This window comes from Morus notabilis, unplaced genomic scaffold, assembly GCF_000414095.1.
Source record: "Morus notabilis unplaced genomic scaffold, ASM41409v2 Scaffold155, whole genome shotgun sequence".
Lineage (NCBI taxonomy): Eukaryota > Viridiplantae > Streptophyta > Magnoliopsida > Rosales > Moraceae > Morus > Morus notabilis.
Window position 1 is genome coordinate 357,609 of NW_010361021.1, and position 62,542 is coordinate 420,150.

Below are 62,542 nucleotides of genomic sequence, written 5' to 3' on the forward strand. Positions count from 1 at the left end.
ATTTAATATATTATTACATGTTTTCAAAAATTAAACCACCAAACGCAGTTTCAGTTTTTTTTTAAAACTGAAATCAATCTCTAAATAAAACTACCAAACGCATTTTTAGAAATAATTCAAAAATAAAACTAAAAACGTTTTCATTTTCATTTTCGTACAGAAAATAAAAACGTTTTGGAATCAATTCCAAACACACCCTTAGTTTCTTATTCTTTTAATAGTTTTTAACCAATATTTTTTTTTACAACTATTATAATTTATATATTAGAAATGGTTATTTTTTTGTTTATATTAGATATTTTGTTTATATTAGTTTCTTCTCTTTTTGCGTTTACTTGGATTGTGATGCTTATTATTTCTTATTATTCATTTATTAAAAGTATATAAAATATGAATATAGAATTTTAAAAAAGAATAAAAATAAAAGAAATAAAATTTTATGGTAAGAAGTGATAAAAATAGGAGTAAAAAATGATTAAAATGACAAAATAAATAAGTTTTAAGAAAAACGGACCAAAGGCAAAAAAAAATAAATAAACAAAGTTTCATGGCAAAAATTTTGAAAAAAAAAGTGTAAAAATCAACCAAAATGGGGAAATAAATAAATTTTAAGACAAAAAATAACTAAAATGAAAATAAAATTCAAGACAAAAATAAAACAAAAGGTCAAAAAAGGTAAAATGAAGAAATAAAAAAATTTTAGATCAAAATAAAATAAAATTGTAGAACATAAATAGAAAAATGGTAAAAAGAAGAAATAAATAAGTTTTAGAAAAAAGGAAACAAAAAAAAAGTCTTAGGGTAAAAATAAAAAAATGGGTAAAAAAATATCAAAATGAATAAATAAATAAGTTTTAGGGTAAAAAGTCAAAACGAAAAGTAAAATAAAATTTCAAGAAAAAAACCTAAAAAAAAGTTTTTAAAAAAAAGAGACTAAAATGAAGGGAAAAAATATTTTTGGACAAAGGTAAAATAAAATCAAAATGAAGAAATAAGGTTTCATGGAAAAAGTTAAAAAAAGGTGAAAAGGACTAAAATAAAGAAATAAATCAGTTTTAGAAAAAAAAATAAAGAAGAAAGAAATAGAATTTGAGGACGCAAATAAAGAAAAGGGTAAAGAGACAAAAATGAAAAATAAATAAGTCTCTGAGTAAAAGGAACCAAAATAAAAAAACTAAAGTCTTCAAGTAAAATAAAAAAAGGGCAAAACATACCAAAACGAATAATTAAATAAATTTTAGGGTAAAAACTAAATGAAAAGTAAAATAAAATTATAGAAAAAACTTAGAAAATTGGTAAAAAAAACATAATTTTAAGGTTAAAAATAGAAAAAAAAAAATAAAAGCAATGACTTGAAAAGGAAAAAGGAGGTGCATCTCGATCAGAACGACGAAATGTGCTCAATATTTAACCGATTTCGGCCGTCAGATCAAGTTTATTAACGACCTTAATGCACAAATTAGTTCAAAATAAATAAATGAATATATTAAATAATAATAATAATAAATAAAATTAGAAATGATTTTGGCTATCAAGCTTATCGACGGACTTAATGCACAACTTAGTTCAAAATAAACAAATGAATATAATAAATAATAATAAAAAATTAAAATTAGAAATGATCTTGGTCGTCAGATCAAGCGTATCAACGGTCTTAATGCACCCATGAACAATATGTAGACCAAGGAGAATGGAGCAAAAGGCATGCACTAGGTGGATCCCGCTGCGATTTTAAATGAGCCAATTAGGATGTGACACGTAACGCTCCTGCCTGCCACTTTCCATCAGCTTTTGATTCCATGCATTGTGATCCACGTTAGCTCGTGTTTTTTCCAAATTATTTTTGACACGTGTCAAATTAAAAGGATAAACTATTAACGTAACGACACTGTATTCTACTAAAGAAAACGCTCAATTAAAGGTTGACACATAACATCCAAAAGAAGACAAAATAACTTTACCAAAACTTTAAATAGTTCTTTTATATCTAAGCGAATAGTCTTACGTGTCTAGATAAATAGTAAGTGCATTCACCTTTAACATATAATTATAAATATAGATATTATATATATATATATCATTGTGCACTGTAATGAATTAAAAAAAATGAATATCCTCTTGTACCATTAAAAATTAACAAAATAATACTTTACATCAAACGAAGAAAAACAAATAACAACGAAAATAAAAAGGCAACAAAATTAAAGTAAGGATACTAGAATTTCAATGTTAAAACTCATTAAAACCTTCTCCATCAAAAACAAGTATATTTCTTCGCTTCAATAATTTTCAAAAGCTTCTTTTTGAGATTGAATCAAAATTTTTATTTCCTTTTTGTCTTGAGTTTGTCATACCCCGGTCAATGCAAATTTTTCAATGAACATATTTATTCTTAAAACTTAATTTGAATATGCAGAAAAACCATCAACATAACCATAATAAAAGTTAAAATGGTTAATTTAAAATTCAAAAAACAATAATCAACAAGTAGATTAAAAAAAAAAAGAGAGAGTAAGAGGGCTATAACCTAGAAACTTATAAAAAAATATTGAGATAATAGTAACAATACAATATTTGAAAGTAAAAAAGAATATTAGAGAGACTAGATTGTTGTTTTGAAAATGGAGAAATATCAATATAAATTTAAAAAAAGAAAAAGAAATATAATTTTCTAAATAAAAAAGAAAGAGGGCAAAAAGATTGACATTAGTTTTGTTTTTTACACAAAAAAAATTACAGTTTAATTGAGTTCTTTTCTATATATGATACTTGTTAAATGTAAATCATCTTTTTCTTCTTCTTTTTTTTTTTTGAAAGTTGCTGCTTCTAATTTCAAAAATATGAATCCGTATTAATTATTCTATATTTGAGGATACTACCTTATGTGGTGAGTTTTAATATATTTGTAATCGTTAGCTTCTAAAAAAAAATTAAATAAAAAAATTTAAATAATGCATAAAAAATATGGGCAATTTTATGGTAGGATTCTTCTATTGGTATGGTGAAATAGTAAAAATAGTTGGACTAAAATTTTATGGTCCAAAATACTTTGTTTTATAGAAATAAGTAGGACTGTTTATGGATTGGGTTGATACGTGATATAATTTTTTATTCTCTCGTTTTAAACAGTGTGGGTTATACATATTTAGCCCTAATAATGTTAGAAAAATTTCACAACCCAATGATGTTTGGGTTGGGGCGGTGCCGGGTGGGTTGAGTGGTCGGTTTCAATATTTAAAGAATTAAAGACTCAAAGTTTAATCCAACATTCAAAATTCATCATCAAATATAAATAATAACTCTAACATTCAAACAAATAGAAATTCAAAGTTCAATCCAACATGAAGCAAAATAGTCCATCCAATATCAAACATAAAGTAAACATAAATAGTCTACATTCATAAATTAGTCTTAACATAAAGCAAACATAAATTAGTCTACACTCATAAATTAGTCTTAACATAAAGCAAACATAGAGGCTTAATTCAAACATGAAAAAATTAGAGAGTATAAATGAGTTGCATGCCTAGGGTTAGATATTAGAATAGACAAGTTAGAGCGTAGGTTAAGTTTGGGTGTGCGGGTAATTATAAGCCCAATCCACATCCTGTCCTAAAATTTCGGGCCAGATATTGAATGGATTATAATAATAAGATTAGAATCATTTTTGATTTACGTGTATTTTTTTGAGAGAAAATTTCTGTAGCGAACCATGAATTATGATTAGAATCAAGGTACGAATCCCCTAACTAAACAACCCCTAAAACGTAAAGACGTTTGATTCACAGAGTAAAATCATGTGATTAGAACTGTTTTTTATTTACGTATATTTTTTATGAAAAAAAATATTATAATAAATTATAAATTATGATTTAAACCCTCCAACAATAAACGTATAGTTTCAAATTGAGTTGGATGAATTGAGCCTACAAGTTTTGCGGATTTATGAACGATACAAGAACCTAATTAAAAAAAAAAAAAAAAAAAAAAAAAACCCCTCCCCAAAAAAAAAAAAAAAAAAAAAAAAAAACCTCCTTCCCCAACGCAAATTTTGCGGATCCAACCTCTAATTTGCAAACCCATCTTTGATACCCCAACTTAATTTGCAGACCCACCAGCCACCACCTCCCGGCGTCGCAAGCCAGTTTAACCCCGCACACCCAACTTTTCCCCTCTCTCCGACAGAAGCCCTCTCTTCCATCGGCGCCTGCAAGACGGCGTCATCTCCCCTATCCTCCGACTGCAGTCCTCCCCCACGACGGCGCCGGCATAATGGACTCCGTCACGGACTTCGTCAAGAGACCCACTGATTAATGGGAGGAAGAGCATGTGATTTACGTCGGTTGGTTTGATTTTCCGTTGATTGTGGCTCCGTGTTTCCACTTCATCATCATCTTGTTGCTCGTTCATCAAAGAGACTAAATTCGCTGAAGATCTCGGATTACATGCGTTTAAGAATACTCAAACTTCTTCAAAAACAGGTTTCTCTCTAGTCTTTGGGTTTTTTTTTTTGAAAAGGGAAATCTAGTTTATACTTTATGGTTATTACTAGTATGATTATTGTTATCGTTAATATTGTCTGAATTTTGTGTAAGTTATTATTATGTCTACAATTTGGAGAGTTCATATTTGTCAAGAGAATATAGAATAGGAGTTTGGGGAAGATGAAAATGAAGGAATATTCGAGGAAATAATAGATTCGGAAACTGGAGCAAACAAAACCATAATCTCATTCACTTTTTTCTCTCTTGATTCCAAAATCACCCAGTTTAGGGACTTGGATTTGCTTGTTTCGAAATGAACCAGTTTAGGAATTTTGATAATTTGAAGGTTGGTTTCTGGGTTGTCTGAATTCTTTGGAATTGTTGATTGCAAGGAAAATTTGATAATTTGAAGGTTTCTGAGTTGTCTTAATTCATAAAATTTGATAATTGTTGGTTTCTGGGTTGTTGAGATTCTGAGGAGTTTTGGATTGCGAGAAAAATTCATGATTTTAACTTTTAAGGTTGGTTTTTACTTTCTGGGCGTACTAAACTATTGTTCTTCATTCTAAAAAAAAAAAAAAAAAAATATTGTTCTTCAGCGTTTTTTTAATATAGGCTACAATCCAGTGTGAATGAGACTACGTAAACCTTCACTAAGATTTAATATGGATCGTTGGATTTCATCCTACCGGTAGGGGAAAAAAGCTCCCCTTACGATAGACATGTCCAAAAAATATAATAGAAACAGGCCTAAATTGTAGGCTAAAACTTTGGGGCCTTAAGCAGCTGCTTAACCTGCCTTAGGGTTAAGCGGGCTCTGGATTCAGTAGAAGCAGACCTTTTTTGGTTACATTTTCGCATTTTTAGCTTATTTTTCCATGGAAGTTGAATCAAGTAAATTCCTTCAAGTTCCGTGTTTGAGTTTTGGCTTGCAATCGATTCTCATAAAATTAATATTCTATATATCTTGTTGTTCAATGCCTTGCAATGAATTTTGTTCCTTGGGGTTGGTTGTCATGCCTTGGTCAATTTACAGTATATTAATTTGTTTTAAGTTTAATTACTACAATAGGATGGAGTTCAAGTAGTAATGGCTTTCATGTTCTACGCAGGCGGGTTGATTACTTTTTTGAGTTGGAAGAACGTTAACATATTCCGTGTTGCACTCGGAAGACGTTGTTTTGTTGACACATTTCGGGTGTGACCATGAATTTCTTAATGCGATCTACGCAGAGTGTAACTACAGAACAAGCATCTGTTCCTGAGCCAGTAGCAGAGACGCATCACGATCCAAAACCTACGGCATCTTTGGAGTCTCTTATAGCTGAAGATCCATATCCACAGTATTCCAGAGTCGAATTGCATGATGGAGAGAACGATGGTTTTGCAGGCGAAAATGCTAGCATTGCAGTTCCAGATGCAAAGAAAGACTCTTCTACCATAGCTAAGCATTCTGATGTGTCTGAAGAGGAAGGATGGATTACCATTCCTTACAGTATGCCCTTATCGCTACACATTATCTGTAGATTATTCTTGTACTCTTTCCTTACATTATACCCTTATCGCTACGTTCTCTGTAGATTATTCTTGTACTCTTCATTATCGCTTTATGACTATCTGCACCCACACAAATACTGTATTAGACTATCTATGCGCGCTTAGATCTGGAGAAGAAATTCTTCTCTTGACAAGAGAGGAGGGGGAAGCTGTAGCAAATAAATACTTTTTGTGGCTTCATTTTCTTGCCATGGTGTAACAACAGCTGAAACTGATGTTATTGTTATTGTGATGCTAAGAATTACCTTCATGATCAGTTCTGGGAGATGCTATGTAACCGATTAGTTCTCTTGCTGTTCTTTATATGTGTTTAGTGAATGAAACCTATCCTTGTGTTTTTTGATTTAGAAGAGGAACTGATATAGATGGAATATTAATTGGTTGTTCACTTTTTCTTTTTGAGAAGTCTTATTTTTCATTTTCTAATTAATTTTGGACATAAAATACACTGACATGGTGGACCACTCTTTTTACAGTTTTAAGATGCTACAATTTGTTGTATCTAATGCTTGTTATGATCTTATAGAGGAACTCCCGGATGATTGGAAAGATGCTCCGGATATAAAGTCATTACGCACTTTGGATCGCTCCTTTGTTTTTCCTGGTAACTATCTCTGTGTTTCCCCCTTCTTTCAGTGTTAAATTACTTGGATTGCTGCTCAGTTTAGAAGATATTGCATTTTTCAGAAGAGAGATCTGAATTTATTTTCTCATCAAGGCGAACAGGTTCATATCTTGGCATGCTTAGCAGCATGTAAGCAGGATGCAGAAATTATAACTCCATTTAAAGTTGCTGCTTTGATGAGTAAAAATGGCATAGGGAAAAGTCCAGAGAAACAAAATGGAAGCACAGAAGATGGGAAAGGAGAAATGAGTCCTGGTGGTCAAAATATAGATAAGAATGCTGAAATTCTATTAAACGTTGATCTAAAAAAGGATGTTTCTGCTGGTGAATCACTTTTTAGAATGGAAGACCACAAAAGACAGACTGAAATGCTATTACAAAGATTTGAGAAGTCCCATTATTTTGTTAGAATTGCTGAATCAACTGAACCACTTTGGTCAAAAAAGAGTGCTCCTAATCCGTCTTCAGAATCTTCAGACGCTCATGAGATGGATGGTCAAAACTCTATTCCGAATGGAACCCAGAAAACTGCAAAAGATGCTTCTTGCTTTAATGCAGTTATTGATAAAGGAATTTTTGATCCTACTATCTCTGGTGGGGCAGCAAGAAACACTGTGAAATGCTGCTCTCTTCCTAATGGAGACATAGTGGTATGTGTTATTAAACTTCTAGGATTTTGGGAAGAATTTATTGTACTAAGCTATTTAAGTATTTTGGAAGTTTGATGGCTGAACTTTTGTCCCTCTAAAAATCAAATTCTTGGTATCATTGTGAATCGTGACTTTGACATGAGAATAGTAGTGGAGTGTTCTTAGTTAAACTGCAAGGAGTTCATGTCCAAGTGCAATGCTTTTTTATTTATTATTCATTGCTGTATTTTATCTTATAGCTTGTCTTTTTGATACTTGTCACTTTCAATGCTTATATGCATTTCTAGTATGGCTGAGTTAACCATTTGTTCTGACCTCTGATTCTCATTCCATTTTCTTGTTTGGAAGGATGCAGGTGCTTTTACAAGTGAATGTTGGTGTTGATGTTTTGAATGACCCCATCATTGAAATTCTTCAATTTGAGAAATACCATGAGAGAAATTTGGGTTCTGAGAACCAGAGGAATGTAGCATTTACAGATCAGGACCCATGTGGAGAACTGTTAAAATGGTTACTTCCGTTAGATAACACACTTCCTCCTCCAGCTCGCCCCTTATCTCCTCCCTTAGGTTCCACTTCTGGATTTGGAAACACATCGCAAAAGTCCAATTTCACTTCCTCATCCGGTTCTCAGCTTTTCTCTTTTGGCCATTTTAGAAGCTACTCCATGTCATCACTTCCCCAAAACAATACACCACCTCCTGCATCTGTTAAAGCTATCAGCTCTAAGCCGAGCTTTGAGCTTGAAGGTTGGGATCAATATTCATCTCAAAAGCTTTGGAAGAGTCAGAAAACTGGTTCTGAAGCGCTTTTGTCTTTCAGAGGCGTGTCATTGGAGCGAGAAAGGTTTTCTGTTTGTTGCGGATTAGAAGGCATCTATATGCCAGGAAGAAGGTGGAGGAGAAAGCTGGAAATTATACAACCTGTAGAAATTCATTCTTTTGCTGCTGACTGCAATACAGATGACCTGCTCTGTGTCCAGATAAAGGTGTGTACTATGCTCTCGACCAAGTCAATTGTTTAATAGACCTAATTGTGTCTTGAATCGGTATTATACGTATCACTATTTTTAGTTGATGTAGTTGTTAAATATTGACTTTTGGTTTCTATCTCCAAATTTCACTTCTAAGTTATTGAGTTCTATCTGCAGAATGTTTCTCCAGCACACACACCAGATATTGTGGTTTATATAGATGCTATAACAATTGTTTTTGAGGAGGCTTCGAAAGGCGGACAACCTTTATCACTTCCAATTGCATGTATTGAAGCAGGAATCGACCATAGTTTGCCAAATCTAGTCCTCAGGTTGTTGTTAATTCTGGATATCTTACTTTACTTTGTAACGCGCCCCCCTGCAAGCAATCTACTAGGGTAAATAGTAGAGCAGAGACGCAATGCCTCCTTTAGAATGGGACGAGCGTTGGGACCTCTAATTTGATTAGGTGTTTACATTCTTTTCCCACTTTTTTATAAGCTAAGATGAGAAGTGAATTGTTTTAGAAGAAAGGAGGAACCTAAAGGAGTAATTTGCATGAGCAATTATTTTCTTGTTCAGTGAAACTGACGGATTCACAAGTTCGTTTTGATCTCATTGTAAATTCTTGTGGCAGGAGGGGTGAAGAGCATTCTTTTATTCTTAAACCAGCAACATCTTTGTGGAAAAACGTGAAGGCTACTGGTGAAAAAAGTACTCGATCACACTTACCCGCTGTAAATGCTGCGTCAAGTTTACGTCTTCCCCCGACTGTTGAAGGAAAGAGTGTTTCCTCTGCTGGTCAATATTCTATTATGGTATCATGCCGGTGCAATTATACTGGTAATGTATTCTACTAAAAGTTAACTCATTATTGGATTTCTTCAGCAGTTCTCTTTGCTTAATGTTTTTCTGTTATTGTTTGTGTCCTATAGAATCAAGATTATTTTTCAAGCAGCCAACAAGTTGGAGACCTCGTATCTCAAGGGATCTTATGATCTCTGTTGCATCTGAAATATCTGGACAACATGGGGCCAATGGAGGTGTTTATCAACTTCCTGTTCAGGTTAAAAGATCTTTTTTGTTGCACGTGCGTTTTTCCTTCATCACGTGCTTACGCTTTTACAAATTAGTTTTAACATATGTTTGGTGCAATTTTTAGGTGTTAACACTTCAGGCTTCGAATTTGACATCCGAAGATCTAACTTTGACGGTTCTTGCCCCAGCTTCTTTTACTTCACCTCCCTCTGTGGTCTCATTAAATTCTTCACCCACTTCACCTATGAGTCCCTTCGTTGGTTTTGCCGAGTTCACAGGAAGCATAAGCGGGGACAAGCGTTCCTCTGCAATTCACAGGCTAAACTCGGCACCTGTTTCATCTGGAAATCAGAAACAGAATGGTAACGGTGGAGCTCGATCGGTTTCCTTTACCGAGCAGGGTTCTTCCATATCTGATGTCATTCCAAGTAGTGGTTTGGGTTGCACACACCTGTGGCTACAGAGTAGAGTTCCGTTGGGGTAATTTACTATTTTCTTTTCATCTTTTCTTATCTGTGGTTATGGTCCTACGGACTTGTGTCAAATATATAACAATTTGCTATGGTCACATCAGATGCGTTCCCTCTCATTCTGCGGCGACCATCAAGCTTGAGCTACTTCCATTGACAGATGGCATAATCACACTGGACACTTTACAAATTGATGTCAAGGAAAAAGGTACCGTCTCTTCATATTCCTGGTTGGTTTCTTTATAACGTGCATGCTTGGCCATCATCTCCATAGAATAAAATAAAGGCCACGTAGGCTAATCATTGACATATCAATATGCCAAGGATCTTGTTCAACTGTTTAAATTGCATTTGCAGCCTAGGTTGCCTTTTATACTACTAACACATGAAGCTTCTTCCTTGAGCTTTGATATATATATATATATATATATATATATATATTATAATTTTTTTTGGAAAGGACCTCGAGCTTTGTTTTTTATTTATTGTGTTGCATCTAATTTTAGGTGGTTGTTATATGATTGAACTTGTATTATTATCTAGAAATAGGTTGTACAGGGTACATGATTTGACAGGACTAAAGCATTTATTAGGGTTAATGGATTTTATGGCACTTAAAAAAGGAAAAGTATTTCAAGTATCTCACTAGTTTTTTATTATTTCTGTTGTGCCAATGTCTTCTAGTATTAATAATCATCACCAACGTGATAGTGCATTTTATAATTACTGACTTTTGGTAATTCTGACACGGAAGTAATAGAGAGAAAAACAAAAAAAAAAAACCCAAAACCAGTGCTATTTTACAATACTTTTTTTTTATTAGTGACATAAAAAACATTAACCCTTTATTCTCTGTATCCTCGTGCCACTTGAGATAGTCTCAAGTGGTTGGATGCGTGAGTGTGTATCTAAGATTCAAAGTTCGAACCTTGTTAGTATAGCGGGAGTCATAGGCTCACACCGTAAAAAATTTCTTCGTATCCTCGAGATATATTTGCATTTTTCTGATCAGCTACAAAGATAAGTAATCTGAAGTTTCACTTTTGGCAGGTCTAACATATATCCCTGAGCACTCACTAAAGATAAATGCAACTTCCAGCATTTCCACGGCAATTGTTTAAGACGGATCAATTCAAAACATTTTTTATTTTACCGCACTTGAACTATGGAAGAAACTTCAAGTATGATTCATTTTGTCGCCCAGGATTTCGCTCTTGGCAACACGCACCAAAGTATTATTTCCTTCGTATCAAGCAGAATTTGAAATTGACATTAAGATATTATTAGCCTCAGATTTTGTATTGTAAGTGTTGTGTTTGTTCCCCTTTAGTGGGGAAGAACTTGTATTGTTTGTAGATGAATCCCCGTGTGTGAATATAGTCATTTAATTTAATACTCAAAAGAAGAGAAAAATACTGTCTTTCTTATGATTTGTACGGAGTTGATTCAACCTCTTTTTTTTCAACACTACGTACCTAAAATATAAAACATTTACTTCTTTTGTCTGTTTGTCGGATTTCCCGTTGGAATAATGCTATATATCTATTCTTGTACCAATTTTTTTTTTATAACCGACTAGTGTGGAAAGCAAGTTCTCATAATAATATTCTATTAACAAAACTCAAAAAAAGAAAAAGAAAAAAAAAAAAAGACCACCCAATGGAAGCATGTAATTCTTCCCTTCAGCCAGATTTGTCACCATGGAGTCCATTTCTGGACATCTGGGTGTTATGATTTCCATTTTGATGGGGAAATCATGCAATTTATATGATTTAGGTTTATGTGTCAAAGAAAATGTTCAGGGCATCAATAGTGTTAAACATCACCGTTTTATAAGGTGAGTCTTTTATTAGTCCGTGGTGTTGAGCACCGTTGAGGTCAATGTTTATGATGATTCTATCTAGGTGCTGCTTCAGTGCTTGGTGCTAACACATGTGGGAAAGTCAAACATTGTGAATGACCAATCTATTGTGTAGGCTTGGGCATGAGGTATTGAGAATTTTGTTACCAATAGCTGTAAATCAATCAAGTCTTCCAGTGTGATGACTATGTCAAGCTTGCTTTGATAATTAATTCATTAAAGAGTCTCAGCCTCATGGATGGGGTCAAATTCTGATAATGCCTTTGTTGTGTGTGTGTGTGTGTGTGTTTTTTTCCCCCCTTGAAAAAAGGAATTCTGATCATGAGTTGCCCTTTGATAAGGGTTTATCTCTTATCAATCATCATTATTATTATTATTTTATTATTATTTTCAATTTATGGTTATCTGATTGACAAAAGATTTAAGAGTGCATTTAATTACTCTAACATTTTTCTATCAATAGTATCATTATTTTTAACTATAAAATATTAATTTAATGGTTGTAATAAATTTGATAATTAACTAAAAAAATTTATAATAATTAATAAAAATTAATTCTCATCACTTCACATAATTAAATTTTTACATTTAATAAATAACTACGATTGAAACGTAACTATAAAAAACTCGTCTATTTATATAGTTGTGTGTGTGTTTTTTCCCCCCTTGGAAAAATAAATTCTGATCACGAGTTGCCCTTTGGTAAGGATTCTATCTCTTATCAATCATTATTATTATTATTATTTTTTTTAATTTATGATTATCTGAAACGATATTTATAAGCATCATTGACAAAAGATTTAAGAGTGCATTTAATTACTCTAACATTTTTCTATCAATAGTATCATTATTTTAATTATAAAATATTAATTTAATGGTTGTAATAAATTTGATAACTAACTAAAAAAATTTATAATAATTAATAAAAATTAATTCTCATCACTTCACATAATTAAATTTTTACATTTAATAAATAATTGAAACGTAATTATTAAAAACTCGTCTATTTATATAGTTATATTCAGAGTACAAGCTTTTGTTGCTGGGAATAAAATATCAGAGAGTAAACTAGCACATTTTTTTAGTCGAATTAGTTTGGAAAGAGCATATTATGATATCTCAATAAATATGTAAATTAATAGGCATGATTAATTGGCATAATGGAAGTCAATTCTTTTGTGTTGCACGCTGCCACTTAAAAAGTCAAATGTGGTTACTTATGCTAACAAACTAGCACTTAAATAAATACTTCTTGTGATATTCATTCAATGTGCTTGTTTGTTTTTGTTGATTCTTATTGGATCAATATCTTTATCAGTGCATTTCCTCAAAAAAAAAAAAAAAAAACATAAATAAATAAAGCTTCAACAGTCAGCAGTTTTTTTTTTTTTTTTTTTTTTTTTTAATTAAGCTTCAGCAGTGTTCGTTATCTGAAATTTGTACCTTTATTTCAAAAAATAAAATAAAAAGAAGTAGCCGTGACTTTAACAGCAACCATCAAACTGTGCTAGTAACAATAAGGGATTGTTTTTTTGGAGTATAATTTAGGCCCGTTCACTTTACCGATTCGAGTTTAGAATTCGAGTTTTACTACAGTAAAAAGCTCTCAGAAACAGTCACATCTAACTTTTTTACAACAGTAAAAAGCTCTCACATAAAATTACATCTCAACTCAAATTCTAAACTCGAATCAGCGAAACGAACGAGGCTAAGTGTAGTTTTTGAGTTATAATTTGAGTTGAAGTTATAATTTAAATAAAGTTAAGTAAAGTTGAATAAAATTAAAACTTAAAAGAACATGAACTTGAATAAAGTTAGAACTCGAGTTGTCTTTTTTTGAGTTTTTTAGATAAAAGAACAACCCCCTAAGATACCCAATAGAAGTTTGACAATTAATGCCTCGTTCACTTTGCGGATTCGAGTTTTTAATTCGAACTGAGATGCGACATTTTCTGAGAGTTTTTCACTATAACAGAAAAAGTTGATGTGACATTTTTTTAGAGTTTTATACTGTTAAAACCTAAAACTGAAAACTCAAATCGGTGAAATGAACGAGTTAAGTCTTAAATTTTTTTTTTTTTCAGAAAATAAAACTTAGAAAACGAATCACACATTATGATGAAATTATTGCTGTATATGCTCGTATAGGTTACAAAATCACCTACAATCTTGTGTGTACGACATTCATCATCATAAATTTTTGTAAGAATGACTCAAAAACAAAATTGTCCCCTTCTTTTTATAATTCTTTTTCTCCTTTTTGCTGCAAGTTTCTTTTTGGGATTTTTTTTTTTTTTTTTATCAGCTTCTTTTTGGGATGTTATTGTATCAACATGATTTCATTTTTTTTTTCCGAGTAAAGCATCCACAATGATTCCATAACATTATTATAAATCTTAAAAAGCCTCACAAATTTTCCAATAGCCAATTACAAACTTTTGCACCTAATCACTATTAACTCTTCCGACAAAAAAATAGTGGCAGTAAATACCACATACATAACGGAAAGCACAGCTATTTTTCCATTAAACAAGAATTATAGAAAGCTCCTCAATAATAAGGGCGTTTTGCAGTAGGATCCTATATCGGCAGTTCGCGGATGTGATTTTATATGAAAATTTTTTATTATAATAAAAAATAATTTTTTATTATAGTAAAATTTAAATTTTAAACTCGAATCGATAAAATGAATGGGGCTTAAAGTTACATTTGGTATGAGAATTCTAGAATCAGAATCATGATTCTCATTCAAACATTTATTTATTTGTAAAAAGTAAAAAATGATTATTGAAAACTAGTATTTAATTTGGATGGTTATAGTTTAAAGTTTGAATCTTGATGTGATGTTTTAAATTAGAACCATCCAAAAAAATAAAACCACTTTCCTCTTAATTTTAGATGGTACAAATCTTTAGTGCTTATTACGGTTCCAGAACTATAATTAGACTCCAAGTTCAAACTATAAATCATAATTTTAGTTTTAAAACTAAAACAATCTTAATTTGAACTTTCATATCAAAGGCATATGATTAAAGGCACATAAAATTTTAAAAATATACATAATAAATAATTTTTATTAGATGGTTTAAAAATAAAAAAGGACTGCGTTTTTTCATTATACAAACCTAAGTGGAGTTTCTGGAAAAAAAAAAAAGAAAGCAACTTAAGTGGAGATTTATTATGGTAATTATCAATGAATTAATTAGAGAAATGAAGGGGAAAAAAAATACAAATAGAGAATGCATGTACAGCGTTTCGAGAGGACAGCATGGATGATATCAATCTGACGCGCGCGTTAGCCTCCGCCCACCCAAGCTACACACGTCACCATCGGAGTGGGTCCCGCCCTTATTTCTCTCTCCTGCCCGAACTGCCCCATTTTTCATCGTGTTTTTCCCACGAGAACTCCTGTAGATTCCCGCTAGTTTAAAGATCTATTTTAGTTCGCCGATTGAAAATTTTAATTTAAAATATAATTTTATATAAATTTTTTAATTGTAATAAAAAATTAAATGTGATTATTTTTTAAAATTTTTTATTATAATAAAAATTAAATTTTAAATTTAAATCGGTAAAATAAATAATACTTAAAACTCGTTATTCATAAAAAGTGTATTTCGTTAAATTAGTTAATGAAATTTAGGTAAAATTTAATTCATAAATTTAAAATTTTAATTCATGATTTTAATTTTTAAATTTAAAATTTTTCATAAAAAAATACTATAATAAAATTAAAAATCATAACCTTAAATTAAATAAATGTCTTAAAACAAACTTCATCTTGATTTAATGGATTTATTATTTCGTAAGTAGTGGGATTTTATGCCAACAAGTACATGCCTTTTTTGTTTTTCTAAATCCCTCTCTCTCGCTGCCCGATGTGCCCACCTCGCCTTTCTCATTAGACGACCCACTTCAAAGGCCTAGCCTACGCTCGTACCCATACGGGCACCCGGGCAGCTCATTCCCTCCTGCCCGTTTTCTCCGGGCAGCTCCATTGGCCTTTTTCCGTAGTCTTCGATTCCAATTAAAAAAACAAAAAAAACAAAAAAAAAAGAAAGAGAGAGATTAAAAGAGAATCGATAATTCGCACCATTATTATATGTCGTGTATATATATGCATATAATATGTAGATATATATTCTTTTTCAAATTAATTATTTACCCATCTTAAACTGGTCAGCTAGTGAGAGAGCCCATTTTCTGAGATTTCTGTATTTGAGCAGACATTTCTGGTCCAACTTCAATTCGGTGCATTATTTCTGTTAAATCCGGTACTTTCTGCTCAAGGATTTTGGTTTTCTTTTTTCTTCTCACCATTTTTTCTTATCAAATTGATGAACGCTTTTTTTCATTATTCTTTTGGGGTCAAGTTTGATCTACTTTGCGTGATCTAGTTCTTCTCTCAACTGGGGTTTGCCTTTTATAAAGAATTTTTTTTTCGGTTTTTTTGTTTGTTCTTTGAGCTTGATCTTTCTGGGTTTTTGGAGGAAAATCCTTGAATTTCTGTGCTATCTCTCTCTCTCTCTCTCTCATGGGGTGTGAGAGAACATGAGGTTGATTGGGTGTGGTGGGCAAGTGGGTATTTGGGGATTTTGATGGTTATCTTTATCTGGGTTTGATTAAATTAGGGTTTTGGTGAGATGGGAGTTGGTGCAGAGAATGGAAAGGTGGAGTCTTGGGATTTGTATAAATCAAAAGGAGGAAGGAAGAAGAAGAAGAAAGTTGAGGAAGCTGAGGAAGATGAAGAAGAAACTGGGTGTTGGGTTAGGCTCAGGTTTATTGGAAGCTGCATTTCTTCAAGATCCAAAGTTGATAGCTCAATCAGTGGCACAAGCACCCACTATGGTAATTTTCTTTCTTTTCTATTTTATTTTTCTCTGTCCAAAGTTATGTTTTTTCATGGGTTGTTTTTTGTTTATGGTTCTACTAGTTGTGTTTCATGTTTGATTTTTAGTAAAACTATTGCCTTGGAGTTCTATAGTGTATCTGTTTTAGCTCGAGTCTTGTGATAATTTTTTTTAAGCATTATAATTTATGGTTGACAGGCAATTTTTGGCTTGATTTTTTTTTTTTGGTAATAGTGGAAAGAAAGTTTTCCTTTTCACTCGCGATTATTTGTATGAAAGCTTGGATTGTCCCTAAAAAGAAATTAAGAAACATCTCTCAAAACGAAGATGAAAAATACAACTTCAAGATAATTGTTTGACCGTATATTCTATGCCATAAATTGCGAATCTCACTGTGCTGAAGGGAAGGAAATGGAAATACACAACATAATGTTTGACCAATTTGTTCTGTTTGACAACAGTGAGCAGGATGGTGAAACAAGTTAGTTGAAACAGCCAAAACCAAACGTGTAATTGTTGGGCTTGATATTTTTGAGTCTCAATTTGAAATCACTGATGCTAGTTTTGGGGAAGAATTAGGTTCACTAATTGGCTTAGAGCTTGTGACAAGTGGGTGATTGAGGCAGATTGTTAGAAATTGTGGCAGATTGTTAGAAATTGTGGCCACGAGTCAAAATATTCGTTCGATAGAGGAAATTTTGTGTTTGTCTCATAGAGGTTTGTGTCCATATTTGGTTAGAAGTTAAAGTGTACAATTTCATGAATATAGGCTGTTGGTTGGTTATACGAATATGTAAAAAGTAACTGTAAATATGTGCCTATTTTAGCTATAACTAAGTCATTTCAGTTAGTGTTTTGATTTCTGTGTAACATGACGTTGTAGCATAGTTAATTTTTATTTTCTTAATTATGATACTATGTACATCATAATTTTGTCACCCGTGGAAGTTGGACTTTTATCTTTGCACCATGTCATCAAATTGTAAACATGTATATATGTTTTCTTGTATCCTCTTGTGAACCAAATTTTCTTGTTTACTTAAAACCTAAATAAATTGGTTACTGCAGCATGCTCAATTTGATGGTTGATGTAGAACCAGGTTAATTCTACTCTTATCAAGTTATATTAAAAATTTTTGTTCTCTGAATGAATTTATAGAAAAGGCAAATGATACAAGCAGAGACCAACCAACAGCTGCAATTGTCTCATCCACAACCACTAGTAATGCGGAGAGTAATTCTTCAACATCCAAACTCGAAGAGGAACTTAAAGTTGCTTCTCGACTCCGAAAGTTCACGTTTAATGATCTCAAGTTGGCAACTCGAAACTTTAGACCCGAGAGTCTTCTTGGCGAAGGTGGTTTTGGTTGCGTGTTCAAGGGGTGGATTGAAGAAAATGGAACTGCTCCGGTAAAACCAGGAACAGGGCTTACAGTTGCAGTTAAAACTCTCAACCACGATGGGCTTCAGGGTCATAAAGAATGGCTGGTTTGTAATTCTCCTTATTTGTTTTACTTCCTGTAGGATTTTTTTTCCCCACCATCTTTAAATTTTCTTGAAGTTTTCTTTTCATCATCTTTGGTTTTTATTCTTTTTTTGTTGGATGCGACAGGCTGAGGTGAATTTCCTTGGTGACCTTGTTCACCCCAACTTAGTTAAACTTATAGGATATTGCATTGAGGATGATCAAAGGCTGCTAGTCTATGAGTTTATGCCTCGAGGAAGCTTGGAGAACCATCTCTTTAGGAGTATGTTACTTCCATTCTTACAAGTTTCCCAATTTTGATTCATCAATCCTTTCAGGGATTTTGACTTCTTATGCTAAAGAGTTTCGGATAGTACCACGTTAATTCATTGTTTCTTTCCTTGGATTATTACCACTATTCCTCGCCTGTTATATATTGCAAAAGTTTCATAAATTTGATTTTGATGTGGAACAGTAATGTGTATCTCTGAGTAATTTGACCGTGGTGGCCTATACATATAGACAGTTTACATGCACAATGGCATTGTGTCCACCGTAATTTTCTGCAGTACGCTTTCATAAATACGTGCTGCAGACTTTAGAGTACCCTCGAATATTGCTAAATGCTTTTTTGATTTTATTATTGTTTCCTGACGCTCTGTACTGAATTATGCTTTTTCAGGGTCCTTGCCTCTTCCATGGTCTATTAGGATGAAAATTGCATTAGGTGCTGCTAAGGGTCTTGCCTTCCTCCATGAGGAAGCAGAAAGACCTGTTATATATCGCGACTTCAAAACCTCCAACATCTTATTGGATGCAGTATGTGACAGTTTTTGACAAAAATCAGATATTTTCCATTGTATTCTCTTTTATCTTGGAAGTGGGGACCATTGTATCTTTTATCCCTCTAACAAGTGTTATTTCAGGATTATAATGCCAAACTTTCTGATTTTGGACTTGCCAAAGATGGTCCTGAAGGTGATAAAACCCACGTGTCAACTCGTGTCATGGGAACTTATGGTTATGCAGCCCCAGAATACGTAATGACTGGTAAATGTGGAAATTTTTATATATTTTTTATGCCTTCTACCTTCCCTTGTAAATTTTCTGCTATGCAGTTTCCACTTCTCTATGCTTTTATGCATGAGTAGGGTGGCTAACTGCCCATAGTATGTTTTATGATACTGTTCGCCATTGTTAGAATGCTGATCTTGCATATATTTTCCGTTAGTCTTTGAATTGCCTGGAAGCTTGTAAGGCACTGCTATTTTATGGATTTTATACTAGTTCCTTCTTTCTCCGTTTTTTTTTTTTTTTTTTAATTTGTGTTTAACAATAGAAATATGAATAGGAGGCTCATGAATTCCTGATAATTAGTAATTCATGAATAACAAGTTCTTCATCTCACTGAGTGGCTTAGATTGTTTTGTAATACCTATTGCAGTGTTTCGTTTTCCTTATATTGTGTTGGCCACGGGTCATAATGCTTTTTATGTCTATTTGCGTATGGTTAAGAGTGTTTTATTTTTATGGCAGGACATCTTACATCAAGGAGTGATGTCTATAGTTTTGGCGTGGTCTTACTGGAAATGTTGACTGGCAGAAGATCGATGGACAAAAACCGACCTAATGGTGAACATAACCTAGTAGAATGGGCTCGGCCACATCTAGGGGAGAGAAGAAAATTCTACAAATTGATAGACCCTCGGCTCGAAGGCCACTTTTCAATAAAGGGTGCTCAAAAAGCTGCACAGCTAGCAGCTCATTGCCTTTGTAGGGATCCGAAAGCCAGGCCCTTAATGAGCGAAGTCGTTGAGGCCTTGAAGCCACTGCCGAACCTCAAGGACATGGCAAGCTCTTCGTACTATTTCCAGACGATGCACGCAGACCGCGTCGCGTCCAGCCCCAATGCGCGAAATGGCGTCAGAACACAAGGAGGATTGATGTTGAGGAACGGGCAGCAGGTAAGGAGTCTTTCAATACCAAATGGTACCCATGCTTCTCCATATCACCATCAGTTTCCCCAGCAATCGCCAAAACCTAATGGCAAAGCGTAGGGTTGAGTTGGCAGCAATCATTTCTTTTCTTTTCTTTTTCTTTTTTTTTTTCTTTTTTTTTTTTTCCGCCCCTGTTCCTCGGTATAGATGTATCTTCTGTTAAAGCATTTGTTCTTGAACAACCGGAGAAAAAAAGGCAACAGAAAAACAAGTTTGCTTGATGTTGTGTTTTAGAGTGATGACGTAGAGAATGTAAAGGGTGGGAGAGAAGCTTCTTGAGCAAAGTTTCTATTATGCCATGTTGTTTGGAAGCATTTAAAGAAAGATTGTTACTCCCCACTTTTCCTTGTATCATTTTCCTCTTATTCCTTGATCAATACAAGTCCTTGTTTCATATTCAAGCAACAAGAGTAGGGCTTCTTCCATTTAAAATTTCCTACTGTTGTTGGCAATGCTGGTATAGTTATTATCATTAACTTCTAATTTGGCCAACAAACCAAACTGCTTTTCAACTAAGTTAATTAGATAAAATAAAAAAGAAGAGAAAAAAAAAAATCCTTTTTTTTTAAAATTTTTTGTTTTCCTATAAAGGGAAAACTCCCACTTTCAGAGAAGCTAATATTGGCATGTTGGACTTGGAACAACACATTATAATTGTCTTTTCCTCTAAAAAGAATAGGCGGAAAAACTAAAAAACCATGTGTCAAAAAGTTGCTGGGCTGGTTTATAGTGCTCCTCGCCGACCAATGTGAAGTAGTAGATCAATTCAAAAGGAAGGAAAAAAAATAATTTAATAAATTATAAAAAGGAATATAATATGATTACCCTTCTTAAGAGACAAAAAAATGGTCATAAATAAAGGATACATACACAAAGAAAAAAATAAACGACAACAGAAAGCAAACAGCTTAAGGGAATAGAGAGTGAGGGACAAATAAGTAAAATAAAACGTGGATTTGTGTGTCGAGACTTGAGAGTGCAAGGCTAAGAAAAATTGCAATAGAAACAAGAACAAAAAGAGGGAAAAGTGTGAAAAGTGGTATGGACATTGTTCTTTGTGATGTTTAAGCCATTTTGAAATGATGAGAAAAAGTGACATTAAAGCTGTTCTTTCCTGGTGTTGTTTAGCCATTTATTATATGAGAAAAGGGTGTTATAATTTAATATTGACGTTACTTTTTTTTTTTTTTTTTTTTTTGCTGAATTAATATTGACGTTCTTTGCTAGTGATGCTTACCCGTATATAATTTTCAAATAATTAAAAAAAAGGTAAAGGAAAGAGACTCCCAGATGGTTGGATCATAATCATCTAGCAACATAGCAAGAATTTATTTATTTATATTTCCCTTTGAATAAAAATGAACACAAATAAGTAAATAACATTATCAGTTATCCGCATCTTCCGCCACGTCACCTACAACTCAACTGGTTGGCAGTGAATAGTGACACCATCACCCTCGATGCCAAATCTTTCCCTTTATCAATTGTGATTAAATATTGTATTAATAAAATAAAAAGGTAAGTCAAATTTTTTTAATCGTTGAATCTGTATATTTTTTAATTTTCATGTAATTTTATACATATCTGATAGACATAAAATTTAACCTATCATATGTTGACGTACCGAAAAAGATACCTGAAAAAATTATTAGTTATTTATTTTCTTTAATTAATAAGGAAACCGGCCTTATCTTAGTTTATTTATCATTGTATCATTGTATTTGAATATTTTGCAATAGTAATCTCACAAGGATGCCTATGAATAAAACTATATTAATCTTAAGCAGTTGTATTTTAATGCTTGCTTACTATCACATATGTGACAACCTCATCCTCAAGATGAATAACATCAATGTCTCAATCAATAGTGTGATTTAAAAAAAGTAATATATAAAAGCACTTTTGTGTGCATATTTTCCTGAAATAATACTTATATAAAAGCACTTTTGTGTGCATATTTCCTGAAATAATACTTGAATCAAAATTGGGGTCAAATATTGCTGCGGCCGGCTGAGATAACCCATTGGATCACGCTTTCTAACAAGTTCTTATTATTCTTAATCTCATCCTTCTTTCTTTTTTGGTTAAAATTCCCTTCTAAGAATAAGAAAAGCACTAACTCATATGATTCAAAAGTAGTAATTAACTTGGCCTTAAAGTATAAGCAACCATTCTATTCCACAAAGCCTGCCTTCTTTTATTAAGTAGTAACTCGCGTGCATGCTTCAACCACTTGAATTGTAGGGCACATATTACACCACTTTACTAGGCTTATCATTTTCATTCTTGCTTCCTCATAGAATGTTTTTTTTTTTTTTCCCTCGTAAGGACAACCTCTTGTCTCTTGACATCGCCAAGAGTGAATCCTTTTCATTATGTTCTATTTAGTATGCAGTTTATGCAGCTTTTCTGGTTAGCTGCTCTTTGTATGTGCTCTCAAAGATCTTGTCAGCATTTCCGACCTCAAATCCGTCTCGCCTATGGTGTTCTTTAACCTGAGCAATTTGATGATATGAGTTGTAAATGAAGCAGCAAAGATATATATATATATATATTAAAAAAGCAATTAATAAGTTGGAAGATATGTAGAGATGCAGAATGAACCTTAACCCTTTTTGGTTTTCACCAATTACTAAATGTCGAACGTAAAGATTAATTACCTCCTTTTCAGGTAGATTATTGAACTGAGGCAGCACCAAGCGCTCAGCAAACTCAATATAGGAACAGGGGACTGATTCAGTCGTGCCATCCGAAAATGTGAAAGAAGTTGAGTCTGCAACGGTTGAGCTTTGCAACAGAAGACCATCAGGGCTCACTGGTATCGAAAGATTTGAACGTTAGTGTTTAGTCATAATAATCATTAATAAGCATGTATATCTCTATTGAAATCTAACAATACAACCTTTCAGAATCCCGCCTTCAGAATTTAACTTAAATCCGTTCTCTTCGATGAACTGATCGAGACTTTTGATGTTTCTTAAGTGGGATTTCAGCTGGTGAGCAGATATTGTGACATGGTTTAGTGCATATCCATTGACAAGGGTCCAGGCAGCATATTCACTTTCCCTGTGTTCACAAACCAAGCACATGCCTTTAAATTCGAGATTGAAGTCTTAAAAAGGTCTCCCAGAGTTGGTCAGTAAACCTAGGTTCCTCACCAATTAAAACAACATAATGACAATACTTATGTGAAAATAATACGCGAATGAAATTAAGTACCTGGCCAATTGTTGAAACTCGGAATAGAGTGGCTTTTCCCAAGTCAGAGATCCTAGTGCACTTGCTAGAGCAGCATGCTTATTTGCAGTACCAGATAATCCAGTGTATTTTGTGATTATACGCTGAATGTTTATGAGAATAGTTTCAAGCAATAGAAGGAAATAAAAAGAAAACTGGTAAAGAGACAAGAAAAGGAGGAAATTTTAACAAGAAAGCTGCGTTTAGATGGTAATATAAAATCAAAATGTGTAACTACAAAGTTTCATTCATCTAAAACAGAACACAAGTCGTGAAACCAAGTTAAATTAAGGAAAGAAATTGCATGACATTCTCTTGGTTGACAAAGAGCCTAGCACATACCTGGGCTTCTGGACTCATTTGATCAACAAGAAGCTCGGATATAAATACTCGAGGCAACGGTCCACTAATACCACTACCGTCCTCAGTAATGGCATTTTTGGGAGGAGAGAACCACAGAGCTTTTAATTTTTTAGCAGGAAATCTCAACTCATCCCTCAGCGTATAGCCAAAATCCAGGAAAAAGCTAGCCAAGGAGTCAATCCCATAACCATTCACCTAGAATTCCAAATGCCAAAAGAACTTCTACTGTTCAATATATAGTACACATTCCCAATGCCAGGATAAAATTCGCATACATATAAAGCTCAAAGATATGTTCTTAATTTCTCTTCTGTAGTTACCGAACAAATGTTGTAAATGCAAATGATAGTTAACTGTTGAACAAAAACAATGGTGAAAAGCTGAATACCCCAAACGTTCTAAAGGCAAAATGATCATAGCAAATTCGACCATGCTCGGCGGAATGAACAAGCTCCAAGATGGCTTTTGCTGTGGGGTTCCTATTTAAGTACACTGTCTCCATACTCGCCAAGACACTTCTGAAAAATGATTCAGCTCCCTGCAACAGACACAAAGATGACTCCAACAACCCGAAAAAACCAACACAGACACATAACCAAGTACACAATAGACAATGTGGCAAAAAGTTACTAGCATACACTCAATTCTTCCAAAAAGTACAAAAATTTTGAACGAGTATTTCAAACTTTTGGGGTGCAATGCTTGTCATTCAAACACTTTATGTACCGAAATCCTCTCATACATTAGCCGGGCCAGCAATGGGACAACCAGGCTATAGTTGTCAGCAAGCAAGGGAAGAGCAAATGCCATACAATACTACTTAACAGGGTTCGTCTTCAATCCTTCTCTGCCCGATCCTACACTGTAACTTGTGTGAAAATGGAACGTGTAACATAACATTTGTTCTGTATAACAACGACTTCAAAAAGGTGCAACATCAGTTTACAATAGATAATTTTTTTGTTACATTTTTGCAAAGTTATTGTTATATAAAATAAATATCATGTCAGTGTAGGATCGTTCTTTGTGTCATACACCAATATGAGCAGCGGCGGAGTCAACTTTTTACTTCAGTAAGGGTGTACACTAAATTTTTTTAATAAATTATCTTAGTGATGACATATAAGAAAATATATTTATTTTAATAGGAGCATATATTATTTCAGTGAGAATTTAAATGTAAAATTTTTAAATTTTTAAAAATAATATTTTTTTTTTCAAAAAAATTTGAGTGGGGCCCACTCAGGCCCTTGCAGCTCCGCAGTTATGTGAGAATCTCTGATCAGTTTTAAAAAACAGGAGTGACCATGAATTGAGCCTTGTTCACAAGTAAACCTCAATCCCAACCCAACTACAACTTTCCTAACAGATTAATAGCAACACCAAATTAGAGAGACATGCAAACCCATTTGCCGTCTGGATTCAAGTAGGCGTTACACGCATGGACATTCAATTTATCATCAATCAAGTAATTAAAAGATTAATCAAAGAACAAAACTTTGTAATCAATCCAAGAAAAAGAAAATAGAATATTCCATTCCAATCCTACCCAAAAAACGGGCTCCACAGTAATTTAGACGCTACGAGTATGGCAAAGAATAAACCTTTAAGAATTAAAAGCCAAATAGAACCTGGAAAGAGGACTTTTGAGATCCATTTTCCAAACTAGAGCAAGCAATCACAGCAGAGAGGTCTCGTTTATGGGTTGAGATTGAATTGGAAAGAAAACGAATGGGAAAAAGCTTGTTTGAATTTGATCGGAGAGAAAAAGAAGAAGAAGAAGGAGAAGAAAAAGAAGAAGAAGAAGAAGTGAGAGAGGAAAGAGATGTTTTGGTTTGGATGGCCGATGAATACAAAGACGACGACATGGTCGAAAGCTTCATTGTCACAGAGCAAAAAAATTTAAAAAAAACAAATAAATAAAAATCGAGCTTTCAGATTCCCCCTCCTCTCCGTTTCCAATACTTTCTATTCTCGTTCTAATTGCTATTGCACTTTGTGGCTGTAACCTAATCCCGTCATAGTGGGACCCACAATGACGTCATGTGATACACATTAAAAAATATCACTTCTAAATATTGGACATTGGAAATTGCTTCGGGAAACCTCAAACCTTGACGATGATATCTTGATTTACAGTTAAAGTGATATTTTTTTTTATGATACGTGATGAATTATAATTTTAAATTTATAAAAGATATTTGATAGAGGAATTTATTTTCTGATTTGAATCATGATTCATGATTTATTACAATATTTTTTCTCATAAAAAATACACATAAATTAAAAATAATTCGAATCACATAATTTAAATCTTTTAACTAAAATCTTATATAAACGACTATTAAAATTACGGGTCGTATCCAATCAGGAAAACAAAAAACAAAAAAGTACGGGTCGTATCCGACACGTTATCTCTGATTCTTCCTTTCCAAGAAACAATCTTGCATTTTGGTGTGGTATAATTATTAATTAGTCCTTCAGTTATATCTGTGTTAAAGATGAGCGGAATAAATTACACGTCCTCATGTATTTATTCAAGTAAATGTGAAATGAATATTATATAGGGGCTTTTTAGGACAAGATAAACTGGTTAAAAAATTAATATGGTATGATGTGCATATTTCAATCTTGATTTATTTCGTCTAATTTAATATCTTATTATCCAATTGACCACCACGATATAAATAGGTTTAATGGTACTTATCGGTTATAATTCAACATATTTTAATCATATTGTGACCAATAGAATCAAACATTTGAGTTTTAAAATTTCACCGTATCCTATTTTATTAGTGTCGTTATCGAATCCAATCCGTTGGCTTTTTTACAAGACTTCACTTTCTCCCATTTTTATTCCTACACCTATTTTTTTCTCTCTCTCTCTTTTTAGTTTGCCCAATCTGTTAAACCCTTTTTGAAATATAAGTTTAATACTAACGTTGAAAAAAAAAAAAAAAAAAACAGAGAGAGAGCAAGAATTGACGTTCATAAATCCCTTATTTTCTTATAAACTCCAAAACTAGAAATTGCAGGGTCCATTGAACATCCAATAAGCAATCTAAAGAAAATGAAAGTGTGAAAGTTTGAGAGAAATATATATATTTTTAAGGTTCCTTTTATGAAAGTTTGATTGGATGTGTGAAAGTAAAGCTGTATACGTAACATATAGAGAGGTTGCATTTTGAGTTGCGTATCTTAAAGGTAAAAGTGCTTGATTTAATCCAAATCGATTTCATGAGTTATATCAAATCTAATCCAAGATTTTACAGTGGACGATGTAAGAAAAGGTGGCGGTTACGACAAGCCGGAGGTGAAAGAAAACGATGTTCTCAGGGCAGTAGGCGTGCGGACCTAGAAAACTCCATGACGAGGCTGCATAGGTAGGTCGCGTTGAGCTTTATCGCCAAGTAGGCCGTGGCATGTCACAACTCTTTTTAACAGTTTAGAATATGTCGTTAGCTTCAAAAACTCAAAAAAAAAAATAATTTGAGTTCTAATTTTATTTAAGTTTATGTTTTTTTAAATTTAAATTTAAATTTGAGACTAAAACTCGAATTTAAGTTTTCCATTCAATTCGAATTCAGAAACTCGAACTCAAATTAATGAACAATATTTTTTCTATTATTAAAAATGCTATAACTTTTTCGTTTTAATCCTGATTGAGATGATTTTTTTTTCTATGCGTTGACAACGAAAAGATGAATAAAACCCCACATATATATCTTATTAAAATTTTTTATCAACATTAAGATATACCTTATTAAAATTTTTCATCAGCATTGATTTTTTATTAAAATACTATCTAAATATAATTTTATATTTTGACTCACTCAAACACAAACTCAAAAAGATTTTTATCTCAAATCATAACTCAAATGCACACAACCAAATACAAATTCAAGTTACAACTTCAACTCAAATTATAATTCAAATTAAACTCAAGTTATAACTCAAATTTAACTTAAAAACTACACTTAAATCACACTCTAAAAGAACAGACAGTTTGTTTTCGTGACAAAAAAAAATAGGATCAATCATAGTTTTAACACTGATCTAACAGAGTAGAGCGTGCATCAACATTATTGTTTGGATTTCTAGCTGGCTAATGATCGTTTTATGGCTCCACAATATATTGGACTTGATACTCATTTTGATGTCTCCGCTAAGTGTTGACACATTCTCTCAATTGGAAGTTAAATTGACCTTTCAAAACCCCAAAAAAGCAAAAAAAAAAAAAAAAAAAAAAATGTTAATCTTTGGGGTCCGGATAAGGGAGCATGAGGTTGGAATTCCTTTATTCTAGCTCACAGCTTTTTTAATTCCATTAAAAAAAAAAATTTTAAAAGAGCAAAAAACTATATAGCTCACAAGTCACAATTATATCGACAAGAAAAAAAGAATGACAAAAACCTCGCTTTTTATATTGTTTTTCTTTTTCTTTTGTAATTTCTAATATCTGTTTTTTGAGATATCGTTGTCTTACGAATAACATTAAAAAAGATAAAAGATAAAAAAAAGAAAAAAGATCAGAAAAAAATATTAAAAAAGAAAAACAAAGAGGAAACAAAAAAAAAAAAGCAATAAACTGAAGACTTAAAAAAAAAAGATTCTTTGGAAATTGTCCCGGAAAGAGCGGAGAAAATTCAATTTCCCCATTTTCATTGCTGACAAATTAGTATGCTGCGCCCATGAATACCGGATATTTTTTGGTCCCTCTTTTATACACGTGGTTTTCTCTTTATTTCATTCACTATTAATTTTCATTTTCTTTCTCGAAAAGAAAAGAAACGAAAAAAAAAAAAATTCTCTTATTTTCTCACGGCGCGAGAATCCTTGGCGCGAGGGTTTCGATTTCTGCAGTCCAAAGGTGAGCGACGAAAAGCTTTCACTCTGAATTCACTGTATCATCCTTGAATCTGGCGCTCGGATTTTCTTTTCTTCTCATCTTGTAATGCAAACAGACGAATTATGATTTTTTTGGTACGATTTTTGAATTCCGTAGTTTGCGCAAAAGTTTGGATTTGACCGGTGGATCTCTCTGATAGCTGGAATTGCTTCCTGTTATAATTCCTTTTCCTGGTAATTTTTTTAATCCTTGTTTAGAGATAATTGATGATTAATTAGTTCTTAGGATGATTTTTATCTTCAAAAAGCAATTTTCGTCGGTAATAATAATAATAATAATAACAACAACAACAACATAATAATAAATAATAATAATAATAATAACAACAACAACAACATAATAATAAATAATAATAATAATAATAACAACAACAACAACATAATAATAAATAATAATAATAATAATAACAACAACAACATAATAATAATAAATAATAATAATAATAATAAAGCAGAGACGAGGAGTAGAATTAAAGTAAGTAGTACTGTATTCACAGAGGTGACTTTGTTATATGCCACTGACTTGCGAAACGCGTAAAACGGAAGCGATATTTTAATTTGAGCCTAATTTAAAACATTTTATTTCATTTTATTTTTTTTTCTTCAGAGAACATCATTTTGTTGCTTACGCTGTCATTTGACTTTTGGACGTATGATATGATGATTGGTGCCATTTTTTTAATACTTTATAGTCTTATTATACCCGTTCCTCTTTATATTCTAGATTTTTGTTTTATTTTCTTATCATTTAAGTTTGATTATCCGCGAGAGAGAGTATTCATCAACTAGACTGTAAAGTGGTTCCGTTTATTTCTGATTTAAATTTTTTGAATTAAAAACTCGAATAGCGAAGTCTAAAATTACAGTTCTTCCTCTATTTTTGAAAAAAATTTTAGGAAATAAAACTGATTCATATTAGGCAGAAGTTCAGTTCTTTGGTTCATACGATTCAACAGTTAAATTGGATTTCTATTAGTCAAATATGATTATTTATTGGCATATTTGTTTAGCTTTTGTTTTTCTCTTAGAAATTTATTACAATTTCTAGATGAATTTGACCCGGAAGAAGAAAGATTTATCTGGGAATAGATGGAAACTGAAATGAGTGATCTTGACAGTCTTATGGCATGTTTCTTTCCGTAAAAATCTGCGGAAGAAGAAAGGTTTATCTGGTTTCGTTATAGGATTTCAACGAGGACAACATAGCCCCTCAAGTATATCTATAGAATTCTCTTTTCCTTCACGTAAATATAACTGATCTTCTCTGTTGTTTGTATATTTGGTAGAACGAAAAGATGGGTCAAACTTTAGGCTGCATTCAAGTGGACCAATCTAATGTAGCTATCAAAGAAACTTTTGGGAAGTTTGATGATGTGCTTGAACCTGGTTGTCACTGCGTGCCATGGTTTTTCGGGAGCCGTCTAGCTGGGCACCTCTCGTTACGTGTACAGCAGTTGGATGTTCGTTGCGAAACAAAGACGAAGGTTTGTTGCATAGTTTTCTTCATTTCTCATTATGATGACTAGGTCTGTACAAATTGGTGAGTCTAACACAAAACTCCTAGTGGCAATGAAACAATTATGTGCAATGGAAATTTACATATAATGGAATTTGAAAGCCTTCTGCTGACTGCTTTACATCAGAACACTTCATATTTTTCCAAGTCTAGTATCATTACTTACGTATTCTTTATCGATGCAGTTTATATGTTTGAATTGCAATCAATTTACATTCTGATTCATGTTGTTTCCCCAGGATAATGTTTTTGTTACTGTAGTTGCGTCTGTTCAATACCGCGCTTTAACAGACAAGGCTTCTGACGCTTTCTACAAGCTCAGCAATACCAGGGGCCAGATCCAGTCTTATGTTTTTGATGGTATGGAATATAAAGTACCGACGCTTGTATAACATTCGATGTATCGGTGAACTCTGCGTCTTTTAATCCAAAACTTGAGATTTTTAAGTGCTTTTAGTTGTATCTTTAAATAGCAACACCCCTATGGTTGAGATTTGTGGTCGTTTGCTCTGTGGTTGGTATGGACGTTCTGCATCGTTATTGTTTGGCCTAGACTAGATAACTGGTTGCATCAGGAACTAACAAGTTTCTCTTTGGCGTTCAGTTGTCAGGGCAAGTGTTCCAAAATTGGACCTGGATTCGACTTTTGAACAGAAGAATGAGATAGCGAAAGCTGTGGAAGATGAACTTGAAAAGGTAAAACCTGTCTACTTTTACTCGCCGTTTAGAATTAAACGACAAAATACTCATCTTCTCACTTCCTCTTTGGATACTATAGGCCATGTCTCATTATGGATTCGAGATAGTCCAGACTCTTATTGTTGATATTGAACCAGATGAGCGTGTGAAGAGAGCAATGAATGAGATCAATGCAGGTATACAAACTTTATTGTCTTGAGTGTTTCTAGGATGGCCCAAATTTCTCGTATTATTTGTTTGCTACGTTCTTTGATTTTCTTCCTTAGATCATTAATGACCAGAGCAGATCACACACAAACGTGGGAATCCTAACAAACTACTTCTATCATGATCTGCCAAATGTTTGATGTGCGTATCTTTGACTTGTAGCTGCTAGATTGAGGGTGGCAGCAAATGAGAAAGCCGAAGCAGAGAAGATTTTGCAGATAAAAAAAGCCGAGGGAGATGCAGAGTCCAAGTATCTGGGTGGGCTCGGCATAGCTCGGCAGCGCCAAGCGATTGTTGACGGGTTGAGGGACAGTGTGCTTGCCTTCTCTGCAAATGTACCCGGGACGTCATCAAAGGATATCATGGACATGATTCTCGTGACGCAATACTTTGACACGATGAAGGAGATTGGTGCATCTTCAAAGGCCAACTCAGTTTTTATTCCACATGGACCTGGTGCCGTGAGAGATATTTCTTCGCAGATAAGAGAGGGTTTTATTCAGGCAAATGTAATTGTGGAGTAGAGTATAGGACTACGTTAGATAGAAGCAGAAGCTAAGCAAAAGTCAAATGCTCAAATTTTGGATTATTGCATTTGTGTCTCTGTAAAGTGCTTTTGTGATTAGAAAGTACTTGAAAGAAATTGCACTAGTGTGAGTGTCTAGAGTCAACTATCTCATTCACCGGTATGTGCTTCTATTTTAATACGATGGATCTGTGTGAATAAAGAAGCTAGAAGGATTAGTGAGTCGTATACCAGGCTTCGTCTGTAGTCATGGGAATGGTTTGGATATTACTTTGTTTTGATTTTTCTGTTTTGTCAAATTACTCTATACCCTTGTTCTATCAGCCACCAAAAATTAAAATCCCCCAACAACCTAAAATGAGGGGATTTTGATGCAGATACGGTTGAAAACTAGTTCTCAACCTTAGGACCAATAACTAAAGATTCGTTTGGTATGATGATTCAAATCATGATTCTAAAATCAAAATCATGATTTATAATTTTGAGTTTAAATCATGATTTTGAAATCATGATTCTGAATTAAGAGTTTAAATTACCTTAAATTAAGAGGATGATGGTTTTAAAATCATAATTTGAAATAATTTAAAACATCACATTAAATTCTAAATTATAATTCAGAATAATTCAAACTAAATACTGATTTAAAATCACTGTAAACAAACACATTCTAAACTAAGATCCATAATCATGATTCTGAATCCATCTATCAAACACATCCTAATTCAAACTTGGTGGGGGGAATCCATCCATCAAACACATCCTAATTCAAACTTGGTGGGGGGAGAGAGAGAGTCAGCTTAACAAGATCGTGTTTTACTTTATTTTTATTATTTTGAAAATGGAAGCAAAAGCGACAAAACTTTCATATCAAACCAATTTAAGTATACCCGTCCATTGACAAAAGGTAACGGATGAATATGAAATGGAATTTGACTATAGTTTGTGCCAATTATTTTATACAACCCATGACCACCAAAAGATTTGAAGAAACCAACACATCAACAAACCGCAAGTTCATCGGAAAAGTTACTGTGCCACTGGACCTGACTTATTGCCCCCACTAAAAAAGACCAACCTTCTTCCAATGGCATTAGCTTGGCGCCAGACAAGTTCCTTAGTCTAAGGCTTAAGGGCCAAGGCTAGACCAATCTTTGCGCTCTTCTCAATTGCCCTGGTGTCCACTTCTCCTGAAATGGTGAAGAGCGATTTCGGGCGCCACTCGTGCTGAATGAGAGCACTGGCCTTCCCGGAATTGTTTACACGAGCCTTCAAAGTAGTTAGGGGATCAAGAGCGTGTTGTGTGCCAATTGTGAGTGTGTTTTCATTGCTTGAGAAACTATGGGATAGCTCCGCCCCAACAGCAGTGTTGGTCAGTGGGCTTACAGAATGGTAGTACGAAGCAGTTAGGGCATCACCTTTATCATTCCTGCATAGATTGAAGAGGTCACACAACCATGAAACTGTATTGATTTGAATTTACATACCGGAAGAGGAAGAAAATAACTCACAATGTCAAGGAAGCAATTAGGTCGGAGCGGGTGAAATTCAACCCAGCATTGAACTTGGTGAAGTTCCCAGTGGCAGTGTCAAACGACAGATCTGTTCCAATGGCCAGAGTATTGTTTCCAACCGCACCAGAAAAGTTGACGGACGGATTTGCAGTCAACCCAATGCTAGTGCTGATCCCAGCATACTCGTGCTGGTATTGGAGTTCCACCTATTACCATAACCACAATACCAATTTATATTTAATCTGTAGCCAAATGATGTGTCCTTAAGCGAATAAATTCGTATGAAATTGAAGAGAAATGAACAAGCAGCTTAGTCCTTACCTTTCCAGATCTCTGATCAGGAACAATAAAGCTAAAGATTGCCTTGAGTCCAGGTGCCGGCTCATCGACAGTGATGGTGGTGAGAAGCTGCATATTCACATTCCAATAGTAGTGATTAGACATTTAGACCACAAACAAAATTCTCATAACTAGTTGAGAACAACAAGATGAAAACATCATTATAAAGTGTGGCTCAACGGGGAGACATTTCAGGGAAAGATAAAGAGGAAAGAAGTAACTGTGCATTTTTGAAACTTACGTTAGAGTTGGTATCAACTTTTACATCAGTTGTGATGTTCTTGTTCTTCAATTGGGTGCTCACATCGGCCAAAAAGAGCTCGCCTTTCTTGATTCCAGTCGAAGTGATTGCCTGAAGTGTAGTGAATTTGTTGATTAGAGCATATCAGAGATTCAACTTTAAACACAAATTTAAAACTGAAAAGCAAAATCAACATACAAGCATCAAAACTAATGCTTGTGCAATTTCATAAAGAAACAGGACAAAAAAATGACATACAAAACAGTACAAACACTGAATCCATCCTTTTCTAATCTCATCCCACTTAATTTCAAACGTAAAATAATAGAAAAGGAGAAAGGTCTATGATTTAATCATTTCATTTATTCTCTCTTTCTGATTTCCCAGCAACTTAACAGATGATTGAATAATTGAAAACGGTACAAACACTGAATCCATCCTTATCCAAACTCATTTCATTTTCACCTAATTAGAAGGAGCTTCTACAGTAGGTAGTGCGTGTTTCTAAACGTTTGAATCTGATCAAAATCACATCAAAATGAAATGTATGCAAAATTGTTGGATACAAATTTGACAGTTTTAAAACATAATCCGACAGATATTTTCATACCCTATCGTAGAATTCTCTTAATTACCACATATAATAGACAAGCGAAGCATATGATTTAATTATTTCATTTATTTTCTCTTTCTGATTCCCCAGCAACTTAGCGGAAGATTAATAGGTCAACAATTAAATTAAAAATAAAAATAAAAAGGTTTCCACAAGACTTACTGAAAGGTCGTTTTGGTTAACACAATCATTAAATTTCATCAGAAAATATAAAGAAATACTTATTTCTCATCGAAAAAATAAGCAAACAACCAATACAGAATGCAATTCACCGATAAAATGAACAACACCATAATAAGAAAATAGAAATGAAAAAGGAAAAGTCCAGAAGCTTACGACTCCGGCGGAAGTGTAAGTAGTGATGGTGAATTTGTGATCAGCCTGGTAATCCTTGTACAGAAGATCTGAGAAATATATATAAATTCATGAAAAAAGAAAAAAAAATTTACGAGCCAGGAGATAAAATTGAAAGGAGAAAATAAAAAATCACTAACCTCTGGCTTTCTTGCCAATGTCGGAGTAGAGACCCGGTCCTTTCACCATTTTTTTCCCGAGAAAAAGCGCAGGAAAATGAGCGAGAAAAAAGAGGGTATGGGAGTGAATTTTGAATGGAAACAGTTCAGAGGTGGAGAAAAATGGGAGAGTTGTTAGGAGGACGATAGGATCGGTCTTTGCTGATGCGTTGGATTTGAACCGTTGAATCTTGTGGTGGTAAGTGGGTTCGGTGGCCGTCGATCTTTTGACCTGATAGACGGGGTTTCGGAGCTTCGGGAAATTTATGACCTCGAGAGTCGGGACAAGGGAGTTCGGTTCGGCATATTCGCTTCTTTTTTTTTTCTTTTTTTTTTTTTTCCTATGTTCCCACTAACTTGAGTTGGAAAATTTTGGGGGCATTTCTGATGAGATAAGGAAAAAAATGGTAGATATTTATTTTTAATTTGATTTGATATAGTTATGGCTTGATCTAACCGTTTTTAACTGATACTATTTGTAGAATTGACTTATTAAATAATTTTTTTATTTTTCTATAAAAAATATGTTTTATTTTATGAGAATTTTTCTGATAATCTATCCTATTAATATTCTCAATTTTTATTATAAAATTTAATTAAAATCACATCAGATTAAAAATATAAAAAATAGACATATTTTAATGTAGATCTAATGACCGAAAAATATGACTAAAAGTGATCCATTTTACAAGGACTATAAAGTCCCTCTCACCTTTTTTTGAGATCTTTTATGGTAGAAAATTTTAATTTACACAGAAATTATTAGTGATTAGGAATAGTTACGTGTCGTTGCGTTGTAAATTTGTAATGTAGATGGACACATTAAGGTCCCGTTCATTTTGTTAATTCGAGTTTAGAATTCGAGTTTTGCTACAGTAAAAAGCTCTCACAAACAATCACATCTAACTTTTTTACTATAGTAAAAAGCTCTCACATAAAATTACATCTCAACTCGAATTAAAAACTCGAATCAGCGAACTAAACGGGCCCTAAATTTTTAAAAAATTAACTAACAATTAGAAACAACAGTTTTTCTGGGTAGTTCTAACCTTAGGAGTTTTTTTTTTTTTGTTGAGAAATTATTGATTTTCTTTTTTGCTAGTATTTTGAGAAATTATTGATTGATGTGATATAGACCAACTAAAGCGGGCTCTAGCAGCAACAGAAGGTATATCCAGAGCACAAGAAAAACATGATGATGTCGGCTATAAAAAATTGAAAAAAAAAATGTAGCATAGAATTTAGAAATTGAAGATAATGATTGAATGCTTTTGTAATTTTTTTTTTTAGCTTGTCTTGTTAACCTTTTTCGATGCGGGTGTTCTAAGGTTCTTTGTCTTTTTGTAATGCTTCGGTTAATGCTCTGGAGAGTATTTAAGTTTCTGTTTATTTCGCTCATTTGTGTTTTATTATAGTAAAAAAATTTTATAAATAATTATATTTAATTTTTTTATTATAATAAAAAATTCACATAAAATTATATTTCAACTCAAATTAAAAACTCGAATCAACGAACTAAACGGACCCTAATTCTATGAGTTTTGTTTATTTCTCATTCGTCGAGGGAAGTTAGTACAGTTGCTGGTTTTGGGTTTTTATACTTAGTGGCATGATGCTTTAAACTTTATTCTTAAAGGAGTTTCCAGATGTTTCTAAATTTATAAGATATAAATTCAGAGCTTGATTTTGTTGTTTTGTTGCTTTCTCCTGTCTGATGTATTTTTCTTTTTTTCTTAATAAAAGGTCACAAGTACGTGAACTCGTTTTCATTAAAAAAAAAAAAGAAAAGAAAAAATTTGAAATATGTACAGATCCTACAAGTTTGGGGGAGAATGAAAAGTTGGAAGTAGTTGAGAATAAGGACATGTTCTATGATTTTTGATTTTGTGTTTGAAATTTAAATTTTTTGTGAGATAAAATATTGTAGCAGAATTAATGATTTGAGTTTGAATATATAAAATAAACGGTCCGTAAATGATTTACAAGTAATGAACATCAGACACCATTGGTATTGACATAGTTTTCTTTTGCTTTTTCTTTTTTTAGGGAGTTTTTTCAATAGTCTGCCATTTCTTAGTCTCAAATTTTAACTGTTAAATTTAGTCAAAATCACATTAGATTAAAAAAATATGCAAAACAAACATATTCTGATATAGATTTGACGATTAAAAAGTAAGAGACTACCGGTAATCCATTTTTATAGGAACTATCAGAGAAAATCCCTTTTTTTAATGATATATAATTAATCTTGATGATAATTAATATATAATTTATTTAGTTCACACGTTTAAATCATTGATTTTGATTCTAAATTCAAATTATTTGAGAGAATTAATTGATAATAACTTTTTTTGTTTACATTTTTTATAAGAAAAAAATACTATAATAAAATTAGAAATATAATTTTAAACGTGTGAATTAAACGACCCTTAAAAAGTGAGAGCAACTCCGGTGTTGTCTTTAGGTGTTTTGCAATTCGCTAGGTTATTGATCATGAAATCTTGTCCTTTTTTGAGCATTTCATTCCGAGTTATGAATTAAACCTAATTTTTATTAAAGTCGTGTCGATATATAGTTTGCAGTTGTGTGGTCATAATTTATGCTTTTAACGTCTTAATTTGAATGTATTTTCCTTAACTAATAGCTACTATTTTCAATAATTAATTGGTATTTACAATTTGTTTTGAATTGGTAATAAAAATTATTGTAAATAAGACGTCAAATGACAAAAAATGTATCCCGTCTATCATTTTGTTTTCATTTGATTTTCTATATTTTTCATTTGATTTAATTTTATATTTTCGTTCATAACATATTTGTAATTATCAGAATACCGAACTATATGGATGACTAACAATTAAGCAATCAAAATCACATGTTTTGTTTATTTTTTCTTTTCCCCAATTGAAATCACATGTTTTGTTTCTTAAAAAAAAAGAGATCACATTTATAAAAAAAAAAAGATCACATATATAACATTTAAAATCGGAAAAAAGGGGCTTTAACGGTAAATAAGAAAAAAAAAACTTATTATAAGTCCAGCAAAAGAAAAAAATGGCTTATTTGCATATATGTCCTCTCAACTTCTTGTAATTAGTAAATCAGTTCTTAAATTAAAATATTGACGATTAACCTTTTAAACTTAAAAAATTTATTGCATAATAAGTCCAATAAAAAATGAAGTTCAATTTTTTTATGTTTTTCTTGTATGTTACTCGTAGTGACCATTTGTTGAGAACGATCTAGGTCTTTTTTGCTCTAATTGAGACCCGTTATTAATAAATTTTCCTCTTTTTTACGATGAATTAGGGATAATCAGCAACACTGCAAGTAAGTTATTTTTCATATAAGTTCCAATTAGAGCAAAAAAGAGTTAGGCTGTCGTAAATAGTGGCTCCCGTGCTTGTAACAGACAAGAAAACCATAAAAAAAATCTCATTTTTGATTGGACATACCATGCAACATATTTTTTTGAAATTTGAGGAGTAAATTGTTAACATTTTTAGTTTAAGGACTGATTTTTCAAATGTAAGAAGTTTAAAGGACATCCATGTAAAAAGGCCAAAAAAGGAAAACGCTAGCAGGCGCTTTTATCTAGCCACGTCAATAAATTTTGTGCACCTTTTATGAAAAAAGTGAATAGAATATTTGATCGACTTTTTGATGTACACGACAAAACAAACGTCTTACACGTATCCATAGCAAAAAACATTTTTCCTTCTTCTTCTTCTTCTCTGTAATGCTCGGAACTCTGTATTAGCTCGATCCATGTCGACCATTACCATAGAGCCCCTCTTCCACCATTGTCGCCGAGAAACCTCCAGGTTCTCTCATGGATCGAAGCAATTCAAGCCTTGTTCCTGGTCTTGCTTCCCAAAGAAGTTCGACTTCCATGGCCGGAAAACCTTCTTCTGCGATTTCAAGCCTCATCGCCGGCCTCTCCTTGTCCGAGCTATCTCCGCCCCCGGAAAGGCTGCCGTCGAGGCTTTCGAATCTTCTGACGTCTTTTTCAAGGAGACTTTTCCCTTGAAGCAAACTTCAGTGGTTTGGATTTCCTTCTTAGATTTTGATTCTGATTTTGTCACAAATTTCAAGCTTGAATATTTTGTTTATCTGTTTGTTTTATTTCTGGAAATTTTGAATTAATCGTAAATTTGACCGTCCTGTTTATTATCATTTTTAGATTTTGGTTTTAATTTTGTTCACTAATTTCAAGCTTGAATATTTAGTTCATTCGTTCTTTTTTTTTTCCTGGATAAACTTTAATTGATTTTTGTTGTTTGTTTTAGTTGAAATTATTACGTGTTTTACGCTCTCCAAATATGATTTTGAATTTTTGATTGTTATCTATTAGCAGAACGTTTTGTTAAATTTATTTTGCCTTTTGTTTTCATGCTTTTTAATTTTACCGTGGAAGCGGAAAATAAAATAGGATTTGAGATTTGATTATGATGGGAACGTGGATTTGATTAACGTGAAATTATAGGTGGAGGGAAAGATCTTCATCAGGTTGGATCATGGGAAGAACAAACAAGATTGGCAGTTCACTGTGGGTTGTGATCTTCCTGGAAAATGGATTCTTCACTGGGGAGTTTCTTATGTTGATGATGTTGGCAAGTAAGTTTTCATTTACTATTGTATTTCGATTTAGTTATGTTAATTTGTGTACTTATTGTTATCAACTTGCTTTTATGGACTATGGAAATTTTGAAGTATATCGTTTCTATTTAAAGTGAGTCAACAGAATTCCATACTCGATCTCATAGATACATATAGAATTCTGTGGAAAGCCGATGAAAGTCGTATGTACGACTTGGAGGGAGATCTTTCATATTTTTTGAGATCCACCCTACAATATGGGGTCAAAAAGCCAAAATAAATTATTGTAGCCCTTATAAAAAGAATACTGATTATTGAGCCCCTTTCACGCTCATGTCACGTCGAGGTACTGCAGAAGAAAAAACTGCAAAATCCAATCCAATTTATCGTAATCGATTAGTTAACATGTTGGTTAACCGTATTCTGAAACGTGGAAAAAAATCATTGGTTTATCAAATTATCTATCGAGTTTGATTTGATGGCTATTGCTAGATTTTCTCCATCAGTTATAATCATATAGTGGTTGTATATTTGAATTACTTGCAGCGAATGGGATCAACCTCCCAGTGGAATGATTCCTCCTGGATCAGTCCGAATCAAGGTACCTGTTTTACCTTTTCCAGATAGCATATATTCATTGCGAATTAAATTGTTTTTTTTCAATTTTAATTTATATTATTTACGTTTTTTATAGGACTATGCAATAGAGACGCCTTTTAAGAAGTCATCTTCATCTTTGGGAGGTGATACATTTCAAGAAGTCAAGATTGATTTTGATCCCAAGAGTTCAATCGCGGCAATAAATTTCGTCCTAAAGGTTGTGATTTATTACAATTAGTAGAAATGCATGTCAGTTTTGAAATGCTAAATTATTGAGTAAGATGGACAATTTTCAGTTGATTTTTCATTTCTCTCCATTTTTTCTCATCTTTTTCTTTTTCGGGGGTGAAGGATGAGGAAACGGGTTCTTGGTATCAGCATAGAGCGAGAGATTTTAAAGTGCCTCTTGTGGACTATCTACAGGAGGGTGGCAATATAGTTGGACGGAGAAAGGGCTTTGGTAAATGGCCAGGTTACACAAATCACTACTTGTCACATTTCTTAATTTTTGTATGCTTGATATACTGGAGCTGTTATGAAGATAAATTTATTTTTACCTGATTTTTTCCTGAAATCCGGTCCCTTTTATTCAATTTGTTTTTCATCATAAACTGGAGGTCTTGGACAGCTTTCCAACATGTTCTTTAAAGCAGAAGCATTGGATTCTAAAGATCAAGAGAGCAATACTGAATCCAGAGACACTGAACAAGAAAATAGGCCCCTAGAAGGATTCTATGAGGAACTTCCTTTAGCAAAAGAGGTGGTTGTTTGTAACTCGGTTTCTGTTTCTGTTAGGAAGCACCCTGATACAGCCAAAAGTCTTCTGTACATGGAAACAGATCTATCTGGTGAGGTTGTCGTGCACTGGGGAGTTTGTAGAGATGATGCTAAAAACTGGGAAGTTCCAGCTTCACCATATCCACCTAATACTGTCATATTCAAGGACAAGGCTTTGCGAACGGTGTTAGAGGTAGGAATTCTGCTCTTCCTATAAAAATTGAACTTCTTTTTGGTGCTTTTGTCTAACATCATTTATGTTTTCTGCCATTTTTTTAACCATCTTGCTATTGCTATTCTATATCGTCATGATATTACCACTATGTAAAATGTAGAGCACTCTGTTTTGTTGTTGTTTCTTCCTTCTGTTTTTCACAAGTTTTATAGTTGCTAACGGATGAATCCATGGGTTATTCAAGAAGTGGGAAGACACTCAATTGGGTAAATGCATATAAGATCCGAGTGAATGCAACATTGTGCTCTTGAAGTTGTTTTTATCTTTCCTTCTCTCTTCTTCTTGAAAAAAAAAAAAAAACTTTGTAATGGAATTCTCATCTGTGCTGTCTGAGAAATAGTATTGATCTGTCGTAACGGATTAATTTCTTGCTATTTACAAGGGAATCCTGCTTGCAGGCAAAAGAAGGTGGAATAGGATCTTTTAAAGTGTTTACCTTGGAAGAAGGGCTTGAAGGATTTCTTTTTGTTCTCAGGCAAAATGACAATTCTTGGTTAAACTGCATGGGAAATGACTTCTACATCCGCCTTCCGAGCTCAACTATCGCTTCTGGTCTTCCCAAACAGGTTCAAGCTGAAGGGGCAGAGACACCTGGAAAACCTGCAGAGGAAAATGAAATTAGTTCTCTTTCTGCATATACCGATGGAATAATCAGTGAAATAAGGAACTTGGTGAGTGATATTTCCTCTGACAAGAGTCAGAAGACAAAATCCAAAGAAGCACAAGAAAGTATTCTTCAAGAAATTGAAAAGCTGGCCGCTGAAGCTTATAGTATTTTTAGAAGTTCTGTTTCAACATTTGTAGAAGAAGGTGTTGCAGAATCGGAGGCTTTATTACCTACTGTCAAGATATCTTCAGGGACAGGCACAGGTTTTGAAATATTATGCCAAGGTTTTAACTGGGAGTCTCATAAAGTGGGAAGATGGTACATGGAGCTCAAAGACAAGGCTAGAGAATTATCTTCACTTGGTTTTACTGTCATTTGGTTACCACCACCTACAGAATCTGTGTCAGAACAGGGGTACATGCCAACAGATTTATACAACCTGAATTCCAGGTACCAAAAAAGGAGTTTTATGTCGTGTTCCATATTTTCTTAATTGTTTCATTCTAATGAGCTCCTTTTACACCTTTTCTTTATGCTATTATTAGTTTTAGCTTGCAACCTGCTTAGAAGCATAGTAGGTTAGAGTTACCTGCTTCCTTGTCAGACATTTGTGATTGGCTCTTTGCGTCATATTCTACAAACTTCTTTTTTCACAAATAAAAAGGCGCCAGTTTGCCTTTTCTGTTTCCTAGGTGTGACCTGGTAGAATTTCTATATTGTCCTCACAAATATTTCTATTTTCAAAGATCTATATCGAGATACAGGTAGCATCAAGAATATGGAGGATCCTGTGAATGTTATTGATGGCTGTTGTGTTGTACAATGTCAGATATGGAACTATGGAAGAGCTGAAGGAAATTGTTATGATCTTCCATGAAGTTGGTATGAAAGTTCTTGGAGATGTTGTCTTAAATCATCGCTGTGCACAGTATCAGAATCAAAATGGTGTTTGGAATGTATTTGGTGGTCGTTTAAATTGGGATGATCGTGCAATTGTCGCAGACGACCCGCATTTTCAGGTATATATTTAAATGCTGGCAACTATTTGCTTTTAGGATTAACAGTCCTTTTTTGGTTAGTGATTAGGATTATGCCTGATTTCCCGATATAATACCTTTGACTTATGCTGCAAATCTCTGTTTTCTTTTCTCTTATGCAGGGTAGGGGAAACAAAAGTAGTGGAGATAATTTTCATGCTGCTCCAAACATTGATCATTCACAAGATTTTGTGAGGAAGGACATCAAGGAATGGTTATGCTGGCTGAGGTAGGATCTGGTGACCTTACAAGAGACGTATGGCTTTTAAATGTCACATGTTGTTTTAACATATTAAAAATACAAATGTTGCATGTCCGATATAAATGCATGCCCTAATTATTAGTAAGCAAGTCCTCAGGCTACAGCTGCACCCTTTCTGCTTCTCGATCATGTTATATATGTGGACTTGGTTGATAAAAATCTCGTCATTTGCTATTACATCTGGAGTTGATGTCAGATAGTAGCACCTTTAATTGTGTCTTTAAACGGTTATCAGGTGCTTTAGAAGCCTTGTTATAATGGAGACTTAATAAACGTGCCTTACAAGCGTTGCTTTAATGTAAACTTGTTTTGTGGTGACTGTGTTGTATCTGTTTATATTTGGTAACTATTTGCTCTTCGGGGAATTAATAAACAAATTTGGATGTTTCCAGCAAACTGCCATTCATTCCTATTTCTACTGTACAAATATTTTAAACTAGCGGTCTCTTTATGAATTCAGTTTTACTTCGTTAAGGGTTTAAAGAATCAGAAGCCTTCGTTACAATATCATTAATGCATATTAATACATATTTCCGCAGTAGCACTTTCTTGGATTTTTAGTTGTAATATTTGATACCTATGCGTGGCCCACAGGAAAGAAATTGGCTACGATGGATGGAGACTTGATTATGTGAGAGGGTTTTGGGGTGGTTATTTGAAGGACTACTTGGATGCTAGTGAGCCCTACTTTGCTGTAGGCGAGTACTGGGATTCACTTGGTTACACATATGGAGAAATGGATCACAATCAAGATGGGCATCGGCAGAGAATTGTTGACTGGATTAATGCTACAAATGGAACCGCTGGTGCATTTGATGTCACAACAAAAGGAATTCTTCACTCGGTAAGCGTTTAAACTAGTGCAGGGAAAACGAAATGATTTGCTGTCGATGAATGAAGATGTGGACTAGCGATTCTAGAACATTTCATACTTTCTTGAAGTATCTAGAACATATTAGTTTGTTCATATTCTTGCTGAAGAATTTGAATACAGTTGGGAAGAAGTATTTGATTTCTACTACTCTCAGTTTTCTGCTCTTTCTACCATAGCCATGTTTCGTAGTATTATTGGTTTTAACAACTGTTACGTGAGTGGCCTTATATTTGTAGTATATATCTATTCTATGTAGGCACTAGAAAGATGTGAATATTGGCGACTATCGGATGAGAAGGGAAAGCCACCTGGTGTTGTTGGATGGTGGCCATCTCGTGCTGTTACTTTCATAGAGAATCATGACACTGGTTCCACTCAGGTTGGAAGTTATTTCATTTTGGATTCTCCCTAATCCCCTAGCTACTTTCGAACTTGGGCTATTAAAACAGTATGTGGCAGATGGTTGTTCAGTTTTGAATCGATAAAAGACATCTATTAATGAATAGATTTAACAGTTTACTAAATGAAAACTAAGTACTTGTATCACTTACTATTTATAATTTTTTGAACATATTAGTCTTCCTAGTTATATTTTAATGCCATTGCTCCTTGCGTTTTCTTCTAGCTAACATATTTTCTTACTTGTTCCCTCTTTCCAAAGGGTCATTGGAGGTTTCCAGGTGGAAAAGAAATTCAAGGATATGCCTACATTCTGACCCATCCAGGAACGCCGTCAGTGTTTTATGACCACATTTTCTCTCATTACGGATCTGAAATTGGATCTCTAATCTCCCTGCGAAATCGGAACAAAATCCACTGCCGTAGTAGAGTAAGTATCAGATCTTGAAGTTGATTTTGTTCACCATTCAGTAACGCATGTGCAAGTTTAGAGTAACATTAATTAGGGAGAACACTGACATTAGCTTCTGATGTCGTTGTAATCAGGTTCAAATTACCAAGGCAGAAAGAGATGTTTATGCAGCCATCATCGACGAAAAAGTCGCGGTGAAGATTGGACCAGGTCATTATGAACCCCCAAGTGGACCTCAAAGATGGTCTCGGGCTGTGGAGGGAAGAGACTACAAGGTCTGGGAAGCTTCTTAATATGCTAAGTTGCATCCTATAAATACGATTACACGAGGCTTGAAGAAGGAAGTTTTTTTTTTTTCATAATTAAATTGTTATATCTATTCAAATTGAAGCAAGCCAATTAAGAATAATCTATTTGCTTGTCATGATGGTACGACTACGAGCTTCTCCGAGTTTAAGGTCTTGTACCCTGCTTTATCTGTCCTCGAAAACCCGAGTTTGAGAAGTTTGTACGTGGGAAGTACAACACTTCGGTGAATCAGCTAATGTGGTGTAGACGAGCATGGTACTAGTTTTGGGAAGGTGATGTACCATCATTCACAGAATTCTATTCATGTATACGATTTGATTAGCAGAACATTGTTGTATTTTCTCTATTAAATTTGACTTGGCAAGAGAGAAGTTGAGTGATCTTCTCTCTCTTTTTTTTTTTTTTTTTTGGTTGTCTTGCTTGTGAAATCAATAACAATAAGATTTAGCACCGGTGGTGCTTAATAGTTGGTGGGCTGGGCCTACAATATGAGAGTCCATTTGCGATTAACTTTGTACCACTAGTGTCCTTAAACAATTTTTTTTTATCAAAAATAGTAGAAAATAGGCTAATATGAAAAGTTTAAGAAAGTATATAAGTTAATTTTTAGTCATAGAAATTAATAAGTCTTAATTTGTTAAGTTATGGTTAATAACTAGATAAATTATGGATAAACTTGTTAAGTTATGGTTCATAATCAGACGAGTTATGAACAAAAATTATGAATAACTTGTCAAGTTATGATTCATAACTAAACAAGTTATGGACGAAAACAGTAATTTGACTTATTTATTAACTTATGTAAACTATTGGCCTATTAATTTTAATTCATCTCAAATCTTGGCCTATTTCTCTCTTTCTCCTTTTTTTTATTTATTTTTTTTAAATCAATGGTATTTGCTTCCACTTATTTTGTTGCCTCTAAAAAAGCAGACTCCACGCAGCATCTCAAGCAAACTCCTCTGTGGTCAACAAATGCCAACGGTTGACCGTTGGCCCCAAAAATAGATGCCTAAGCCAGCAGAATATAGTAAAGAATTCTGCCTTGTAAATATTACTCACCAACCTATTCTAGACCACAACACGTCCGATCAACAAATGTGTTGCTCAACGCAGTCCATGCTTTTGATTTGCAGTCAATAGTCAACGGTTATGCTAGACTACTAATTTTCAGAAACGACACGCATTCATACACGGACATATATAAATGTATAGCATATATACAAATATATACACGTAAATATGCATGCATGTATATATTACATGTATGAGCTGGTATACTTGTTATATATGTATCTATGTATGTACAAGGCATTGCGTCCAATGGGGATACTTACTAAAAGCAGCCTGCTGACTTCTTGGCCGTTTTATTACCTTTGTTTCCTAGTCTGTCTTCTTAACAACAACAGCCAATGCCAACAAAAAATCGATGACCATAATATAATATTTCTCATGTCTAATCTAAGATCACAACTACAGTACAACCTTGTATTTTGGGTTCTGATCAATGCAGGTTAAAACGATTTGGACCGTTAATATTTGATATCAAAAGAACAGCTTTATTTCCAACCATCCAAATTGATTTAACTTTCATCCGGCAGCTAAAAATTAAGATGTGTCTATAGCCTCAAGAACAATGATTGTACCGTAGTTCTACTCCTAATAATCTAAACATAGAAATACAAGAAAGAAAGAGAGAGAGAAATCAACCGCCAGTTATTAACCAACTTTCCCCGCCTAATACATCTCCAACCCCAATAAAATTCACGCCATAAATATCTCCTTTTCCTTTTTTTTTTTTTTTTATATCTCACGAGAGATTACTCATGCTAATTGTAGGATTATATTTAAACAAGTCCTGCCCTTAAGATTTAAGACCCCTCCAACAAAACGAGTTGATGAAATTGCCCTCATAATTACCAAGTTGTAGGTTTCATAACCTTGTTGCAGGTGGGGTTGGCTAGGTCTCTCTCGTCCTAGATTCATAAACCTAGACCTAAGCCTTCACCCAATTTACAACAAGCTTCCTCATTGACGAGAGAGGGGGCAAGACAAAATTTTTTTTTTTTCTAAAAAATGGCAATAATGGTTAATACAAAATGTAGCTTTGTGTTTTTATTTATGTTGACTTGTGGTGTAATAATGGCTCATTCCCACATTGCGGAGTTTGATGATTATTGGAAAAGCAGAGCCGAGGAAGCCCGGAAAGATGCCCTCCAAGCTTACAGCCCACATCCTCATGAAGTCACCGATCAATTGAACTATGATGTCCAGGAGTGAGAACAATCACCATTCCCATTTATCTTACATCATAATTATACATATAACATACACACATATATATATATATATGTATATATTCATTATGTATTAGTCACACATTAACATGTCACACGTAAAAGGCCACATAATTTTTAATTTGATGCCTCCAAGAAAACAATGTGACAGTATACCACTTTTCATAATCAAATAAAAAAAAAATGTGGCATGCATGCACAATATATATTATTCATGAATGTTATATATGCATGCGTGCAGGGCTCTGACGGCAAAAAACAACACGAGGAGGCAGTTGAGAGGGAGGAAGAACAAAAAGGGAGGTCCATGCATGGCCACCAACCCAATAGACAGGTGCTGGAGGTGCGACCCCAACTGGGCAAACAACCGCAAGCGCCTCGCTGACTGCACCCTCGGTTTCGGCCGCAACACCGTCGGAGGCAAGTTCGGCCCCTACTACATCGTCACTGACCCCTCCGACACCGACCTTATAAACCCGAAACCGGGGACTCTCCGCCACGCTGTCATCCAAAAGAAGCCTCTTTGGATCATCTTCGCCCGCAGCATGATAATCAGGCTCTCCGAGGAGCTCATCATGACTGGTGACAAGACTATCGACGCTAGAGGGGCCAATGTCCGCATCGCCTACGGTGCTGGCATCACGATTCAGTTCGTGAAAAATGTCATAATCCATAATCTTCACATTCACGACATTGTTGCGAGTGGTGGTGGGAACATTAGAGACTCCGCTGACCATGTTGGATTCAGGACTAAGAGTGACGGTGATGGTATCTCGATCTTTGGATCATCAAACGTTTGGATCGATCATGTTTCCATGTCCAACTGCCAAGATGGACTCATCGATGCCATCATGGGGTCCACCGCCATCACCATCTCCAACTGCCACTTCACTCACCACAACGAGGTAATTTTTTGAACGATTAGTTAGTAATTATTTGTGTCTCACTATTATTACTTTTAAATGGAATAGTTTGTATAATTCTAGAGCGGATTTAACTCCATGCATACATCAAAATTTCGTGGCCAAATGTTAACTTGAGAAAAATAGACAATCTTAAATAGAAATGAGATTGCAAAACATTTTTTAAAAGATTTAGCATTAACAATGATGATTTGTAATAAGTAACAATATACAGTAGCTAGATTCAAATGTTCAATACATTTTTTTTTTTTTTTTTTGAAAATCACATGTTCAATACAATTAGTGGTGAGATCAAACATTTTTGTTTCTTAAACGAAAAGTAATTATTGAATAAGAATTTGCGAGTTTTAGAATTGGAATATGAATAAGTGAGCACAGAGCATATATTTAAAATCATCAACGATAATCATTAGAGGTTATTGACAAACAAATAAAAGAATGTAAATGCAGGAATTGATGAATGCATATGATAAGATCATAATGGTTTTTGTTCATCATTAGTGAATAATTGTGGATATATATGCATGTACAAATAATCAACATATAATATATATATATATATATATATGCAGATGGGGATTCTTCCATGTTGTCAACAATGACTACACCCACTGGCTCATGTATGCCATCGGTGGTAGCCAACATCCCACCATCATCAGCCAGGGCAACAGGTTCATTGCCCCTCCCAATGACGCTGCTAAACAGGTACCATAATCCTAGCTACTTAATTTTTGTTGGGGATAAACCACACATGAAACTGGCTCAATACACTTTAGGAGCTTAATTTGACCTAAAAGGTTAATTTATTAGATCTTAAGTCATTTTATGTATATAAATCATTTTACATTCTTATCTACATTTTATGTGGGATAACACACACATACATTTTTCTCAACAATCTTTCCCTCATATGTGTGTTCACCAAACTCTCTCTCGAATCAAAGTTTCTAATAGCCGGTACCTCCAAGCATCACACTCTAAATAGTATGAACCATCGGCTCTGATGCCACTTCGTTGGGGAGAAACCACACATGAAATTAACCCAACACACTTTAGGAGTCAAACTTAACCCAAAAGGTTAACTTATTGAGTCTTGGGTTATTCCATATATATAAATTATTTCACGTTCTCATCAATTTTTTATGTAAAATAATAGATACATATACTTTTCTTAATAATTTTTAAATGTCCCGCTTCTTAAAATTACGATTCGGGTTTGCTTGGTATTGCTTTTAGATGAAAGTTGTTTTATTATTTATTATTTTTATTTTTTGAGTTGAAAAACTTTTTCTGGAAGTGTTTAAGTAATCTTCTGATAAAAAAGTTTTAAATCAAAGTCATGAAATCGCACTTCTCCAGATAATTCTTCTAAAAAGATCACTTTGAAACTTGGAACGCAGTTTCAACAAGAGAACTTCATTCTACCATAACTTTTAATTACTTAATTAGAAAATTATATATCATTTTTGTCTTAATTGAAATCTTTTTAAGGCTATGATTCTAAACACTTGTAGCTTTTACTTCTCTTTCATTTAAGGTTTTAAAGCACAAGCAAAAGCTATACCAAAACAGGTCTTGGGTCGCAATATTGGGTCGCGATGATCTTTTCTCGCGATTTGTTCTGATAATTATGAATGACTTTGGTTTTTGGTATTAATGAAGGTGACCAAGAGGGACTATGCTCCGGAGAGCGAGTGGAAGAACTGGCAATGGAGGTCGGAGGGAGACCTATTGATGAACGGGGCATTCTTCGTTCAATCAGGGAAGCGTCTTTCGAAAAGGCGATTCTCGAGGCTGGACATGATCAAGTACAAGCCTGGCACCTTTGTCACCAGACTCACTCGTTATGCCGGCACCCTCCTTTGTGGTGTTGGCAGACCCTGCTAATCATTTTATTAATTCATGCTTTAATTTTCCAATTAATCTTCTACTAATTCACAGACATGTGTAACATGGAAACATATATCTAACCTCCCTTTGTGATATCAAATTAAAGAGGATGAGTAAGAAGAAGGGGTTTGGTAGCTATACAGATCCACACATGTATACTTTTTGTTGAGTACCTTTTCAATCGGTTTTTTATTTTTTGCTTTTGGGTTTTTTGGCTTATTTGGAGAAGATGGAAGATTGGAGAGCAGACGGGACAATATTGGAATGGTTGGGATTAAAAGAAAGCAAATTTTTAGGGAAAGAAAGACCTATTACTGTTTTTCTGTTAATTTGGTTAATGTGCTTCATTATAATCTTCTATATGTGTGACTCTGTGTTTTTGTAAGGACGTTATCTCCACGTTATACCAATTATATAAGGAGTTGATTAGCAGTTTAAAGTCTTCATGATTTTCAGAGTTCATACTGTTTGGAGTTGAAGAACAACTAATTGTTTGAAAAATTAAAGCAAGGAAGAGAAAGATAAGGGAAATCCTCAATCTATCATTTGACCTTATAGATCAAGATTAGCTGCCTCCAACGCGATTATATGTATTTAGCATGTTTAGGATTGTACGAAACTCACGGGCCCTTTAGTAATTTTTAAGATTATGTGCTATCACTGTTAAAGTAAAAAACTATTGTTGGCCCACCTCTTAATAACTTAAGCTTTTGGGATTGATTGGTAAACTTAAGAACATGAATTTTATCAACGGAATTGGCATTCATTGATAGTTCATGGCATTCATTGATAGTTCATTACCTGCTTTAATGTAATAACTTATCAAGAGTATATCAATAAATTTGACATTCATTTTGTTGGCTAGGATTAGTACAGCAAATTGACAACAAAAATGAAACTGACAAAATGACCTCCTTCATTTTTATGTTTGCTCACCCTAAATTCCAAAGTGACTTTACAAACAAAAACATTTAAAAATATCTTTTTACAAATAACTTTTTCTGTTAAATTATTTTTGCAATAGCACTTGTGTTAGTATTACCATACTCAAAGTTTTCTTATTTCCTATACTAGGCCTCCGCCAAATTACCCTTATAAAAAGGATAACGCTCTTTTCTTTTTCTTTTACCTTTTATGTAAAGGCCTAAAATTTGGTTGGAAAACTGAGCAATATTCGAAAGAGTTAACAACGAGAATTTGAAGCAAACAAAGCATCCATATCATAGTATTGGAAGTTCGGAATCTAGTCACGACAGAATATTATAACGGTTCATTCCATTGGAAATAACGTTCTAATTATAATGAGCTTCCCAGTCCAACCAAACTCCTATCCCTCACAAACTGCCTTGTAGAATATTAAAAAACTTGACATATTCCTAAACAAGTAGAGCTCTATATGGACGAGTAATCCTATGTTTAAGCTATAATACGGTTGATAAGTGACCTTCCCATGTTGTCGTTTAGTTGCAGAAAGGACAGATTTCTAAGTTTAAATCTTTCCCAGGAAACAAACAACAGTCTCAAGAGTTGTGGATATAACTATCTAGGAATAGCCAAACTCAGATTGTCCTCAATATGTGGTATTTGTTCTCTTTCATCCTCCTAAATTATACCGATTATATTCTCTTAGCTTTTTCCTAGTTTTTTGAGATTTACTAGCTTTTTAGCTACTAAATTGGTATGGGATTTTCTCCTGTGTAGTACGGAATATAAGCTGAACTAACGTTATTTGACTAATAATTCTAATTACACGAACGATTTAGTTAAGAAAATTAGATATACACTTGGTGTTGGACAAATCATTAGTCAAAGAATGTTGATTCACTGTTGGACAAATTTTTGCTCCTATACTCTTCATGAGAGTTCATTAATTAACACTTAGATTTTTCTAATTTATCACATAATTTTCTCACCAAATATTAAAATGAAACATGTTTAAGCATTCATGTTACGTATATAAACATATATATATATATATATGTATATATATATATATGTATATATATATATATATATATATGAAATTCTTTGAACCTTGGTTTTTCCGAATATCTGGTAATATTATGTTAGTAATCACAGGCCTTGAAGTACGAGTGGGGAAATCCTGCGTGGCTGTCTAGTAGGGTACAGACAGTTCAAATTTTGTCTGAAATGCGTTGTGACCATCGGAATAGAAAAATGACACATTAGTAATAAAACAAGCTTAGAAGCAACTATATAAACACTTAGTTTTAGTACCTGAATTACTCAAACATTAACCAGTAAATGAAGTTGTCTATTGCTGTTTGCCACAAAGTGAACAAAAGAAACATGGAGATGACACTGCAATCTGCATTGTGCCCAACAAAGCGTCCTGTGTGCATGTTAGAAGGCGAAAACCTGACAGCCACAGCTCCTAAGTTTACAAAGAGACGGCGAAGAGATCACTCCTCTGCTGTTAAAGAACAGCAAGCTGAAGTACAGCAGCCACGGGCTGATCAATCTGCTGCTACTACTACTGCTGCTACTGCAACTGTTAAAAGAAGCTCGAGATTCCGTGGTGTTAGCAGGTGCAGTTTTTTAAAGAATAATTCTAGGGACGCCAACTCAAGTTCCAACTCTTTATATCAACTTTGAGTTGTTATTATTTTGTTGGCAGTAGTTTAAAAGCCAATAAAGAATGACAACTCAAGTCAGGATAAGAGTTAGTGTCCCTAGCACTAATTTTTTGAAATATGTTGATGTTGTGTTGTTTTGTTCATTTTTCCTTTTATTTTGATGTTTTTCTTTTTATGGAAAGTGTTGAAGTTGAATGGAAACAATTTTTGTGCAGGCATAGATGGACAGGAAGGTATGAAGCGCATTTATGGGACAAAGGGTCATGGAATCCCACACAAAGGAAGAAGGGAAAGCAAGGTATTGTGGAAAATTGGAATTTTTATCTCTTGTTTATAGTTCTGAAATTTCATGTATATTTTATTTTAATTTACTTATTGTAACTTATTTGTTGGATGATGATCTTGGCATGGAACTGGATTTACCATAATTGGTCTATGGAGCAGTGTATCTGGGTGAGTACTTGTGTAGCTAGTTATGATCAATTTTTCACAATATACATATATATATATATATATATATATATATTACTTTTTAACATTTTAAGAATTGGTATAATTCAACAGGAGCTTATGATGAAGAAGAATCTGCTGCGAGAGCATATGATTTAGCAGCACTAAAGTACTGGGGAACAACAACTTTTACCAATTTCCCGGTAAGAATATCATAACACGATCAAGTTGGAAAGCTATTTGAACTCTTTAGGCAAAGATCAGTTATAGAAAAGTTTTCTAAATCTCTGAAATGATGATGTTTATGAAGGTATCAGATTATGAGAAAGAAATTGAGATCATGAAAACCCTTACTAAAGAAGAGTACTTGGCATCATTAAGAAGGTATTTCGTCAGTTTTATATGATTGTTAGCCTTATAAAAACCTTTCAAAAAAGTACTGAATTTAGTCCTTTAATTCCATCTGCAGAAGAAGTAGTGGCTTTTCAAGAGGTGTTTCCAAGTATAGAGGAGTTGCAAGGTAAGAGATTTTCATTTTCATAGTTTGACCTTCATTTCATTGTTCTTTCTCAAAAAGAAACAATTCCACTTAAGTTTAATTTCTTGTTTGAACTGCAGGCACCATCACAATGGGAGATGGGAAGCAAGGATAGGGAGAGTGTTTGGAAACAAATATCTCTACTTGGGAACTTACAGTAAGTTTAATCCTCTAAATACTTCTTAGAAGTAAAGTAAATAAAATTTTTTCATATTAACAGCAGCGGAGCCAAAAGAATAAGCAAAAGGGGCGGACATATAACTTCAAATTTTAAGGGGAGGCAAACATATGAAACTAAAAATTTTAGCAAAATATACGTACAAAATTAAAAGAAAAAAGAAAATTAGGTGGGCAACTGCCTACCCTCGATATGTATAACGACACCCCTTGGCCATTAATCTAATGAAATGAATTATCCTGAATTTTAAAATCTAAAGATTCACATATACTTGGGATAATAAGTTCAGTAATTGAAATGCAAGTGGCTTAAAAGGCCTTTCTTTTTTCTCATTTTTGTTTTTTATTTCAGGCACCCAAGAGGAGGCTGCTCATGCTTATGATATTGCAGCAATAGAATACAGAGGCATCAATGCAGTGACTAACTTTGACTTGAGCACCTACATCAGATGGCTAAGACCAGTTTTCAATTCACTTGCTGCCCAAGAACCAAAACCCGCCGCAACCACTACAATCCCACCGACAACTTCGCCTTACCTCATTCCCACTAATGAAAAACCAGACTCTTCCATTTTCAATCTCAACCCTTTTACATTAGAGGACTTGGAGACCTCCAAACCCCAAGAGATTTTCCAAAGTCAGACACCTATTAGTCCCTTCATCAACTCTTCTTCCCCGACCGCACTTGACCTCCTCTTCAAATCCTCAGTGTTCAGGGAGCTAGTTGAGAAGAATCTGTGCGCGGAGAGTGATGAAAACGAAGGCAATGACATGAAGAACCTGCTACAGATGAAGAACAGCCATTTTGACATGATTTCCTATGATGGCAATGGCAGTATAGATTGTACTAGTTCTGCCAATTCCTATGCATTGCCTGGTTTGGAGTCTCAGGAGGAGAGCGCATTGACATTGTGCAATGAAAGGGGACAATCTCTATGGAACTTTCCATCAAACTTTTCTTCTGTTAATTTTAACTAACAAGCTTTAAGCTTTCTTATGTGCCTTCAATGTAGGGACAGTTTTAATCTTAGTTAATCCTTGGTTTTGTACTATAATATGCACTCTAATAAGGTTTTATCCGTTATAAATCTTGTGTCTTATCTGGCTATTTAAAGCTGAACATTGATTCAGTTGGCGTGAACAACACCTCATGAAGAAATAAAAGATGAACATAACCAAATGAGAAGAATCATCACATGCTAGTTTTCTTAGAATATAAGAATCTAATATTGGCCCGCTTCCTAATTTTTGGAGAATTAGTAAATCAATGTGGTATCAGAACAGAAAGTCATAGTTCAAACTCATGTACAATTCGAGTTTATAATTAAAATTTATTTGTTGAGTTAGTCCAATCAACATTTGACCACATAATCCATCACCAAGCCTACATGTGAGTTTTATGAGTGATTTGCTCCTAACAACTTAAGTTTTTGAGAGAATTGGTAAATTCATCCCACAATTAGATGAGTCTTTTCTAAAATTTAACAAAAGAGTTTATTATAAAAAACCTCCCCTGTATTTTTCTTTCCTTTTCTAAGTAACTCATATACCTAGAAATTATCACGCATGGTACTTAAAGCTGAACATTAATCAGTTTGGTTTGAAGACCAGCTACGTTGTGAAGAAAAAATGATATAAAATCAAACGAGAAAGAATTAGAGCACGTTACTTTAAGTTAGAGTAAAAGAGACAAATACCCCTTAAGTGCATTAAGTTTGGATTTTCAAACCTTACTCTTAATTAATACTTTTTTTTAGTAAAATAACTATATTAGTCAAAAGGGTATCAAAAGTAAAGGATAAAAGGCTAAACTCATAGAATAAGTTTAACAATTTTCTCTAAGAGTTATGTTGGAAACCAAAGGACAAACAGACTTGGGTCTTTTATGACAGCATAACGAGATTGCTTATGATCGCCATTCCACAATTGCTTTTAGTAGCCGAGCATAACGTTCTATAATTGCTTTGAAATACTTTAATCGAGCAAACTGCAAATGTTCCCTCATCTCAAGTCATCTTTACATTTTTGACATGAAGGTATGCGAGGACGATTTAGATTTAAGCCAGTGTTTGTTTATTATTAGCACGATAGGATAGCTTTTATTATCTGTTAGACATAATTAAAACCTTGTCATTCTAGTGTTGTGCGGCCACTAGCTAGGGGTGTAAATCGGCTGGGTATCTTCGTTTTTGGGGCCGGGCTGACTTCGTCAGGGGTGGAAAAAACCTGAGCCGCAACACCCCGCCAACCACCAAAACCCGCATCAATTCTGCTTGCTCGGGTCAGCTTAGGATCGACTTAGGTACTTAGCTTGATTCTCGTCTAAAAAAATAGTCATTATAGAGGAGTGGCAGAGAGAGATATATGGAGATGGCAGCCTGAAATTCTGAGCGAGAAAGAGAGTGACTACCAGAGATGACCGCCTGAAACTCTAATATATATATTTTTTTATTCGAGTGAATTCTAAAAGAGATGGCTAGGGTTTTTTCATTAAAGATATTTATAATATGGGTATATTAGTGGGAGCTTGGAATGGGATAGGTTTGGATTTTCTTCGAAATATGAGCCCAATGTTCTCATCTAATATACACAATACATATAAAAAAAAGGGTTAGCACCCTTTGTTCGGTCAGGTCGAGAGAGTACAGGTTCTCACTTCCCTAGCCCGCACCCAACCCGCATAGTGCGGGTTGGTGATTCAAAAATAAAATAAAAAATAAAAAAAAATCTGCAAAATTCAAGTTGGGTAGGATAGGGTCGGGTTAGTCAGGTTCGGGAAATTTTCCTACAGCCCTACAACTAGCAGCAAAATTCAAGTTGGGTAGGATAGGGTCGGGTTAGTCAGGTTCGGGAAATTTTCCTACAGCCCTACAACTAGCAGCGTTGATGCCTAGTCGATGTGACATTGCATGGCTATTTGTGAGCCAATTCTGATCAGCTACAGATGGCGGTTGAGCTCCTCATGCTGCTGCGAGGAGATGTCGCTGGCGAGATCTGAGGCCGTGTTGCACAATTGCTTGTGAGAACTCTTTGAATAGTTCAAAATTCACTCGTTAATTTCATTTAACAAACTTGAAACGCATCGTCTGCTGCAATGATTCTTCTGGAAATTGCATTTGCTGATACTTGCCGTTCTTCACCAATTATGTAAACAGACCAAAACAAAAAAGGATTTACAGAAGCAAGAAAATAGGTGGTTGAGATTTGAGACCCATGTTAGAAATATATAGTTTCGGAGCTCACACTTCATAACAAAAGAGTTCACAGTTTCATTCAAGGACTAGTAGAAATATTGCAAAATATATCAAACATGCGTTAGAAGCATCTGAATTTATCTTACTCAACTGCATACTTCTATATCTCCAGGGTTACATTCAATCTTCATGAGCCAGTAATATTTACTTGTATCCTCTCCATCATCATGCAAAGTCAGGATGAAAAAATATATATATATTACACCAAGCAAAGACCTTGGTGGTCATTGATGTCATGTCATACATCCAATTCCAAAAATCAAACCAAATGAACTCTCATATACATGCAAGAAAAACACCAAGGAGGTGGAAACATCTTGTTTCGAATGTCGTCATCAGCACCTAGTTGATATCGACCTACATATATCGAGGTAGTAAGCAAAAATTCACAATAACTTTGAATAATAGAAAGGCCAAATATTTTTAAGCATTTAGAAGAAGAATGCCTAAACTAATCTATCCATTCAATACAAAATGAGCTTCGGAAAAACCAATGAAGGCTAACCAATATGAACGTGTATAGCGATTCATTAATAAACCTGCTTCATTGAGTAATTAAGTTAGCTACTGTGTGGTGGGGAAATGCTAAATTACAGAGGTAATAATCACCTAGAACAGGAGCACTCAAACATGAACGCACCCACCCACATGTAATTCTAGAGAAATGCATTCTAGATTAAGTATTTCTTAGTCCAAACCTCAGCAGGTTTCTTGGCTTTTCTTCTGTCTTGTCAATGCTATCTTGTGCAATGACATCACTTGCCGACTTGCCGATACCTCCAGATAAAGAGTCCGCAATTTCCTTCAGACCCTGTAGAAAAGCAATACAATAATTAAAAAAAGGATAGCGGAACATTAATGATTAAGCGCCGAGATATCCCTTGCTGAAGATAGAGTGGCTAAATTGCCCAAGGGAAATATGTCAGAATTACACCTAGAAGTGTGGGAGCACTGTGTGGATGTATAAGTATAAACCTTTTCATGTCTTAATTAAATGGACAAACCAAAGTCAACCAAAAAAAGCTGCCCACAAATTTGATGTCACGTAAACCCTTTTCTAAACTACTTGGGTTCTCAACATAACGTCCCTTTCCTATGTTTCTGTATAAAAATGAACTCCACTTATGACCTTTCGTTTTCTTCCCGTAATTATTATGCAGCTATACCAAGCAAGTTATAGTTGTCAAATCATCACCCATACATCGTAAGCATCCAGCTTACTGAGCATGTTAGTATTTAATACATATTGTTATATATGATAGTTTCACCAACTAGAAAAGGGAAGAAAGGGGATGCGGAAGGTTGATAGAGACAAACCATCAGACTTGGAGTGTCTGAGCCTGTGAGTAAACCACGTGACTTGCCAGAGAGCTTAAATTGTTCCTGCAATAAGTTTGAACATAATTTAGAATGCTATTTCAAAAAACATAGAGCTGTGTCTAAACTGTTAGGTTAGCTTACAACAGACTCTTTACCACATTCAACAGGAAAAAAAATAAATAAATAAGAAAAATAGAAGAGAGGTTCCCGGAAATGATTTGTCTACAAGAGTATGAGCACAAACTATTGACAAGATTTCCTTGAACTTAATAGTGGGCGTAGTTACTTTTTTTGCTAATCAGGGGACTTAATTACTTAAATAAAAAAACACGCCTCTCCATTTGCAAATAAACACAGAAAAATAAAAGCCTAAAGTGGATGACAGAATAGCTAACGTTTCGTAGAAAACAAATGATAATTGGAATAATAATAAACTTTAAATCAAGAAAAAGCTCTATATCCATGCAACTATCAGTTCGTTACCTGCAGTTCTTCAGGCATTTTCATTTTCCTTCCATCAACAAAGTTGCATAGGTAGAAGACACCAAGATTTGCAAGATCCTGTCAAAGAACAAAAGGTTGGTACAATATCAGGCATACAGGTAATGATGATGACACAAGAAATGAAAATAAACTCCACTGAGAGTCATAAAATAATAATGATCAGTATACCAAACACAATATTAGGATTACAAGACAATATACCATACTCATATCTGTAAAATCTCAACAACAAAAAGGAGGGTGAAGGAAAGGGAAATCTTCAAGAAATTTGCACGCCAAAAGTTACCAGCAGATGACATGCACATATTCTTCTATCATTAAATAAAAACTATTTCTTGCCTCTTTCTGGATCAATTAAGACCTTTAAAGTTTCACTAATTAGGAAAGCGAACAAAAAATTCCAGATAATGTGCCAAAAAATAACAATTGAAAGTTCTGTAGGGATTCATTCAATATGGTTAAAATAGTTCACATAAAATAACTGGATGTTGTTTTACCTGCTTCTCCTCCAATGTACATATCTTCCCATTCTGTTTTAAAAAAGAAAGAAAAAGAAAACAAGATCAATAAAATTTCATGAAAGAAAAAGAGAATTAGTGGCTCCTGTAAAACTGAATGTTATTGCTCCTATTACGATTATCATACACCTGACGCCAATAACATCTTTTTTTTTAGACCTTATGAGCCTAATCTACGACTATCATGAAATTGAAAGCATGACTCACCAAACCAGATACCATACGCTGCAATGTGCTCAAGTCATAGTCAATTTCAGAAAGAGATTGGTGTACTCCAGCAACCTGTTTCACAAGTTACAAACGCAATAAGAAATGGTAGGAGACAAATGTGTTATAACAACTAATCACATCATATCCATATTAATAAGCATAAAATATAGATAAAATTAACACATACCGAATGGCCCCAAAACACCCATATCCTCTTTACGGAAGTGGAAAGAGATTTAGTCGAGACTTAATTGACACAGACATAATCTCAAATTTTCTAATTAACACATAGCCAATGGCTCCAACACACACGTTGAAAGCATGTTGGCTTCTACTCAAGAAAACAAGGACAGAAAACTAAAAAAGTGCCGAAAAACATACATCATCCTTTATTGCCCGAGACAGCTCGTTCTGCTCCAGCATTTTATCATCCAAGTTCTGGATCCTCTGAGTCAAGTGCTGCTTTGTTTTCTGACCAATATAAAAATTGCACCTAATCAGAATTCAGTTTCCCTCTTGTAAATGGAATTGGATGTCACAGAGCAAGTAAATTTTGGGAGGAGTATGTGGATAAGTAACATACTCATTCAACACAAGAAAAGAACAATAATATAACTGAACTATAGAAGAATGCGTATTATTTAAATTCTCTTCAAGGAATTGGTGTCGGCTTTCAAAAGAACTGGATGATTTAGAAAAGAACCAAGAAGATAAATTTGTCAAATGATGCTAGCAATAACATTGCCACACTGTCCTTCGAGTAACACTGTAGCAGTGATATCATGGCCTCAAAAAATCGTATTAATCAAAGAAAACTCTCTCTAAATCATATGATGAAGAATAAAAATGCAATCAGGTGAGTGGAGACTTACAGCCAGAGCATCTGATACATTCTCCAGATGTTTTGTCAAATTTGAAACAGCAGTGGCCATATTACGCTTTGTTACGTACATAAGATCCGAGAAAGAAATACCCTGATCATTCAAACAAAAGGACCATTATTCTTCAGTAAGCAAATTTTCTCTTTTCTTTCTCTAACTATAATTCAAAGAAAGTGAAAATCGTGATACACAGAAATAAAAATAAAGACACAAATAAAAAATAAATAAAGAATCAAATGGATACGCAAAGGTTATTGGGTTATCCAGTTACCTTCCACCACATGTAAGCATATCCCAATGCCCCCACTGCAGCAACTGGACCTACAAGTGATGTTAAGTTGCCTGGCCCAAGGGGGGAAAAAAGGAATGTTAAGAAACACTATCAGAAAATGCTTCATTAAAAACCTATTGAATATCAATTTGCATGAAAATTTATGACAAAAGCAAAACAGTAAATCTTTGAATCTCCCAAAAAGGGCGGGGAGGGAAAAAAGTGAACAGATGGATACCATAGCCATCACCCCCATTGAGAACAGTAATCTGTCGATTTGAGGCAATTCTTCGTAGCTCTTCTGACATCCGACGCACCTAGAAGATATAACAAACAAACAAAATTCAAGACTTTGCCTCTCAGTTTGCATAAATCAATTTGAAAATTCACTCTCCAAAAAATAATTACTCAACATCGGCGATATATTACCTGAGCCACAAGAACATCAGAATGATCAGAATCGCTTTCTGATTTCTCCCTCGATTCGATTCCCTGCACTATTCTCTGTCCAATATACCACAAAACGCATCAAGAACGGTAAAACTTACCCAGCTCACACTCCATAATCGCCGAGATTACATAAGATTCAAATTAAACACGATAATACGAGCTCCAACAAATTGATCAAACTCTTTCAGATTCAACAGAAAAAACTCAAAACCAACGTGAATTATAAACAAAATTTAGGGGATCACACAAAAGAAGCTAAATTTGAGCAAAAAGTTGAAGACAACCTGAAGCTCGCCAAGCAAATCCGAGATTTTATTGTTCTTGAGCACGATCGTGGAAGTGTAACCTAGAGAGAAGAATCAGGAAAGGTCAGAGTACGTATAAGAAGAACAGCTAGTGCGAAAGAAGAAGCAGTAGAGAAGGATTGTTAAGCAATACCTACTCCGGCCAAGACCAGAATCTTGGAGAGGCCGATTCCGGATTGCATGGCCATGGCTGCGTTTGGCCGATCAGAAACCTACTGAATATTGTAGAGAGAGAGGGTGAGGATTTCAAGGAGAGAGAGAGATTGGGGGGAGAATCGGGCAACCGGATAAAGATGAAGATGACTGGTGACCTATTCAACTACTACCTAAATTCATGCGAAGCGGCGTCGTATTGAGATGATAAAACCGCCTCTCCAGGACGACGTCGCTTTGATAATATGGGCCTTGTCTCTTTTGGGCCTGCTCTTCCCCTTTGGTTGTTTACTGAATTACATAGCATATTTTTGAAATGTAAGAAATTACCCAAATCCGAATAATCCGGTCTATCCGAAATTATCAGGTTTTTTTTTCCTTTTTTTTAATTTCCAATTTTCCCAACCCGCAATGTGCGAGTAGGGTTGTGGGCCGGGGTCCATTTAATCCGAGCCTACCCGGCCTACTTACTCACCTGGGGTGCATATTTTTATTAGGTATGTTCGCTTCGTAGATTCAAGTTTTTAATTCGAGTTAAGATGTGACATTTTTTAAAAAATTTTAACTATACAAAAAAGGTTAGATGTGACATTTTTTAGAGAGTTTTAACTGTAAAAATCTAAAATTAAAAATTCAAATCGATGACATGAATGAGACCTTAATACATCCCATTTTAAAGAATATGGGCCTGTTTGTTTTTGTTTTCCTTTTCATTTTTCACATTTTTCGAGGTTAAAAACTGAAAATGTGTATAAGAAATGCGTTTGGCGAAAAAAATTTTACAAAATAAAAACAAAATCATTTTTGTCGTTTTCTAAAAATCTGAAAACGTAAGAAACTTGTTTTCATTTTCTCGTTTTCCTTTTCTCTCTTCAGCCCACCAGAGACCCCTCCTCCTCCTGGACTTTGTAGATTAGGAAGAAGTGGTCGTCGACGAGGCGCTCGTGCTTGACGACCTTGCCGACGTCAGCGGTGCCGGAGACGGCGTCAAAGTAGATGACGCCGAAGCGGTGGTGGCGGCAGCCCCCCCACTCTTCTCTGACTGCACCAC

The 62,542-nt window shown here is 34.1% G+C and overlaps 8 protein-coding genes and 1 pseudogene across 12 annotated transcripts; 6 read left to right on the forward strand and 3 right to left on the reverse strand.

The window, feature by feature from the left end:
* The first annotated feature begins 4,009 nt into the window (after nucleotides 1-4,009).
* LOC21403952 lies at nucleotides 4,010-11,264 on the forward strand. The gene is made up of 11 exons (XM_010098037.2): nucleotides 4,010-4,481; nucleotides 5,597-5,979; nucleotides 6,568-6,645; nucleotides 6,760-7,316; nucleotides 7,672-8,304; nucleotides 8,467-8,621; nucleotides 8,927-9,132; nucleotides 9,225-9,355; nucleotides 9,452-9,807; nucleotides 9,902-10,005; nucleotides 10,848-11,264. Exons 2-11 carry the CDS (start codon nucleotides 5,691-5,693, stop codon nucleotides 10,916-10,918), a joined length of 2,580 nt encoding a protein of 859 aa, XP_010096339.1. The 5' UTR covers nucleotides 4,010-4,481; nucleotides 5,597-5,690; the 3' UTR covers nucleotides 10,919-11,264.
* A 4,459-nt stretch (nucleotides 11,265-15,723) lies between these two features.
* Nucleotides 15,724-20,371, forward strand: LOC21403953 (probable serine/threonine-protein kinase PIX7). The gene is made up of 7 exons (XM_010098038.2): nucleotides 15,724-15,932; nucleotides 16,290-16,506; nucleotides 17,668-17,996; nucleotides 18,121-18,256; nucleotides 18,656-18,792; nucleotides 18,900-19,023; nucleotides 19,510-20,371. The coding sequence occupies exons 2-7, from the start codon at nucleotides 16,302-16,304 to the stop codon at nucleotides 20,028-20,030; spliced, it is 1,452 nt and encodes a 483-aa protein (XP_010096340.1). The 5' UTR covers nucleotides 15,724-15,932; nucleotides 16,290-16,301; the 3' UTR covers nucleotides 20,031-20,371.
* Nucleotides 20,372-22,123: 1,752 nt separating this feature from the next.
* On the reverse strand, nucleotides 22,124-25,540 carry LOC21403954. Its single transcript, XM_024165592.1, has 7 exons — nucleotides 25,202-25,540; nucleotides 23,959-24,108; nucleotides 23,550-23,765; nucleotides 23,190-23,311; nucleotides 22,873-23,036; nucleotides 22,631-22,785; nucleotides 22,124-22,465 (listed from the first exon to the last, which is right to left on the reverse strand). Exons 1-7 carry the CDS (start codon nucleotides 25,451-25,453, stop codon nucleotides 22,367-22,369), a joined length of 1,158 nt encoding a protein of 385 aa, XP_024021360.1. The 5' UTR covers nucleotides 25,454-25,540; the 3' UTR covers nucleotides 22,124-22,366.
* A 2,770-nt stretch (nucleotides 25,541-28,310) lies between these two features.
* Nucleotides 28,311-31,710, forward strand: LOC21403955 (hypersensitive-induced response protein 2). 2 transcript variants are annotated; one of them, XM_024165580.1, is made up of 7 exons: nucleotides 28,358-28,440; nucleotides 28,576-28,652; nucleotides 29,765-29,962; nucleotides 30,234-30,354; nucleotides 30,599-30,690; nucleotides 30,773-30,869; nucleotides 31,063-31,710. In XM_024165580.1, exons 3-7 carry the CDS (start codon nucleotides 29,774-29,776, stop codon nucleotides 31,422-31,424), a joined length of 861 nt encoding a protein of 286 aa, XP_024021348.1. In that variant the 5' UTR covers nucleotides 28,358-28,440; nucleotides 28,576-28,652; nucleotides 29,765-29,773; the 3' UTR covers nucleotides 31,425-31,710. The 2 variants fall into 2 exon arrangements, with proteins under 2 accessions (XP_010096342.1, XP_024021348.1); XM_010098040.2 differs by lacking the exon at nucleotides 28,576-28,652 and having other exon boundaries at nucleotides 28,311-28,440.
* Nucleotides 31,711-32,219: 509 nt separating this feature from the next.
* On the reverse strand, nucleotides 32,220-35,015 carry LOC21403956 (mitochondrial outer membrane protein porin of 36 kDa). Its single transcript, XM_010098041.2, has 6 exons — nucleotides 34,625-35,015; nucleotides 34,467-34,534; nucleotides 33,518-33,628; nucleotides 33,259-33,345; nucleotides 32,935-33,143; nucleotides 32,220-32,852 (listed from the first exon to the last, which is right to left on the reverse strand). Exons 1-6 carry the CDS (start codon nucleotides 34,671-34,673, stop codon nucleotides 32,546-32,548), a joined length of 831 nt encoding a protein of 276 aa, XP_010096343.1. The 5' UTR covers nucleotides 34,674-35,015; the 3' UTR covers nucleotides 32,220-32,545.
* A 3,304-nt stretch (nucleotides 35,016-38,319) lies between these two features.
* LOC21403957 (alpha-amylase 3, chloroplastic) lies at nucleotides 38,320-45,236 on the forward strand. Of its 4 annotated transcripts, none has more exons than XM_024165597.1 (13): nucleotides 38,320-38,686; nucleotides 39,129-39,259; nucleotides 39,788-39,842; nucleotides 39,936-40,058; nucleotides 40,193-40,313; nucleotides 40,495-40,811; nucleotides 41,252-41,910; nucleotides 42,290-42,479; nucleotides 42,620-42,726; nucleotides 43,354-43,603; nucleotides 43,890-44,012; nucleotides 44,295-44,462; nucleotides 44,579-45,236. In XM_024165597.1, the coding sequence occupies exons 1-13, from the start codon at nucleotides 38,411-38,413 to the stop codon at nucleotides 44,735-44,737; spliced, it is 2,679 nt and encodes an 892-aa protein (XP_024021365.1). In that variant the 5' UTR covers nucleotides 38,320-38,410; the 3' UTR covers nucleotides 44,738-45,236. The 4 variants fall into 4 exon arrangements, with proteins under 4 accessions (XP_024021365.1, XP_024021366.1, XP_010096344.1 ...); XM_024165598.1 differs by having other exon boundaries at nucleotides 40,193-40,301; XM_010098042.2 differs by having other exon boundaries at nucleotides 40,459-40,811; nucleotides 44,579-45,235.
* Nucleotides 45,237-46,624: 1,388 nt separating this feature from the next.
* LOC21403958 lies at nucleotides 46,625-49,987 on the forward strand (annotated as a pseudogene).
* A 2,186-nt stretch (nucleotides 49,988-52,173) lies between these two features.
* Nucleotides 52,174-54,603, forward strand: LOC21403959 (AP2-like ethylene-responsive transcription factor At1g79700). The gene is made up of 8 exons (XM_024165585.1): nucleotides 52,174-52,412; nucleotides 52,676-52,758; nucleotides 52,905-52,913; nucleotides 53,025-53,113; nucleotides 53,221-53,294; nucleotides 53,380-53,430; nucleotides 53,529-53,605; nucleotides 53,978-54,603. The coding sequence occupies exons 1-8, from the start codon at nucleotides 52,174-52,176 to the stop codon at nucleotides 54,601-54,603; spliced, it is 1,248 nt and encodes a 415-aa protein (XP_024021353.1).
* A 2,324-nt stretch (nucleotides 54,604-56,927) lies between these two features.
* Nucleotides 56,928-61,611, reverse strand: LOC21403960. The gene is made up of 13 exons (XM_024165599.1): nucleotides 61,472-61,611; nucleotides 61,318-61,379; nucleotides 61,013-61,087; nucleotides 60,822-60,900; nucleotides 60,584-60,654; nucleotides 60,304-60,405; nucleotides 59,813-59,902; nucleotides 59,429-59,503; nucleotides 59,201-59,233; nucleotides 58,683-58,760; nucleotides 58,197-58,262; nucleotides 57,578-57,690; nucleotides 56,928-57,236 (listed from the first exon to the last, which is right to left on the reverse strand). The coding sequence occupies exons 1-13, from the start codon at nucleotides 61,524-61,526 to the stop codon at nucleotides 57,215-57,217; spliced, it is 921 nt and encodes a 306-aa protein (XP_024021367.1). The 5' UTR covers nucleotides 61,527-61,611; the 3' UTR covers nucleotides 56,928-57,214.
* Between the last annotated feature and the right edge of the window lie 931 nt (nucleotides 61,612-62,542).

Excerpts from the sequence above, each read along its gene's own strand:
- LOC21403954 (XM_024165592.1), bottom strand. The coding sequence starts at position 25,453 with ATGAAGCTTTCGACCATGTCGTCGTCTTTGTATTCATCGGCCATCCAA. Across the intron at positions 22,786-22,872 it reads TGAAGGCGGGATTCTGAAAG|TGAGCCCTGATGGTCTTCTG; the intron begins GTTGTATTGTTA and ends TTTCGATACCAG. Across the intron at positions 22,466-22,630 it reads ATAATCTACCTGAAAAGGAG|GTTAAAGAACACCATAGGCG; the intron begins GTAATTAATCTT and ends CAAATTGCTCAG.
- LOC21403959 (XM_024165585.1), top strand. The coding sequence starts at position 52,174 with ATGGAGATGACACTGCAATCTGCATTGTGCCCAACAAAGCGTCCTGTG. Across the intron at positions 53,295-53,379 it reads TACTTGGCATCATTAAGAAG|AAGAAGTAGTGGCTTTTCAA; the intron begins GTATTTCGTCAG and ends TTCCATCTGCAG. Across the intron at positions 53,431-53,528 it reads AAGTATAGAGGAGTTGCAAG|GCACCATCACAATGGGAGAT; the intron begins GTAAGAGATTTT and ends TTTGAACTGCAG.
- LOC21403953 (XM_010098038.2), top strand. The coding sequence starts at position 16,302 with ATGGGAGTTGGTGCAGAGAATGGAAAGGTGGAGTCTTGGGATTTGTAT. Across the intron at positions 16,507-17,667 it reads TGGCACAAGCACCCACTATG|AAAAGGCAAATGATACAAGC; the intron begins GTAATTTTCTTT and ends ATGAATTTATAG. Across the intron at positions 19,024-19,509 it reads CCCAGAATACGTAATGACTG|GACATCTTACATCAAGGAGT; the intron begins GTAAATGTGGAA and ends TTTTTATGGCAG.
- LOC21403955 (XM_010098040.2), top strand. The coding sequence starts at position 29,774 with ATGGGTCAAACTTTAGGCTGCATTCAAGTGGACCAATCTAATGTAGCT. Across the intron at positions 29,963-30,233 it reads GTTGCGAAACAAAGACGAAG|GATAATGTTTTTGTTACTGT; the intron begins GTTTGTTGCATA and ends TTGTTTCCCCAG. Across the intron at positions 30,355-30,598 it reads CCAGTCTTATGTTTTTGATG|TTGTCAGGGCAAGTGTTCCA; the intron begins GTATGGAATATA and ends TTTGGCGTTCAG.
- LOC21403952 (XM_010098037.2), top strand. The coding sequence starts at position 5,691 with ATGAATTTCTTAATGCGATCTACGCAGAGTGTAACTACAGAACAAGCA. Across the intron at positions 6,646-6,759 it reads TCGCTCCTTTGTTTTTCCTG|GCGAACAGGTTCATATCTTG; the intron begins GTAACTATCTCT and ends TTTCTCATCAAG. Across the intron at positions 10,006-10,847 it reads AATTGATGTCAAGGAAAAAG|GTCTAACATATATCCCTGAG; the intron begins GTACCGTCTCTT and ends CACTTTTGGCAG.
- LOC21403957 (XM_010098042.2), top strand. The coding sequence starts at position 38,411 with ATGTCGACCATTACCATAGAGCCCCTCTTCCACCATTGTCGCCGAGAA. Across the intron at positions 40,059-40,192 it reads CAATAAATTTCGTCCTAAAG|GATGAGGAAACGGGTTCTTG; the intron begins GTTGTGATTTAT and ends TCGGGGGTGAAG. Across the intron at positions 40,314-40,458 it reads GGGCTTTGGTAAATGGCCAG|GTCTTGGACAGCTTTCCAAC; the intron begins GTTACACAAATC and ends CATAAACTGGAG.
- LOC21403956 (XM_010098041.2), bottom strand. The coding sequence starts at position 34,673 with ATGGTGAAAGGACCGGGTCTCTACTCCGACATTGGCAAGAAAGCCAGA. Across the intron at positions 33,629-34,466 it reads CTTACACTTCCGCCGGAGTC|GCAATCACTTCGACTGGAAT; the intron begins GTAAGCTTCTGG and ends ACTACACTTCAG. Across the intron at positions 33,144-33,258 it reads CTGATCAGAGATCTGGAAAG|GTGGAACTCCAATACCAGCA; the intron begins GTAAGGACTAAG and ends TTATGGTAATAG.
- LOC21403960 (XM_024165599.1), bottom strand. The coding sequence starts at position 61,526 with ATGGCCATGCAATCCGGAATCGGCCTCTCCAAGATTCTGGTCTTGGCC. Across the intron at positions 61,088-61,317 it reads ATTTGCTTGGCGAGCTTCAG|AGAATAGTGCAGGGAATCGA; the intron begins GTTGTCTTCAAC and ends TATATTGGACAG. Across the intron at positions 59,234-59,428 it reads AGCGTATGGTATCTGGTTTG|AATGGGAAGATATGTACATT; the intron begins GTGAGTCATGCT and ends TTTTTAAAACAG.